The following is a 68,172-nucleotide window of genomic DNA, read 5'->3' as shown; positions in this document are numbered from 1 at the left end:
AGAACTTTAAGGATATCTAGCATTCGGCAAGCCAAATACTACTTCTAGGCTGGCTGCTTTTCCAAGAGCTTTTCAACTGCACAACTGTTTAAATCGTAAGCCAAGGTCGCGAAAGAGTAAGTAAATCCTTAAAAGTGATGTAGCATCAGCAAGAAAACCTGCAACGGCGACGGGCAACGGGAGCTGGCGTAAATAATAATGTGCTGAAAATCTCGTTTAATGAAGTGAAAATAGAAAAATATCTAAGTACGCACTCGGCCAAGTGAATGTGCAGCCATGTGCCAGGTTCAAGGTTAAAGGCGAGCGGCAACCCGACTCGTGTGCTGGCCCCGCGTATACGCGAGTTGGGTATAAAGTTTCAAAAGCATGCCAAAAGAAATAATCTAACACAAAAACAAAAGCATAAAACACGCGAATGCGTGTTAAAAAGGAGAACTGAAAATGGCGCCCAAAACTTTTACAGAGCGAGAGACCGCAGAGTAGAAGAGAGTAAGAGAGAGAGAGAGGCAGGGAGGGAGCTGGTAAGGGCAAGGGAATGCGGCAGCCACTGAAGTCAAGCTTTTGTTGGCATTGTTGCCCGCGGGTCAACAAGAAGAAAAAAGGGAAATCCCCAGCCAGAAGCCAACCAGAAAAAAGGGGCAAATCAAAGCCGAGACTTGAAAGCTGCATTCGATTGAAATTTAATTAAGGCAAAAAGCCTGCAGCTGTCGCTTTTCATTAAAGTACAGGCAGTCAATTATATATGTATGTATATGTATTTAAAGGTCCTACCAATAAGCTATTCATGAGCTGGCAATTTACATGCGAACATCATTTGAGCGTAATTATATTTGCAGCAACAATTGCGTTGGCCAAAGATCAATTTCCAATTGCCACAGATTGTGTGCTGCAATCAGCAATGTGCAGTCAGCTCTCTATATATATATATATATATATATCTTTATATATATAAAATTTAATATATATGTAACAGTTATTCATTTGGCTGCATTTCAATGGCATTGCAAACTTCGACCACATCTCTACTTGACCTCTACAGCGCTATAGAATTTCCATTCCTAATGACAGAATTCCAGCTCGTGTTTGTCATTTTGACAAACACATGTCTCTCTCTCTCTCTCTCGCTCTCTTTCTCTTTTGCTTGCGGTTTCTGTATTTACTTTAACTTTGCTTATTTTTCGGTGGCTTTCGACCTTTGGGGGCCAATTAAGTGAATTATTCAACATACTGTTGTAGCGTATTTAAATCACAAATCCTTATGCTGAGCAGCGTCGAAAATGTTCGTCTTAAGCTGCATTGCAGCTTTTAGCTAAGCGCTTAACGCCAGGCAGTTGCCACAGCTAGCCGCAAAAACTGCTCTATGCTGTGGCAAGGCCAACAAAAATAACAAATATACAAAATTATACTAAACTGCGGAAGCTGATCCTAGGATACCCTGTAAAAAGGTGCAGAGAGGGATTTATATTTATGGCGTTTCATAGACCAAATATATATTGTTTACTTTAAATTCTATAGTTTGGTTTTTACTGAAAATACGACGCAAATATATAACAGTTTTTGAGGGATAACCCTATTCAATTTTGATACTTTATATATGCATAGGGAAATTTGAAAAAGAGTGTATAAAATATTTACTAATACACTATTTTATGTAAGCAAATTAGTAAGCAATACCCTCATTAAATTCATATTTCCTATATTAACAGTTCTAGATATTTTCATAGTATTTCTGTAATTGTTAAAATACTAATAAAAAAATGTTCAAGTTGTTTATAAAACACAAATTTTTTTAATATTATGGAATACCCCTGTTAAATTTCTCCTAATAGTATTTTTAAGTAGAATATAATTTTTATTGTTATAATTATTATTGTCACATATAATTCGAAATTTACTTTACTTCTTTATTCAGTTTTTCTTCAGACACAATATTCAGGAGTAGCCTTACCAAATATCCACATTTTCAGTCTCTGGTTGGCTACACGCACCATTTGTTCCGCATTCGAGACCCGCTGAATCTCTAAATACATCCTAATTATATTTCTATTTAAGAACCCATCCACTACATACCTTAATTTCACATTTTATGCCTACTCATAAAGTCTATAGATTATAAACCTGCCGCAACTCTCGTGACTTCAGACAATACCAAAAAAGCCCACGTTAATTTAGCACATTTTATTAACGTTAATAAGTTTTATGCGTTTGTAATTAGTTTTCTTTTTTTGGGGTTGCATCGTAATGCCTGTTTATTGCTTAGCTACCCCTTCGATATAGACTTTTATGCTTGGCATACGACTAACTGCAGCAAGGTCACGTTCTTGGCTTAGTTAAACATTTCGATACCATTCACGTTTCATCAAAATTGAATATGCTTATTTATTTATGCGGCTCTTTTAATATGCAGCACAGCCATTTCAATGGAATTGAATAGCACAACACACAGACAGACAGGCAGCCAGCCAGACGTTGACTCTGGGACAGTTGAAACAGTTTGACAGCAGTCGAGGATCGTTGTGGAAGCGGATTATACAAGACTGTTATGGATGTGGCATGTGGCATATGCCAAAATGTTTCTGTTGTCGGTTCAATTAACAAATAAACAGCCAGACTAAAATGATTTCATTTTGTAAATATTACGTGTTATATATCATTACCAGCTAGTTGCCTACACTCTAAATTTATTATCTGGCATGTTCCAGAAGTGGAAAACTCCTTTAAAGTAAAAGGTGCTTCAACAACGTCACTATTTCGTGTATTTGATTATTGAACTTTGTATGCAAATGAAGTTTCATACAACTTACTAAATATACAAGATTTGCTGGGATATTCCAGAAGTCGAAAACTCCTTTTAAATTAGAGTTGTTACAGCAAAGACTTTCTTTTGTGTACTTGATATCAAATTTGTGTAACTTTTTATGAAGAAATGAGGTTTCTTAAATCTTTCCAAATATTTAACATTTGCTGTGAAAAGGCCTTTTAGAGCTGTTTCAGCAAACAGAAACGAAACTCATATGATATAACAGGTTTGTTAACACTTCTTCATAAATAAATAACTTTTCATATTGGAACTAACCGTTCCAGAGTAAGCTTTCTCCTATAAATCTGCCAATTTTTCGCATATCCAATAAGCTTTTAAGTTCATTGAATTCTCCCTGCAGCTTACTTACTTTCTCTCTTATACATGAGTAAAAGATTTCGACTAAATATAAAACCCGCCCGAAGGCGTTATTAAGCAAACAAAAGAGTTTTGGAGTTCAGACCTGAACTAAACGTTGTGTTTGCCGAGCTCCATATGAGTATTAACTGAGTACACAGCATATGTGGGCGTCTATATATACACATGGGTATACAGGTATATCTGTTGGTATAGGTACACATTTTGTCTATTCGGGCGCTTACGTCACGCCATGTAACGCCTTTTGCTGGCTGCAGTTGAAATGTAAATCGAACTTCCATTCGGCAAGGACACAAACGTCGAGAGTTCGGCGGGAGCAACGAAAAAAAAGACGCAAGGAAAAGCCAGCAATCAAGTGGAAAGCTCACAGCGTGTACATTTTAGAATGGGTTTTCGTTTCGAGCTACGGGCAGAAGGTTTATGTTGGGTGTGGGCTGTTGGACTGGGGGCCCGGGTCAGGTTATATTTAATTCATTGACGCTCTACTTCAACGTCAGTGCCCCCCGCATGGCATACAGTAGCTGCTTTCTAAGCAAGGCACGGCGAAGACGACGTCTACAACGACAACGACGACGACAACGTCGAGCTGTCTGCTAAAGTTAACTTGGGCTTGGGGCTTGTGCCATGGAGCCTCTTGCCCAAGTCTTGGGCTATTACATATTTACATTTTTGATGGCTTCTTTACTACGCTGCGGCTGGCAAATGTTGTCTTTCATAGATATAGCTATATATATATATCTATATATACATTTTTCGGGTTTTCTTACCTAGGAAAAAGAGTTGGGCAGCAGAAGAAGACGAAGTAGTTCAAGCATTTCCGCTTTGCTTTTTCGCCATCTCAATTAGTTGGCTGACAGGACAACGAACGGAAATTGTTTGCTATTTGCATGATAAATAAGAAAACTGTTACCTTAATTGCTGTCGCTGTCCCTATTGCTGTTGCCGTTGCCGCTTTAAGACAGGTCAACAATTGCAACAAGTGCAGGCAACTGAAAATACAGACAATCAATATGAAAGGCGACGCCGGTGCCAACAGCACCAAAAGTGCAATTACAAACACGACACAAGAGCTCGGGCCACTCCCAAAAACTTGGCGATAATCGTAGCGAAGGCATTTGAAAATTTTCCATAAATCCACTTGGGCTGCAATGAAAAATATGGAAAATACACATAAAACGCACGCGACACACACACACAAACAATGAACCCTTTGGCCGCTTCTCTCGGTATTGTTTGCCTTGAGGTTTTTGTGGGGCGAGTAGGCGGGGCACTCGCACAATGGCAATCGATGAGGGCATGGCAAAAGGAATTTATAATGGTGCAATGACTTATGGCGCAGTTGCTGCAGCGACAAATAAAAACCAATAAAAATGTATGACCGCATACTGGAAGAGAGTGGCAGAGGGAGAGAGTAGCGGGCGCCGAGGTAGGCGCAATAAAAACAGCCGACGTCAAGGCTTAAAGCACAGCGAAAACACATTTGTCAAATATTCGACATACACAAAGGATTTCTGTATAGGGTCTCTTCTTGTCAACCAGTTAAGATATGGTAACATATGCTAAGTAATTTAACGTTGCATAAATCAAGTGAAATTGAAGCAGGTTTTTCGCGACAAATTTCAAATTCAAGTTGACAATTTTCCGCTACCTGGCAACAGGTGAACGTAAGGCAGAAAAGCAAATACTTCAATTTAATATATATACATACATATAGCTGTTTTATTAAGTCAAGTGCGATTGAGCTGGAGCTGAATTCAGCATCAAATTAAATCCCAAGCCAAATGTTACTTGACTTGGCTTAACAATCGCTTATTTCTATAGAGACCACACAGTGGCTCTGTTGTCAAATGCTAAGTAGACTTTGCACATATCCCCGCTTGCTAATGACGAGCTAATTGCTGCATAAATTCTACATCATTTTTACACAACTGTTAACATTTTATCCTCACTAAAGCGCTTGAAATTTCATCTCAGTCAACTTTTTAAATATACTTTGCGAAAAATGTGTAAGCTGCTGAAGTGAAGCATAGCCGACTGCATAATACATGTTCATGTGGCGAAAATAGCTAAATGGAATAATAAATCATTTTTTGAAATTGCCAAAATTGATAACTGTGGCAGATATAGTTTTTACTTTTTCGCCAAAGCATTTTTGATCGATATATAAAGCGGGTCAACAAGAAATAAATTGAAACGTATCTGAAAGATGTGAAGACTTTATGGGCATATACAGTAGTATAGTAATATAAACCAAATGAAATTTGGGTTTTTTCCGTTGGAACTCACAAAATAGAATTTCGTAAAAATCTTACTACTTTTGGTCAGTGTTTTATTTTGACGACTGTTCATAGAATTAGTAGTGCTGGATGTAAGAAACAAAAAAAATTCTAAAAAATAATAATTTAAAAAAAAAGTATCCCCAGGAAGTGTAATAAAATTTGTAATATTTTACTGATAAAAATGAATTCCAACCAGTTCTTTGCTAATACTTACTTGTGTATGCCCAATTTCCATACTGATAAGTCAATAAACTGAATAAACTGGATGGGTGATCCAATCGTGCATTGCCCCAACTCAAAAATTTTCCCCATTAACTTGCAGTACGAATATTGAAAACTTTATAAAAACTTTTCAGTTTAATGCAAAATGCTGTCTGCTTTTCACACTCGCTTAACACGTAGACAAAAAAAAAACAAAGAAAGAAAAAAATAAATTATTTATGACCTTGGCCGCATCAGTTTTCATGCCCATTTTTAGCTCTCTTAAAAGCCACACCACGACAGCAATAAATAATTGAAAAAACTGCTCTACCTCTATGTGGGTAGCTCTAGGTAGCTCCCTGTACCCCCATATTTCGATGTGGTTACACTTACGGCTATAATTGTCAGGTGTAGCCGCTTCACTTCCTGCAATTTCCGCCGCCATTTGCCGAACAAAAACAAAAATTAATGCGGCATACTTTGGCCATGGCCATAAAAACTTTTGCCCAGGCATTGTATAAATAAAAGATATTTTTATAACGATATCGATGCCCAGAAAGGAAGGAAAAGCGGAAAAGCAGAAAAAATAAATAACACGCTTTGGCCATTAAGAGCTTAAACTATCAATCAGCAAAGCGGCTCAAAAGTTTAGGCCAAAAATTCAAAGCCGAACAGCGAATTGAATTAGATGCGTGCGAAAGATAACAAAAAAACGAAAAATAATAAAAAATATGCGTGGGGAAAAGCCTAAGAAAAGCTGCTGAAACGCGACTCCAGAGCGGAGCGGATATGAACAAAGATATATATATATATATATTATAATATTGATATAGATATAGATATAGATATAGATATAGATATAGATATAGATATAGATATAGATATAGATATAGATATAGATATAGATATAGATATAGATATAGATATAGATATAGATATAGATATAGATATAGATATAGATATAGATATAGATATAGATATAGATATAGATATAGATATAGATATAGATATAGATATAGATATAGATATAGATATAGATATAGATATAGATATAGATATAGATATAGATATAGATATAGATATAGATATAGATATAGATATAGATATAGATATAGATATAGATATAGATATAGATATAGATATAGATATAGATATAGATATAGATATATATTTAAAGATATAGGCTTATATCCAAATAGAGCTGTAAATCTTATTCCATAGCTTCTCGTGTCTTATCGTTTAGGCTAATTCCTAAACACGCCCATCTCTAAACGCCCCAATTAGCTGAGGCCTAAGAAAGTTTTAAAAAGCCCAGTCAAGCGTAAAACTCGAATTTAGTTTTCCTGTTTCAAAGTGGCTAACTTCTGCTGTCGGAAATTTGGAAAGACATTTTGTTTGATTAGCTTAATTAGGTAAAACGCCATAACAGACCAAAAGTGAGATAGAGTGAGAGATTTGTAGCAGTAATTAGAGAGTCGGACAGCGATTTATAATGGAACGTGAAGTGCAGCCAAAATGTGCAGGCAAAAAGGATAAAATCCATAGGCATATAGAAACATAGATGCTACGTGACCATCTAAGCTGGACGCACGGGGAGCATAATGATGTCGAGTGTATGGAACGACGATTCACGTCCAGAGAGCAATGTCATGCAAATTGAAAATGTCAAATGCAAACAGTCAAACAGACAGACAGACAGACACCGGGGCAGACAGTCAGGTAGGAAGGGGGAGACAGCTCAACTGGCAGCTGGCTGTCAAATACACAGAAACCCACTCGCATAGGACAGACGCATAGACGGCGACCGCATTGAGCCGCTGTGCGGAACGACATATATAGTCATATGGAGATATATATATATATATATATATATATATAGATATAGATATACATATACAACTACCAGTTGAAGGTCACTCGGGGATTAGGCAATGTGAGCAGACGCACGTAGCCAAATGCAGAAGCATCCAGCAATCAAGGACATGAAAGTGCCAAGTGCGCTCCCTCTATATATATCTGTGTGTGTGTGTGTGTGGGGATGAGTGTGTGGGCGTATGTTGTGAACGTCACTGTAAACTGTAAATATTGTACGACTGCACACATAGTGTAACCCTGTGTGCGTGTTTGTGCTACACACATTTAGAAGCTTCATGCAATTAAAAGGCAATTTCCCATTTCCGGGTGCGGATTGTGTGACTGAGGGCGATTACTTTAAGAACTCACTTAAAAAAGAGCTATATACTATCTCTTGCTAAACTATATAATACCGTGTAAATATTGGACAGAGCTTTTAACTTTATCGATCACTTTTAAATAAATAAATAATAAACCCTAGAAAAAATGGCAAATGGAAAATGACAGAAATATGAAGGTTCAAAATTCTTTAGGCCAAAATATTTCATAAGAATTTTGACCACAAATTGCAGCCCCTAAATACAAATTATATTTTATTTTAAATTTTATATTAATTTTGATAACAACTAGGCATTGAGAAAAAGCTTCTTGTGGTATTTGAAAATCCAAAAGAAAATTGCTAAGTCAACATTAAATAAAAAAAATAAATAGGGCATATTGAAAAAAAAACAATTGATTTAGTTTTCATAAAATTATTATATGCCAAAAGTATAAATAAAATAAGAAATTAATATATAAAAATATAAAATATTCAACAAAACTCAATTTTTAAATATTTATATATCAAGCAAAAGAATATAAATATTAAATATCTAAAAATATATATATTTTTAAATTTTTTTGAGCAACATCGCATTTCTTTAATATTTTAATTAAAAGTTTTCATATTTTCCCTAACAAACACAAATGCCTCAACTATATATAAATATCATAAAGTTCTAGTTTAGTTTGTTTTTGCAGGGTATCAACATTTGCTTGTGCTTGGGCCTTTCGTATTGTGTTTGGCCATTTTATTTGCTTAGGACCATGTGCCTGGCTCGGCTTGGCTTTTTGGAGTTGCCATCGCGTGGCCTCTTTTTTGTGGTTCGCTCTTCAAGTGTAAATATTGAATTTTTGGTTTGACTTTTCGGTCTTTGGGGTATTTTGCGAGTTTTGGTTTCTAGCTGTAAATTAAAGCCAAAAGCGGTCTGAACATTTCAATTGTGTCAATGGCAGCCACTCCAACTACATTGAGCTTTATTTCTGTTGTCAATTTCGAGTGGACACAAAGAGAACTTTTGAAATTTTTTGCAATTTTTTGCTATTTTTCTTTTTTTTTGGCATAAATCGAATCAATTGTTGGCTGGACATTTATATGGTGCTTACTTCATCTTCTAGCTGGCTGAAAATTGAATTTTGTGTAAATTTTATTGTGCCAGAACTCGATTCGAATCGCTTTTATTGTATGCGGCTACAATTATTGCACACACGCCTTGAAAATATTTATGATGGCGCCATTTCCTCAAGGGATTTTGAAGCAAAACACAAAAAGAATGAAAAATGTAATAAATATATTGCTAAAGCATTCGAATGTGGCACAGTTTTGTTCATATTTCGTATTGCATTGCTCGAATACCTTTTAGACGCCTTTTGTCTTTGGCCAAATGGAATTTATATGGCATTTCATTGCACACAATTCCAGCCAATGGGGTTTATTTAAGTTTCCAGTTTATTAGAAGACGCTTGGGAAAAATATCAGCCAGACAGGCAGCCAGGGGCGTGTTCAGGCAAAAACATTGCTCTGGGACAATAGAAGCAAACAGCAACAGCAACAGCAGCAAAGAAATATAGAACATGGCACATACATTTTAATTAAGTTGGTTTTTCTTATTTAATATTTACTTGGCTGAGCGTGTTAAGCAACAGCAACAGCAACAACAACAACAACAACAGCATCGACAACGACGACGAGCGCCAAAAACTTTTGCCTACTCTTCACATTTAAAGTAGGTCCTGTAAAGTTCTTACTCAAAAGTTGTTTGTTTTGTTTTGCTTTACTTTACTTTGCAACCTTGCCCCTGCCACATGTCGTGGACTCCAGGCATTAAAAACAAACCGAAAGTGGCAACAACTTTGAGCCTAATTTCAGCTATGAAAACACTTGCCAGCGCTTAAGAGCACACAACTGGCTCGGCTCTCTTCACTCGTGTCGTTCGCTCTCTTCGCCCGCGTTTCGGACTGAGCCCAGCTGACTCCGAAAGGCCCAGAGTTAGCACACAAGTGGTTGCCAGGTAGCCCAGTACCTTGTGGCTAGCTGGCAGCATATACATGCGATTGCACTTTTTTAATGGGCAACCTAAAATAATGTTGCGTATACGCTACGTACACCCGACTAATATATACATATTTGTTATATATAAATTCTATTTTGTTACGTATACGCAGTATATTGTACATAAAATTCCATTTAGTTTACGCTTCCATTGTTTGGCGTGTGCACAAATAATTCATTGGACGTTAGCGAGCTTTTCAATTAGGTGCAAAAAAAACAACTCCAAAAATTATTTAAGCTAATTTTGTGTGCCAGCTACAAAAGGTCACACACACAGGCAAGCATACACACACACACTTACTTTAATTAAAGCAGCGCCTAAAAGCATTTTAACCAATTTGAATGCTTAAAATATTTGAATAGCTATATAAATAGACTGTTGAATACCCTGTAATTGAAAATAAATGCCCAAGCGTAAATAGTTTTGAGAGCACTATTATAACCATTATTTTAATTAATGTTTTTAAAACAATATAAGCTGAATATTATATACCTTGTGATTGAAATAGGCAGATGACTATCAAGATTCTAATCATTGTTATCATTTCATCAATAACCAGTAAAGTAATCAAATACCATGTAATTAATATACAATTTTCAAAAGTTAAATCAGATTTGTAGCAAGAAAAAGCAACTCGAATATTTTATAATAAAAGACTTTCAAATACTTTGAATATATAATTAGCGTGTATCTCATAGTTGTATACTGCCATTTAAAGATATTTCTTTTCTTGACTGAGTAAGCTCAATCACAATTTCAATATCCATAAGAAAACTTCATCTTTATAGAGCTTTAGTTCAAATCAATCTAGAGATAAGAAAAATTAAAAAAAAAAAAACTTTGCTTTAAGTTTCCACATTAAGTTTACTTAAACTTTACTTAAAGTTATTCAAAATTATTCAATTTAAATAACTCGCGACTGGACAAGACCAATTAGATGCCAACTTTGAGCTCGATAAAAAAGTTTATGAAACTCCGCAAGGGGGTAAAAGGTCAAAGGCCGGAATTTCTAAGTAGCAAAAAGTGGAAAGTGTTATAAAATCTTTTCGTTTTTCTCTTATTTTTTACTCATTCTGTTTTCGTTTGCAGCAATCAAAGGCAATCCCTAATTAATTTGAAATTTCAATGTGCTTTTAATGAGTCCAAGTCCACGAAGATCTTCCACAAGTTTGACAAACTTGTGCATTAAGTCTGAAAAAGTGTTGTGAACTTTGTGGAAGGTGAAGCGTATAGATCCGCGCTGAATGATTAAATCCTCCTTCAAGCAAAAGCATGTCCTTTGCAAAGAGGATGTGCGGTTGACAAATGCTACAAATAGACGCACAAACACAACACGCTTAGCGATAGAGAAAGCAAGGGGGATGCTGTAAGCGGAGACAACGGCTGAATCCGCTTTGTTTATCTACTTTAAACTAACATCAGGCACTTTTGCTATCTAATCCTGACCAACCCGACAGCTACTTAATGTCATCAGTGCCACTCGCTGGCATTTTGAGCAGCGACAAGGACAATGTCGCTGAAACGACAAGGACGTTGCTTTAAAGTGCACAGCGTTGAAGGGCTTGCCGGGTTTGATTGGTGGGCGGGCGAGCGGGCTAATGGGCTAACGGGCAGCATGATCCTAGCCTAAGGGGGGAGGGAGTGCCACAGCTCAGACTGTTGAATTGAATAATCGTTTGCGCTTCGACGCATTTAAAAGGACCTTTTAAAAGTTTTATTGTATGTTTGCTCGGTGTGCGGGCGACGCACACAATACACGAATGTGGCAAATATCGATCAACCCGCAGATGCTGGACACACACACACACACGATACAAGTTCTTAGGGTTTTCCCTAGTGCTAGAAACTTTTATAATGCGTGTACACCCTGTAATTCTATAAGCAACAGCGTGAAGCGTTTTAGATAGCAGCAAGCGCATTGAAACTTGTTTTTAAATATTTTTCTCTTTATTTCCTTGATTAAAGGAACTTTCAGTGTGCTTGAAACCTAGATGAATATCTTTTAATGCACATAAGATTAGAAACAAATTTTAGTGTTCTTTTTTACATTATGTATTTTCAAGACAACTAACTACAGGGTATCAACTAGTTAGATATCTTAATATAGTTTCACTCAACTCGAAATATATAAGTATCCATTATTTACTTTGTTTATTGAGTAGTTGTCTTAACTTTATGCTGAGTACCTATATTTAAATGTCTGCGGAAAGTTAATTACAGGGTATTCAAGTTTAAACTTGCCAAGTTTCGCTAAATAATATATATAGTTTAGACTCCCAGCTAACCACTCATACTCAAATGCCTACTGATTACAAGCGGCAAATAGAAGTTTGCTAAATTTGAACTAAAATCGATATATATCGACTAAGAGTTTATTTTATCCAGCAACTGGCCTCAGCCTATGTTAATATTTGTATTTAAATTTCTTCCTAGAGCAGATTACAGGGTATGAATCAAAAGTTCAGACCGCAATCGATAAATATCAATTACCAAATCAATTCCTATAATACTATAAGTATCGCAAAGCTGCTTACAGGGTATCTGCTCCCTCAGTAGCTATGAACTGGCTTGTTTCTATTTTTTAGTATCCCAACCGCCAGTCGAGCATGCAAAACTTGGCCCTTTTGTTGTCTATGTTGGCCAAGTCGTTTCTGTTGTTGTTGCTTTTGCATTTCAAGATTCTTCGCCTTTTTTTGACGTCATTTGTTAGACATTTATAAGCAAATCTGGGTCTTGTTAGCATACGTTTCAAGCTCTGTGTATTTGTTGCTAAACTTTTAGTCAAATCAAAACGAATGACCCGCTGGCCCCGGACAAAAGACTTGCAATGAAACTAAAAAAAGCTTTCAAAGTATTAACAAGTTCATAAAATTTCTTGTAAATGGAATTAACTACCGATTCTTGGGAATTTCATGGCACTGAATTTAGGGGACTCGCTTACTTACAGGTAACTCGAGTGGAAAACTCACGTGGAGACAGAGAGACAGAAAAATGCCCGAACAGAAAACTCTTTATGCAATATTGAGTAAAGGAAAAATACGTAATATCTTAACCTTGATTGGAATTAAATCTAACGGCTAACAGTTGTTAAATAACACCCAACTTCTAGAGAAACTTCTTCGCTTTGCTTGTATTTGAAGTGTCTGACACTTTGTTGGCCAAGTTAGCCACGCGTCGTTTTCTTTGCGTTTGTCTTAGCGAAAACCACTTGGCTACCCACCCGCCTCGCCCACTGGGAGTTGCTTCTATTGACATTGCGCCTGCCCGTTCAAGTGACAAAGCAGACACGTTTATTTAACTTTTGTTCGATGCCCGCTCAGAGTCTTCGGATACCATAGATCTTATCCTGTTTTTGGCCAGCAGGTCGAACACACACCCACCCAGCTACACGTGGAAAAAACCACCGCAAATTAATCTCTGAGCAACGCCTCGAACAAAACACACACAATAGCTACAAATTTATTCATGGAAATTTATGCAGCAAGCGAGGGCAGCTTTGTGAGTTATAGGCGATTAAGTTGCCATAAAAGCGCTAAAAGTAACTAAGATTGGGGCTTAGCACTTATAAAGGCTTTACTCTTAACAAATTATTCTTATAGCAGCCAAACATGGAAATCATATTTAGTATAGTTACAAGCAACTAGGCGAAGTCATCAAAAGTGGGCGAATTTTTAATATAAAAACAAACGAACCTAGCTCTAGTTACGAAGTTACGATAAAGAAGCAAACGTCCCTGTGTATCCTATATGTCATATATTATTATTATTATATAATATATATTTAGTTGTTGGAGCTGGAAATATTTGCATATCTTAAGCGACGAACTTGGTTCTGTAAGCTCACCTATTGATACAGTATTGATACAGTATATTGAACAGTATTCTATATACTCTACAGTTGCTTTTTAATCGTAACTTATAAAAAATTATACTAAATAGATATTGGATACCCTAGTTACGAGCTTCAATTGTTCTAAAAACTAACATACAAATAAGAAATAAGAAGTTGTTACATTTCTATAAAATTTTGATAACTTAAGTAATCCATTTAATAGCATAAAATATGATATCGAAAATAAGTGTGTATAAAATAAACATCCAATCAGATGTCTGAGTTGTAATGAATGTGCAATGTGTTCTATAAATATTTATTAAAGATTAATTATAAATAATGAAGGCAGAACTTTTGTTATATATATATATTTACCTTAGATCAACTGCTCAAACTGCCCTTGTACTTGACCAAAGCGAACATTTATATTTGGCAGCGAGACATCAAATTCAATTTCAAGTTTGGCCGTAGCCAAACAAACGTGAGATATGCCAAAGCTATTTTCAAACACACATCCTTGGGCACGTCAAAAGGTGGGCCAAGACAAATCCGCTATAAGTCTGCATATATATATATATATATATATATATATATATATATATATGGCTGTCCAGCAAATGTGCTGTGTGTCCTGTCTCCCTTGACCATTTTCAATTTAAAGGCAACTGCAGTGTCTTCAACTTGGCTGCTTTTGATTTTTATGTGGCCATAAATTCAGTCTCGGTACCGAGCTTAATCTCATCTCGAGCTTCCGGGCAAGATATGTAATTGCATGCAATGCGCCAACAGAATGGGTTATAAATGGATGCCAATGTGTTTGGCCCCTGCAGCTATAGCCTTAGCTGGGGAAGAGACGTGGCTACAGTGCAGCTGGAAAATTGATGTCCTGTTCCTTGAATAAGACATTCTATCTCACTCGCTCTCGTTCTCCCTCTTTTCGCTGAGTGCAGCAATAAAAGATACATTTGTCGTTTTCCAATTTGTGTAATTTCATGTTGTTTGTTTGTTTATTTGTTTATAACTACATCAATAAATTATGTATCATATTCATACGTTTTTTCTTTTCTTTTCTTTTTCTCACACTCTCGTTGAAAGGAAAATTTGATATTATGGAATTTTGTTGCGTGCCGCCGTTAGCTCAAATTGATTGTTTTTACTTTCTTTCTCTTCCTTTTTTATATATATTTGCGGTTGGAATTATTGGGGAACAATACTTGAAACATCTAAGCACAAGTTAACTTTTGTTTTCTCTAGAATTCGGTACTCGTAAAGCTATAAGTTAAGTATGTTTATGCATTGAATAGCTTCACAAAGCCAATTGACTATATATATATATATATGTGTGTGTGTGTATGTATATATAGTCCCATTGATAGTTTCTTCAGAGAGTATATATATATAGATTTGTTAATGATTCTTGTTTTCGATTTCACATCGGCCAGCCGAAGACTTAGAGTGTGTGTATTTGGGTGTGGGCGTGTGTGCTCATTAAATGATTTTTATGTTAAGTTATTTAAATTTCATTTTCATTTTGTTTATGTTTAGTTCGTAGGGTGCTAAAGGGTTTGCTGGGTACTAAAGGGTTTGCTCGCCAATTAAGTATAGTTTAAATGTTACATACTCATATATTATGTGTGTGTGTGTGTAAGATTTAAATTGCTATTGTGTATTAATTGTTGTTGTGCTGTGCGAGTGTGTTTGGGATGTGCAGAGAATCGAATTAATAAGGCCACTTATCATAGTAAATAGTCAGAGTATAATGCACACATACACACAATTACGAGTATGCAAGCATATAGCTATATAGATATATATATATATATATACTGCATACATATATATACAGTATATATATATATATATACTGCTCTTATCAATGTCAATCTTGTCAACTTCGCTTAACTAGCCTTAACTTAAGTGGCCTTTCTAAACTTGTTATTATAATTTTTCTTTCAGTGTAATATTTTCTTCGTATTCCTTTTTTCTTGTTTTTTATTGAGTGTGCCTACAAAATTGTTGTGTTGCTGTGTTGCTACGTTTCGAATTACAAATAGCACTAATCGAATTGTTTAGTTAACTTCTAGCATTATTTTGGCTGCTTAACATGGTTTGAACATATCTGATCGATCTACTAGACAATACAGCAGCTAATATATATTTCAATTTTAATTACTTCTTTTCCGTTATCGCTTGGTAGTGCATTTAGCTCTATGAATCGTAAACATGTTGTCGTTTACTAAATTTTGTAGTTTAAACTAATTAACTACGCTCATTATTGTTATGTTCAGCTGAAGAATACTTATATGCATAACCATGTACATATGTGTGGGGGTGTGTATGGGTGTGTGTTGACATGAGTGTGTATTAAAAGTGATTAGGCCACATGCACTCTGCGTACCGTTCAGTTATATATATATATAAGTTTATATATATATATATTAACTATTATGTATAACAAAAAATTTCTATATATGAACTGGCTGCGCCAATAGCTTGATATATATACATATATATATATATATATATATATATATATATATATATATATATATATATATATATATATATATATATAATGTTTATAGATTATTGTATTGGCTGTTCATTACATGCTTCAAAAGTTAACACAACTTGGAGATCGTTTAAAACAAGCAAACAAAAAAAAAAGAATGATAAGAAAAATCAAAACTTGACCTATTTACAGAGTCAGAAAGAATATAAAAATAATAATAGTTATTTAGAGCATAAATTAGGAAAATGTAATGCTTATAATTTCATAAATGTATCAAAGGAAAAATTGTCTAATTCGGTGTAAAACACAAGGAAATAAATTAGGTGCATATGCTTTAACAACTAAATCAGATTTCGCATTAACATTTTGTTTGTGTGTGTATATGTTTGTTTGTGTGTGTGGGTGTGTATTGGGGGAGGGGGAGTGTATGTGCCTGTGCAGAGCAGAGCATTTGCAGTTTGCTGTTTATCTTCCTATTCTTCTTCATCTTTCTTTTCGTCTTCGTCTCCGTCTTCTTAATGTTGCTTAATGATTGGTAAAGTAAAATTTGTTGTTGCGTATGTTGCCACGTGTGCGCCAACGAATGCAACTGAGCAGCGCTAGCCGTGCATTGCGAATGAACACCTGGCCGTAGGCACAGCAAGCGCATATGCGACGCACACGCTCGGCCAGCGTACGATGTCGCCGACAGCGACGTGGACGCCAACGGGGCATATCTTGACGTCGACGCCGCAATTGACGTCACTTGCGACGCTGGAAGACGCGGCGCAACGCCTTGCGCCAAAATAAGCGCTGAGATTTGGGTTTGCTGTATTGCGCTGACATCGGCGGTGGCGGCGGCGGCGGCACCGGTGGCAACTGCTCACCCATGGCAACGGTTAATCCAACATCCTGCACACCATCCACATCGATGTGCTTCAACGAAAGCTCACCAAATCCAAAACGTTGACGCGTTGGCGTTGCGGGCGCCGTACGCACAGTGGCCATGGCATGGTGGCTCGCATGTGACTGTGGTGTGGGTGGTGCAGAGGTGGTGGCCGAATAGAGGCGTGCATGTGCAAGCGCTGCCATTGCCGATGCCGAGGTGGAAGCAATGGATGAGATGGAGGCCAATGTGGCCACAGATGCTGTTGACTGCACATAATCGGACAAAGCAACGTCGTCGTCTGCTGCTGCTGCTGCTTCTACTGCTCCTGCTGCTGCTGCTGCTTTTGCTGTTGCTTCTATTGCTACTGCTACTGCTGCTCCTGCTGGCTGGCTGGCTTGCAGCCAACAACCAGGCTGCATCGTATCTTATCTAAGCCACTCGTGCTGCAGACACTCTGCAGCGGTGGCACGCTTGGCCGGATCAAATTCCAGCATCGGTTTTAAAAATGCCGTAAACGCTTCCGCTTCATGTTTCGACCATTCATATTTCTCCACCAGCACATCCATGAGGCCCCACGGCTTCAATCCAGTTATGTTCCGCAGTTCACCATTGCGATTAAACGTATACGTCGGATACGTGCCTCGGAACACAATTTGTCGTGGTATCGGCCCAAGCAGCTCGATTATATGGGCAATATGATCCTCATCGCGCGTATATGTATCGCCCGAATGTGGCTCAAACAGATAGTCGCCAGTTGCCAGCTCAAACACCATGCAGGCGGTACTCCATATATCCGCCGAGGTGTCATAGCCAGCGCCAAGTATAACTTCTAATGAGCGATATTGTCGCGTCTGTATGTCCTCGGTAAAGTGTCGATCCACCCAGCAGGCATTGCCTAAATCAGCAATCTTCACCTGCACATTGCACGCCTCAAGCGCAGGATCGCGCTTTACTCTTTGCTTAGCCAATGGAGGCGGCGGTGGTGGCGGCAACAATGGCTCCGAATATGGACCACCATTGGTGGACGAGGAGCCCTCAATGGAGATATTTGAGATTTTCGAATTGCTATTCGAGTTTTGCTTCATATTCGCATTATTATTATTTATCTGTTGACGCTGCTGCTGCGGCTGCTCCTGCTTGGGCCGCGATGTCTTCTTATTGCCGCCTGCGGCACCGTTTGATTGTCCTTTAAGCGTGCTTGTTGAATGGCTGCTGTTACTGCCATTCGTATTGGAGCTCTTCAAAGCGACGCTGCTGCTGTCGCCGCTGCTGGTGGAGTTCTCCTGTGGCTGTTGCTGTTCCGGCATCTGAGATTGCTGCTGATTGAACTTATCTGTTGGATCAAATGAAATTACATGAATATACAGTTTATACGAAAGCATAATTTTCACCTACTCTTGTTCTTCCGTTTTCTCTTCTTTTTGGCCTTCTCAGTGCCATCCAGCTCTTGCTTATTTAGCTGTACCTCCGGCTCGACGTCCTCACATCCGCCACCTGTATCGTCACCATCCACATCATGCTCGTTTTCAGAGGCGCCTCCATCGCCATTTAAAGCATGAGTTGGTGGCAGTTGCTGCTCCAGCTGTTCCTGCGGCTCCTGTTGTTCCGTTTGATCGTCGCCGCCAGCTTGTTCTAAATAATCGCGCTGTTTCTTGAACAGTTCCATACGTTTCTTGGCCTTCTTCTTGAGCTTCTTCTTCTTGTTCTTGCTCATCTTGCCAGTGATGGGCGGTTCGCGATACTCCTTGGGCGCACGACTAACCAACGATGGATACATCTTAGAGTTCATGCAGTACAATTGTGTCGCCTCAACGGCCAGCGAACGAACATGCGGTTCATCCACACACAACAAGACATTCTCTGGCTTAATGTCCGTGTGTATGATCTTACAGCAACTATGCAAATAGTCCAGACCCTCCAGGATCTGACGTGTTATGCTCTTGACATTCTCCAGCGGAATGCCACGATAATTGGATTTGCGTATAAGCTTCAATAGATTATCGCCCAGCACCTCGAAGACCATACAAATGTGGGTACCATTCACGCCCGTGATCTTAAAGTCATCGAACATTTGCACCGTCTTGTGGCGACGCGGATTCAATGGATCCGTCTCACGCACCGTTCTGAGTATTTTGATTTCATCCTTGGCCGTTTCAGCGAAGTGCTGCGCCGATTTCACAATCTTAATGGCCACATAGCGTTTCTCCTGCAAGTCCCAGCAGAGCCAAACAGTCGAAAAGTGACCCCAGCCCAATTTGCGAATGACATGATAGCGACCTGAAAAAACAAAGATTCGATTAAAGTCGGCCAGCTCTGTTGGGGTTTCAGTGTGCACCAATTAAAAAAATGAAATCACAAATGTTTGCCTTCGATGGCAATAAATCCATATTGCAACAACTCGCTACAGACTCGGCGACCAAACTAAACTTGATACTGGATTCAGCTGGCAGAGCTCTTCAGCTGCGGATTTGTCAGCTGCTTTATTCACATATTGGCTATTGTGCTCATAGTATATAGATACAATATAGGGTGTGTCTGTGTGCAACTCTATATATATATATAGTCTTGATTAGTTAATAAACATGTTGAACTTTTTGCATTGTCTGCGGGCTGTTATCATGGGACAGCGGCATGTGCCTTATCGCTGGACAAAAAGGTTAGCGGCATTTTCTTTGATTATAAATTATAAATCCCCCTAAAATGAACTTTATGCACATCATTTGCTATAACAAAAGCCCTCAAACCAACAATAGGTGGAAGGCTTGAGTTGATGGGGCAGCAAACGGGTGGCAACAACAATAACGACAGTATCAGAAAGGTGGATGCCATGCAGCCAGCAGCAACCGCAAAGGCAGCCAAATTCGTACAGTGCCCCAAACCCATAAGCAACCCTTGAGCGAGCAAACAAACCTGCTCACATCATTTTACACATATATATATATATATGTGTGTGTGTGTGTTGAAGGGGCGTTCCATATTAACAACCTGTTGGCAACAACAACAGAAACAAGCACAACCCAGCATAATCATGTTCACAAACTGTTTTTGAGCTCGGCTGCCCCCGAACTAAAAACAAAACAGGAGTAGAAACGATTGCGTTTTGGGTCAGATTCTCATTGCAACACGAAATGGGTTTTTGTGAAACATAAAAAAAATAGAAAGCTACAATGTCAACTAAATAAACAGCAAAGTTGTTGCGAACACGCAACGAAGCTTAAATACTCTAACAAAATCGATATATTAATTAAATCAATCAACTGTGAACCGTGAGAGGGCAGCAAAACATACAAATTGAAGGGAACGTTGGAATTAGTGAACTAGAACACTGAACTTTGTACAAACTGTGACGATATAGTTGAAAAACAAACGTTTTATATATTTCCAAAAATAAAACCTTAGAAGATAACCCACAGACCTCAAATTTATTATTGTCAAAAATATTGAAATATGGAACTTAGCAGCAAAAGCAAGCTTTTAACTGTGTGAATACAAATAAATTTAAGGGAACGTTGGAGCTGTGAACTATGAACTATGACATAAGGAACAGAGGAATTGGTAAACAGCCTACGAAAAAAATTGAGAAGTAGAACAAGTTTAGTTATGAGGTGTTAGGTTATATGTTTAGATTTCTATGAAACAGTGAAAAACGGAAAAGGAATTTCATATATGTTAAGATATAAAAAAATGAATTTTTTATTGCAAGATATAAGATATCTCATAGATGGGAGCTTCCTCATCACATTTATCACTTTTTTTTCAAGTTGACCAAAAATAAGTGAAATGAATCATGGAGCAGCAATGCTTCATCTTGAGAACAGCAGTTAAAAAACTATACAAAGAAATTTTGGAATTGGTAATCGTACAAATGGAAATGACTCAATCTAAACCCGAATTAGGTAACTAACCTATTCAGCTAGGGTATACAACAAATGGCGTGCGATCTAACGGCTTTGTTTCTTTGTTTTGCTTTTACTGCTGTTTGTGTGGCAATTTGGTGTGAGGTGCAAACAGGTGAGAAAAACGGTAAACGCAGGCAAACTTACCCTGAAACAAATCACCAATATTGACTGGATGGTAGCCTCCCTTGCAATAATCCTCCTTAAGTTCTTGTTCCTCATTTTCGCTGACCATTTCCGATTCGTCTGATTCGTTGGATGAGCTGCGCGCTTGCTGCTGCTGCTGCTGCGACTGCTGTTGCATATTGTTTTGCGATTTCGACTTTGATTGGGCATCGGGCGTATTGCCCGAACCACCGCTTGATGTGGATGCTGTGGCATTGCTAAAGGATGCCGAAGACTTTGAGTCAATAGCGCCGCCAGCGCTGTCAACATGCAGTTCAAACTTGCTGGCGCCCTCTATGTGGCTATTATTAGCATTTTCTGGTGCTTGAGTTTCGGGCTCTTCCTGTTGTTGTTGCGGCTGATGCTGCGGTTGTTCTTGTTGCTGTTGTTGTTGTTGTTGGTTTTCTTGAACGGGAGCACCATTTGCTCCATTTTGCTTGCCTCGTTTCTTGTTGTTCCTATGTCGCTTCTTCTTCGCTTGAATAGCCAAAACACGGCGGTTGACGTCAGCTTTTGAATTCATATTATTGTATTTGCTGATAGATGTTGTTGTTGTTGTTGCTTTTCGTATATTTTGTTATACGCTTATTATATGTATATTGCTGCTGCTCGCTCGCTCGCTCGCCTCCGCTAATTTTCACCAAGTGTAACAGCTGTTGAAGAAATAACAACAACAAATAAAAAAATGTGCTCAAATCTCCAAAAGGCAATGCAAAAAGTTTACGTTTGTATTGTGTTAGCTAATGTTGTTGTTGTTTCTGCTACTGCTTTTGTTGTTTTTGTTGTTGTTGCTGGTGTGCGCACGCCTTTTCCTATGCTGGGGCTTCGTCTACTCGCCTCGGGGCTCCCACTTGTTCCAATTTGTCAAAGCAGCAGCTGCTGCTGACTGTTTGCTTTAAGTGCAATCACACAAAGCTCTGAGCAATATTTGGCAAATATAATTTACAAAAAAAACCAGAACGAAATGTGTTCGCAATTTACTTGGCAACGCGTATTGTTTTTTATTCACTGATAGAAAAAATCAAATGCAAGTCAAACAAATAGATGGACGGGCGAAATTATGCCAAAGTGAGTGCTGCCAACTTTCGCGTTCTGCATGCACACTGCACACTGTGCACGCGTAATTTAGTGTTAATTTTTAAAATCAAACAAAATAGATCTACATTACGCTAACTATGAAAACGATGTCTTAATAAAAATGTTAACTAGTGTAAAAATGTGCAAATTTGAAGTATGACTGAGAAACAAACGAGTTAAGTTGGCAGCACTTGTCGCCTAGTTAATTCTTAAAGTGTGCTCACTCACACAAACACATACACAAGCAAATAGCTCATATTGCCTGCTCGCTTACACGGTGGCTGCAGCACACAATTTGATTTAGCATTTGAGCTACATTGGTTGTTTACAAATTAGCGTTTCTTATTATTTGTGTTTGTCAACTTACATGACTTTAACGTTTTGCATGCATGCTAATCCAAAGACATTTTGTGGTAAAGCGCTTGGAATACTATCCCAAACGTTGGCTGCGCACCTATAAATCCGCGAGTGGAAAAATCTACTGCCCAAAATACAACACTGCCTATGTACAGTGTTTGTAAACGTTATAGTTTGACGTCAATCAGCTGTTGTTTAGTGTTGTTTGCAATTCGTATAGATAGTTAACCTTGATAAAAATTTGCAAAACAACAAATTTTAACAAAGGAACAAATATATAAAGAAATTCATTAGGGTTTTGACAGAAATTGATGTGACATAGCAATACAAAAAATTAAAATATCGATATATGTATCAACGATAGATATCTATGTACTACATGCTCCTTGCATTAATACTTATCGAGATATTGCTAAAAAGTCAACTTGTCCCTTGTTGTGGCGAAACAGCTGACTGCTGCAAAGTACACAAAATTTAGATGTGCCGCTTAGTCCTTGTGTAAAAGTTAATATCGATATGACTTTTTACTATATGAGTGTTATATGAATTGTTAGTTATGAAGTTTCTCTGAAATTCTACTACGCAAAATGCTTCTGCCTCGCACAGTGCTGTAAATCGGACTTATTATACCAACAGCTGTGCGACGGCGTTGTACAACACACACGAGCCATTGAAATGGCGCGAAAATAATTTGGCGCGTCGCCGAACATTTGGAGGGAAACTGCATCGCCGTGGCCCAGTTGTAATTCGAGCGGTGGCACTGACACGACGTATATGGAAATATAATAAGATATAAAAAGAAAAAGTGAGATACCCACACAGAAACCGACGTGCCCTAAGTGAAATTAACAAGACATATACACAACAGCCCATAAGAATAGCATTTAATTCAAATAAATTTAAAAAAAAATGGCCCAGCCATCGGTAGCTGCATTTTTTAGCAATCGTAAACGTGCCGCAGTAGATGATGCGACGACCATTAAGAACAGGGTAAGTGGGTGCAGAATGTGATGCAATATACAAAACGTGTTCGAAACTGCAAAAGATTAAATACATCCTGAAGATACTTTTGTAACTTCAAAGGTGTTGGCTTGTGTATGTGTGAGGGCTTGTGTGCGTGTATGTGTGGCATGCCGCGTCCTGCGGCCATTTTCTTAGCAATAGCAAAACAGAGGCTCTTTAACCAGTATTCTTTTACAGCGTCTCGCGGAGCCCGTAGAGGCAGCCGCTCCACAGAGTATAGCTCAGTCCAGCTCGCATACAGATCAGGATGTGGACATTGATGCACTTAAAGGTGGCGTACGCACCCGCTCTGGCCGCACCGTCAAACTTATTGGCGTACAGCCAACACCATCAGCGCAAGAAAGCAAAAAGAAGCCCGCCAAGGCCGAGTCAACCATCAAGCAACCGAAGCTTGTACAATTCATACGCAAGGGTAATCTCTCACCACGCAAGCAGCCGCCCAATCAGACAGAAATCCCCAATGAGCAGACACCCAAACTGAATTTGGCTGTTGTGGCCAAACAAATAGCTGATAATGCACAGCGTGGCATGCGCACGCCCACAAAGCAAATCATCAAAGATGCCTCGCCCGTTAAGCACCTGGAGCTGGCCAAGCGGGGTCTCACCTTCGATGAGGTCAAAACGAAGATCTCGCGCAGTGCCAAGATGCAGGAGCTGAAGGCGGTGCTAGCACGCAAAGCACAATTGGAACAGCAACGCAAGGCGCAGGAGGAGCGCAACAGACGCCTGCGGGAAGCAGGTCCATCGCCGGCCAAGGCAGCCAAGAGCCTGCAGCTAAAGGAGTTCGATACCATTGAACTGGAGGTGTTGACCAGGTGAGCTCCATGGCTAATTGACTGCCACAATAAACCCCACTTTGGCCTAGAAACGCAAAAGTAAACAAAAACATATGCAGCACACTTACCATAAAAAACCGGGTAACATCATTAACAAAAAAAAGAAGAAATTTTTAAGGTTCTTTTTTTTACAATTCATATATAGCTGGCTATCGAGGTCGCATGTCTGTTGAGCTATTATTCAAGCGTCCAATTGCTGAGATTGCAGTTTCTTTTGACCAAGCCGTAGCTTGACTTCAGCTTCATGTTGCTGTTGTTGTTGTTGTTGCAAGCGTGACGTTGTTTGTGATCTATGTGTACTTGAATTTATGCTGCATTCGCTTACACACACACACACACAGAGACACGCTCGTACACACACATGTTTACCCTTCGCCAACATACGTTACAATCTTGCCTGACCTTTCCATAACAACGCTCATTTCGGGGGTTGTTTATCTCTGTTTCTGTGTTCTCTTCTTCGCTTCTCCCGCCTGCATGGGAATTTTTAGTTTCGACTCTCCCTTTTTTTAGGTAGCTCACAAATGTAACGGACTTTAACTGCTTTCTAGAGGGTTGTTATTATCGCCTTTCTGACTGCATCAGCATTTTTGTACCACTTGATCAATATTTTTTTCTGATTAGACTAACGACCCTGTCTTCTATTACTGGGTGTATAAGCTCTTTGATCTCAGGACTTCTTTGGGCAACTTTTTCTTTACTGCAACCACCAAAGCGCCTTCCTTAAATAGTACAGTTTTTACGGATTTTGAAAACATTTTGATGTCATATAGAAAACATATATTATATATATAATATCATCTATGCTTCTAGCTTGCAATATTTCCCTCTTAGGCTTCACTTTGCGTATATTCTAGTTTATTCTTGTATTTCAATAAATATAGAATGCTTCACAGAAGTTTTTTGGGAAATATGATTTGTCAAAATTTTCAAAAAAATATATATTTTATATATATACTAAAATATACAAACTTTATACACAGATACTTTCTATCTCATAAATTAGATTACTTTAATCTTTAAAAATAGCTTTATTCAAGCTAAATCTATATTGAATTTTTTTGTATTATTCCATAATAAAATTGGGCGTACTTTTATAGCTTATAAAGCACATTTGAAATACTAGGGTTTCTTCCGAAATTCTTAATAAATTTAAAAACGAGATTTCCTCTAAATATATAAATATATCATAACATAAGTCTAGATAGATCATAATATAACACTTGATGTATACTGACATAACTTCTAATATATCAAATCATGATCCTTCAAAGACATCTCTAGATATTGAAAGCCTAACAGAATATTTTAAATATACTTAATTAAGATTAAGACTTAAGTCAATATATTTAAATATGATATGCTAGCTCTTGAGATAACTTGATCACAGAATTATTTCCATATAGTTATATACATATAAAAATACTATAAAACTTTTAAAAATTTAATAATAATTAAAAAAAAAAAAACAAAAATTATTAACTCATATTTTACCCACATCTCTTTACTTATGCCCACAGTCCCTTGAAGACATTCAAGACGCCCACAAAACTGCAGCAGCCCCCGACCCCGGATAAACATGAGTTAATGTCGCCACGTCACACGGACGTCTCGAAGCGTCTGCTCTTCAGTCCGGCCAAGAAGGGATCGCCAGCCAAGCTGCTGGAGACGCCAGCCTATAAACGCTATGCCAGTCTCGTCGAGACGAGCAAAGCCGGTCAACTGCCGCTGCCATACAAGCATCGTCATTTGCTGGAGGTATTCAAGTGCTTGGACTCGGTGGTGGCCATGTTCCACAATCGCAAGGAGTGCATCACATTCAAGAAATTGAAGCCAGCTGTGCAGCGCATGTTGCGCAAGAATTTCACGGAAACGCATTTGGCACAGATCAAGCATGTCTATCCCGATGCCTTCATCTTCTCGCAGATGAAGATGCGCAACTTTGGCTCTGTATCGAAGGCGGATTACTTTCAGCTGGTGATCAGTCCCAATGTGGAGCAGCTGCCCGAGGAGCAGCGTATGAATAAGATCAATGAAGACGATGTGCTCGCGTCGGCTCAGTCGACGTCCATGAATCCACATGTCATGACGGCGCGTGTCCAGAAATTCCAGCGTCTACTGCTGCAGCGTGTGCTCGAGGAGCACGATAAGTTTGTGCGCTCTCTGGATCCACCAATTATCATAGATCGGGCTCTGACACGTTGGCATCCGCAATTCGATTTGGAGAGCTGCAGTGAGGTGGAGTTGGCTGTGCTACCTCAGCCACCAAATGTTGAGAAATATTCATCGGCCAAGGACATTTTGTCAACAGCTCGTAATCTGTTCAACTGTGCCACGCCCATGGAGCGTGTCATGGATCGATATGAGGCTAAGCTGGAGGCGGATAAGCAAGAGGCAATAACTGCCACCACTGAGACTTCAACTGCCACGCCCACGGTGCAGCAATGTACACCCGTAGCACCTGTCGATGCAACGTCCAATCTATTGAAGGGTCTACCCAAATCATTGATAGACAAAATACGCGCTAAGCAGGCAGCCAAAGCCTTGGATGCAATGACGCGACGTCCGTCACAGGACCAAGAAGCAACCAAATATTCGCGCCTGCCGGAATTGGCGCGTCATCTGCGAAATGTCTTCGTCACAGAACGCAAGAGCGTTCTAACCCTTGAGATTATCATCAAGAAAATACAGAACAGTTTCAGGGCGAACTTAACGCCTCAAGAGATCGAAACACACCTGAAACTTTTGGCCAAGGAATTGCCCACGTGGGCATCATTTCACGAGGTGCGGAAGACCATGTATATTAAAATTGCCAAGGACATGGATATGAATAAGATCATCGAGAAATTGGAGGAGATTGCGAATGAGAAGAGCAAATAATTAATGGAGACTTGGAGATTACGTAAAAACAAAGCAATTCCTAGACCCTGTGGACTACATCCAGCTATACCATTTATATGTATGTTTAAATACAACGCTTACTTAGGCTCAATTAAATTAGGCAATTCTATTGTTATTCTTACTATTGACATAATTATTATTTTTATTATCATTAACATTATTTGACCAAATTATAAAAGCAATCACACATATTCATCACATTCAATATGTCATTTTCTTAAGTAATTTACCAAGACACTACACTACAACATAAATTAAGAAACATTGTCATTGTATTAAGTTGATTAAATAAATGTTTTTTTCTGGCAAAGTATTTAATTGTTAAAATTAATCTAAATTGTTTAGAAATAGTACAAACCGTTTCAATTTGAATTTATGCTACGGTATATTTTAGTACATTTTTTGAGTCTAGAGCAACATTACTTAATTTATTGTCACAAGTTAAACCTTGAAAATAAATGATTCAGAAGCGAATGTTTAGATGCCTTAAGTCAAATTTTCATTTAGTAAACAGATAAAATATATAATTTTGTGTATAGTATTTAAAAAACTCTAAAAGTGTTGCCACACTTTGTTTACCATTTGAATGTCTACATTGGTATATTTTAGTATATTTTATTTTTTATTTTTTGAGGGTGTGGTAACACTTAAAACAAATTCGCGCGCTTTACATATGTTTATTTTAAAGTCTTATTTTGGCGAATTACCTTCAAAATGCTTGACGATGGGACAGATACAGACATACCACAGCCTACAAGCGCTGCTTCGGGTCAAATTAAAGCTATAGCCAAGGATACTGTGCACAAGATCTGCTCGGGCCAGGTAAACTACAGCCGAAGCAAATGCTAGCAACAAGCTTAAATTGTTTTTGATTTGTTTTTATTGTTAGGTGGTGCTTAGCTTGGCTGTTGCCATCAAGGAGCTGGTAGAGAACTCTATAGATGCAGGCGCCACGTTAATTGAGATTAAGTTGAAAGAGCAAGGCCTGCAGGGCGTGGAAGTTTCTGATAATGGCAGTGGCGTGGAGGAGGCGAACCTAGAGGGCATGAGTAGGTGCAGCTAAGAGCTGTCCGAGATTATAATTCATTGAAATGTTCTCTCTTATGTCAGCTGCCAAGTATCATACCTCCAAGATACGAGAATTCGTCGACCTGCTGGGCGTGGAGACTTTCGGCTTTCGCGGCGAAGCCTTGAGCTCGCTCTGTGCCCTCTCTGACATGACAATACAGACGCGTCACAAGTCCACTGATGTGGGTGAGTATTAACCATGTCAACAGTAATTCCTTTGTCAAGCTGCATGTGCTTTACAGCACTCAAAATTGAACTTGATCATGAGGGACGAATCAAGAAGCGCTCACCATGTGCCCGAGGCGTGGGCACAACTGTCAGCCTCAGCAATCTCTTTGGCACGTTGCCTGTGCGTCGTCGCGACTTCACACGTAATATTAAAAAGGAATTCAACAAGATGTGCCAAATACTGCAGGCCTATTGCCTAGTAACACGTAATGTTCGCATCATTTGCACTAATCAGAGCGCAAAAGGTGCAAAATCTGTAATACTGCAAACACATGGAGCTGCCGACGTGTTGGCCAACATCTCGGCAGTGTTTGGAGCACGTCAGGTCTCGGACCTAGTGCCACTTAAATCGCCCCTAGAGGCGGGCCAGCTGAGTGAGGCGGGCTTGCGTGCAGCGCTGCAAACTGCGAGCGATGCAGCTGAAACGACTTGCGCCGAGTTTAACGCCGAAGATGTGGAACGGCTTAATGAAGCGGGCTTCGAGCTGGAGGGTTACGTATCGAGCTGTCGTCATGGCGCAGGCCGTTCCACTCGAGATAGACAGTTTTTCTTTGTCAATGCACGTCCATGCGAACCCAAAAATGTAAGAGCGAAAAATGTGGAAAATTTATTTAGTTCATTTAATTTACACCTTAACTTCCACAGATAGCGAAAGTCATGAATGATGTCTATCATCGTTACAATGTGCAGCAACAGCCTTTTATATACCTCAACATTGTAACGTCCCGCGCAGAGGTGGATGTCAATTTGACGCCTGATAAGCGACAGCTGTTGCTTAACAATGAAAGGATTTTGCTGCTGGCCTTGAAGAAGTCGTTGCTAGACACTTTCGGCACTCTGCCGTCGACTTTCCAAATGCAAAATGTTTCCATAGCCAGCATGCTGGAGCCTAAAGTAAAGGTTGAGCAATCTGAAGCGCCAACACCAGATGAAACTGAAGAGCTAGATGTGCCCATTAGCTCCTCGCAGCGTTTTATGGATGTATTGAGCCAATGGCGACGCACAGGCGATACAAAGGGCATTGCACCGCCAGTGACTGTTAAGCGGCGCTGCGATGAGACGGCTGAGATTAATGCGCGCTCTATGAAGCTGCGAAAGATACAGGATTTCCTTACACAAGAGGCGCCCAAAGCGATTAGCTACAAAAGCGAATCAGAGGAGGAGGAGGAGAAACCGCAGAAAACTATTGACAGCAGCTTTGTCAGCTTAAAGCAGCTCAAACAGGAGTCACTGGGTAAGCAGCTATGCAGTTGTTGGCTTAAGCGTAATCCTATACCTTATCTCCTTAGCTTATGAAGAGCTGCTGCGGCCAGCTAATGGACCCCGTATTGACTGTAAACCATTGACGCCACTGAAATCTCGATTAAGCATAGCAGAGCTTAAGCCAGCGCCCTCAACGCCTGTTAAAAGGGAGTCCAATGAGCAGCTGCTCGAGTCCCCTGCAAACGAGACCTCCAACAGTGAAGCTCAGTCAGAAGTTGTAATCACTTCGCCGCTGGCAAGGAACGAGTCCTCCAACTCCGAACCCGTCATCCCTTCGTCACAGTCAACATTAGAGTTCTCTCAACTCCCCGCGTCTCAATCAAACACCGAGTACAGCGATGATGAAATAGAAATGCCTACGCGCATCGAATTCGATGGCAACAGCGATTCCGATGGGTCTCCACCAAACAAAGCCAGCGGGGAGTTACGCACCTCGCTGGAGCAAATCCGAGCCAGCTTGCAGGCGCAAGAGCAACAGCATGTGGAGCGGAAACGTTCGGCCAAGCTTCAGCGCCTGCGTTTCAAGAGCGAAATCAATCCGAGTCAAAATACAAATGCCGAAGCCGAGCTGCAAAAGGAAATAACAAAGGCGGATTTTAAGCTTATGCAAATCATTGGACAATTCAATCTGGGCTTTATCATTGTGAAGCTAGAGGATGATCTCTTCATAGTGGATCAGCATGCAGCCGATGAGAAATACAATTTCGAAATGTTGCAACGCAACACACAGCTCGAGCACCAGCGTCTGACAGTGCCTCAAACACTGGAGCTGACGGCTGTGAACGAAATGATACTGCAGGATCATTTGGCGGTGTTCGAAAAGAATGGATTTAAGTTTGAGATAAATGCAGAGGGTGAGCCCATAGACTCGGGCATATGCTTCATTACATGTCTAACAAATTCTTGTCTTCTGTGCAGCGCCACCAACGAGGAAGATTCGTTTGCTGGGCAAACCCTTCAGCAAGAACTGGGAATTCGGCAAACAGGACATTGATGAGCTGATATACATGCTGCAGGATGCGCCAGAGGGCACAATCTGTAGACCCTCGCGCATACGCGCCATGTTCGCCTCGAGAGCTTGTCGCAAATCTGTGATGGTTGGCAAAGCGCTCAACAGGACGACCACCATGCGACGGCTCATCACACAAATGGGCGAGATTGAACAGCCTTGGGTGAGTGGAAGAAGACAACTTAGATTTTAGAGAAACATAGCACATATATATAAGATGTGTATAGCTCTTGAGACTCTCAGAGTTTACTATAATATGAGCAGTAGATGAATGAAAGAATCTTAGACTTAGACTTAAAGAACTTTGCTTCTGAAGCCACGGGAAACCAGCTCAGCGACTACGGAAACTTCTCTTCCGCGCGTCTCAGGCAAATAGAATTTGGTAAGCAAAAAGAGCAGCGCTCCGAATATGGAGAAAATCAGAAAGATCCAAGAGCCCATTAGCGAGTGCATGGTAGGAAATAGAAAGCCAACGAGGAAATTGCAGCTCCAGCCCACCTGATTGCCCAGGGAGTTGGCCACCGAGCGAGAGGGCACCTCAAAGAGCTCTACAAGGAAAAACTTTCAACAAAATCGAAATATCAAATGAAAATTGAGCCCAACCTGTGCCGATGAAGGAGGGCATAGGACCCAAAGCCAGCTGAAAGAAAATGAGGTAAAGGAAAATGCAGGCAATCGTGCCATAGACGAGCCAAGGAAACAGGCGCTGCATGAAAGGAAAAAGTTAGCGATGCAGTTGAAAGGATTCGGAGCCAACTTACGCCATACTCCACAAACAAGCAAAAGCCGAACATTAGCAGCGCACAGAAGAAGCAGGAGAGCAGCATCAAGGTGCGTCTATTAAACTTGGCCATGAGCACAGGACCTAAGAGCGCCGTAGCCAGATTGACATTGCCGGCGCACAGGCTAAGCAGCTCAGCGACTCTGGGAGATAGACCGCTGCTGCGAAAGATGAAGACGGAATAGTAGAAGATCTGCCGAATGGCCAGATGAAGTGTAACTCGATAGGTAGCCGTCAGCTGTGTGGTGAACTCACCGAGGAGCAGCCCGTCAGCTGCTGTCCGCCTTGGTACGAGCAGAGGAGGACCAGCGGCAGCAACAGTTTGGAGTCCTTGAGCACCTCACTTAAGCTGCGACTGCTGTGCTTGCTCGCCGCCTCAAGCTCCATGGACTGCAGCTCCAACTCCAGGCCAGCATGTCCGCCACGTAAGCGAACGAGCATTTGCAGCGCCTCCTCCTTACGCTGCTTCACGATGAACAGCCACTTGGGACTCTCGGCATAGCAGCGATACGGAGCATAGCAAATGGCCATGAAGACCACATAGAAAGCCAAGGCCAGATGCCAATGGTCAGCATCGCCCAACAGCGATTCCATGCTGCAGATCTGAGCCATAACAATGCCCGTGGAAAAGCCCACCGAACAGCCGGCGCCCAGGGCGCCACGCTGTGACAGCGCTGCAATTTCACTGTGATACATGGGCAGGCCCGTTGTGATCAGGCCAGCACCGATGCCCACAATCAGGCGACAGAGCAGCAGCAGCTCCACCGACTGCAGCCAGCGGCAGCAGACGAAGCCCAGAGCAGCCAGGAGCAGCAGCAAACCGCTCAACAAGAAACAGCCGCGACGCCCAAAGCGATTGGCTGCCCAAGCGGCACAAGCGGAGCCCAAGATGCCGCCAATTAAAAATATGGACACAATCAGCGCCCAAAGCGTGTCCAGCTGGGCAGAGCTCAACTCCAGCTGATATTTGTGCAGCAATGTCGCTGCACACCAATCGCGCATGTGCTGCAAGGCAGGCGGGGATTAGGCAGTGACAGCGTCATGCCAGTTGCTTAAGCTTACCGCAGCTGGATTATTGATGATGCCCATGCAGTAGCCGCCAGGCACAGCAGCGCCAATGGTGCTGCCCAGCGTGCTCCATATGAGCATACCAGTCCATTTACCTTTCTGTTCCATTGCGCTCTTCAACTGACACTAAACTGGCTGGGAAGCTGCAACGGTGTATTTAATCAGCCGCCAGGTAGAAGCCGCTAATCCGCTCAGAATTTATTGCCCTCAGGCAGTTGGCATTAACTTTGGCGTGGCATAGGGAATGTAGCATAGACAGAAGTCTATCTACTATATATCTTATATATACAATATATATATATATAGACTCTTGATTTTGGGGACTCATCTAAGCCAATCTAGTCGACTTCATCTGTTCTGTTCTGGGCAACCTATTGATATGTGATTTGTATATCTTCAATAGCTTATGCCAGTAGATAGCTCGAACAACTCGCTTTAATATATAGCCCTTAGGGCTACTAACTGTCGCACATATATAATTAGAGATTATCTTATCTAAAAAACGTATCTTTTCCTAATCAGCTTCCTTAAAGATGCGCATTGCGAGCTCTTAATGAACAGTAGCGCATCAAAATATGAAATCTATATCATATATATAGCTCAAACTGTTATATAAAAAGTGTTATATAGCCAGTAGATAGCTCGAACAACTCGCTTTAATATATAGCCCTTAGGGCTACTAACTGTCGCACATATATAATTAGAGATTATCTTATCTAAAAAACGTATCTTTTCCTAATCAGCTTCCTTAAAGATGCGCATTGCGAGCTCTTAATGAACAGTAGCGCATCAAAATATGAAATCTATATCATATATATAGCTCAAACTGTTATATAAAAAGTGTTATATAAATATATGAGTCTATATATATAAGCATATATATCAAAATGTGTCATGGAATATAGAAAAAAGAAGTATTAAAATGTAAAAACAACCAAAGAAATTGGTATAACAGATTATATATAATGCTAAAGATTATAACAATTATCAAACTAAGCACAGCATGAGTTGAGAGCTTATAAGGAATATGAAAACGAGTCTAACTAAAAGAAATGCTATTCAAAACGTTCAAAATTGTAAGTTAAATAAGTTGTATAACAGTTAGTATGACAAAAAATATAACAGATGTCAAGTCATGAAAGAATAACGCAATATACCTAACTGAAATAAATAAGATTGTGGGCTCAATAAAGCGTATAACAGTTAGTATAACTAGTATTATAACAGATTTCAAATTATAACAGACTAGAAAAAGAAATGAAAAAAAAACGAGCTCACCGTACTTATTCATAGTGACACATTAATATGTATAACAGTTAGTATAACACTTATTAGAACAGTGGCCAAACTATCCGCTCTTTATTTTTCAAGACAGACTAAAATTATAAACTACTATAACTGAGAAGGATATAGGATATGTTTATTTGACTCTACCTAAAAAGATCTTCCATAGATCAGGCAAGGAATACAGTTATAGATCAGCTATATATAGAATCTGAGCTGGCCTTTCACCTGGGCCGCTTTGACTTAAAGCCATCGGCAACAAGTCGCGCCACCTCGGATGGATCTCGACCCCGAGTCTCTGGCACATAGCGTAGGGTGACCATGAAGAGCAGCAGACAGATGGTGGAGCAGGGCAGAAAGACCAGAGCACCCCAGGCACTTTGCAAGCTGGGAAAGGCCATGCCAATGATCAAATTGCATATCCAATAGACGACGCTGCCTAGGGACATGGCAGCCGAACGCGGCGCCACCTCAAAGAGCTCTGTCAAAAGAAGAATTCTTGAGAGGATTAGCAGCAGCAGCAAGAGGACTTCCAACACTCACCGGCGCCTATAAAGAAAGGCAACGGACCCAGACCGAACTGGAAGACAACAATGTACAAAAAGATGCAGACAATGCAGGCCAAGGCAAACCAGCTGTAGCGATCCTGCAATAGAAGAGCATCAGCTAATCCTGGCCAGAACTGAATGCGAATCACTCACGATGAAGTGCAGCAGCATGGCAAAGAGAAAGAGAAAGATGCAGCAGAAGAAGCTGGAGAAGAGCATCAGTGGACGACGATTGAAGCGCTCCATTAAGATGGGACCCAACATAGCGGACGCAAGATTTGTGCAGCCAGCGCCCAGATTGGCCAGCTCCGCTTGCTGAGGACTCATGCCCGCTTGCCGGAATATGGAAACCGAGTAGTAGAAGATCTATGAAGCATCAGTCAAGCGATTGCCCAAACAGAGCAACTGCAGCCACTCGCCGCATTGATGCCTGACAGCTGCTGTCCGCCCAGGTAAGCGAACACAATGACTAAGGGCAGACGCAGTTGAGGGTTGCTTAGCACCTGGAGGTAGCTGCTCGGCGTGCTCTTCACGCGTGCCTCCTCCTCCATGTCACGGAGCTCCGCCTGCAACGCTTCACTGTCCTTCGCATAGCCACGCAGCCGTTGCAGCTGCTGGGCCGCCTCCACCTTGCGCCCCTTCACAATGTAGAGCCATTTGGGACTCTCGGGATACCATTTGTAGGGCGCATAGAAGATCACCACAAAGACGCCGTAGAGGGCCAGCGCAAGGTGCCAGTGCTGCTGCCCGCCCAGCACCGATTGCAGGCTGAACACTTGTGCCACGACCACGCCCACAGTCAGGCCCAAGCCGCAGAGCGGTGCCAATTTGCTGCGCTGATGCAGCGCAGCCAGCTCGCTGTGGTACATGGAAATGCAGGCGATGACCAGCCCAGCAGCCAGGCCCACCAGCAATCGGCCCAAGCACAAGAGCTCCACGGAGCCCAGCGGACGACAAGCATAGAAACAAATGGCGCCCAGACCCAGCAGCAGACCGCATATATAGACGGAGGGACGACGACCAAATCGATTGGCTATCGAGGCGCCCGTCAACGAACCCACAGCGCCGCCCACGAGAAAGATGGACACTACGGTGGCCCACAGCAGCTCCAAGGCTCCAGCGCTTAGCTGCAGACCGTAGCGAGCGAGCAGCGTCTCCTGGCACCAGGCGCGCATGTGCTGGAGAGGAAGAGAGTGAGAGAGGAAGGGAGGAAGAGAGAGAGAAAGAAATAGGAAGTACATTCTCAGTCAGGTATAACAGAAATTAAAACGAAACAAATAGAATATGGAATATAACAGGGTGTATAACACTGTGTATAACAGAAAGTATTATCAACAGGATGTCCATACTCCAATTAAAGTATAAAACGAATCACAGAAGTCAGGTAAGGCCGAGGGATATAACAGCATTGTATAACAGTTAGTATAACAATTATTATAACAGATGACAGTCAGAAAAGAATAGAGACAACAAAAAGCATCTCAAAGGTATAATAAAGTGGCATACTGATATGTATAACAGTTAGTATAACACATTTTAGAACAGTGGCCACCTTATGATGGAATACAATGATATGATAAGGGACAAACAACAAATCCATATACAGCTAGTATTCGACGGACGTATAACAAAAAGTATAACAGTTGTCCAGTTGAAATAGTTACTCACCGCAGCTGGACTATTGACCACGCCCGTACAATAGCCCACAGGCACAGTGGCGCCCAACGTAGTGCCATAAACAGCAAACTTCAAGGCCCAGCTCCATTTGGGCTGTTCCTGTATAACTCGAGTAGTGCAAGTGTTATACGTTAGGGTATGGAATTCCTGTCTTACCAAACTTTAGCGCTATTGCGCTGCTTCCCGAAATGTCAATGAGTCGCCTTCGTTAAGCTGATCCATTTGACAGCTGGCTTCCAAATGTGTGGACCCATGGAGGCAGTGCTTTACTGGCCACTGGGTTGGGGCTGTAATTCATTTTGGAATCCGCATCAAAGTGCTGATAAGGGAGCACGTTCACGATGCAGATAGCGTACGGCTTCTAAGTGTAAATTTCTTTAATTGCCTTCTCACTACAGAATTGCCCACACGGTCGCCCCACCATGCGTCATCTAATCAATATCACGATGCTGATGGATGAGGATGAGGCTGAATGACAGCACATGACAACGACGCCCCACACTAAACACTAGAAGCCGCAATAAAACGTGCCACAACCAACAATTCGTCAACAATGAGTTTTTCTTTTATATATACGTGTAGTAATAGATAATATATATAGTGTTTCACACGCTGATCGTGCGAAAGATATTGAAGCCGCTGTGCGCAGTCGAGAGCAGCACGCCCGGCAGCTGGGCATGCCAGTGCAGCTCCTTGATCTCCTTTTGGCCTTGATGTATGAAGAGCAGCTGCGGCGGCAGCTTGTTGATTTCCTCTTGATTTTCTGCCGGCGCTGGTGCCTGATCAGCATCCTTTTCCACAGCCAGATCCCATAGCGCAATCTGATCATCGTCGCCGCCAGAGGCCAGCACGGTTGCCTCGCTGGGATTCCATTCAACAGTTGTTATGTGATCCGTATGATGTTTGAATGTGGCAATTGGTTTTTGTGTCTTGAACTGACGCAAGTCCCATATGTGCAAGAAGCCATCGTCCCCGCCGCTGGCTATGAAGGGTTCCGTATGGTTCCACGAGATGACATTGATGTCGCTCTCGTGCGCCTTCTCACAGGTAAGCATGCAAGCCTTTTGCGGAGCCGCACGGCAATCCCAAATTCGTATGGTCTTGTCCACTGAGCAGGAGGCCAGAACGCTGCGCTCATTGGGGCTCCATTGTAGATCCTCGACAGAGGCCGTATGTCCGACCAATGGGCGTTGATCTACCTTCCAGGTACCATCCTCCAGTGGACTCCATATATGTATATCACGTCGACAATCACCTGTAGCCAACACTCCCTCAGCACTGGGGCTCCAATCAATGGCAAATCCCTCCTGCTGATGCCCGCTAAACGTATAAACGGGTTTGGCGTCATTGTTGGCGTTTTGCTGTTCATATTGCTTGAGCAGCTGGGCATCTTCAACGGCCTGTAGCTGCTGCGATAAATTCCAAATGTTCACGCGTCCCAATTCGCTCCATGAGGCAGCAAACACATTATTGCCCATGCGACGAGCGCGCACTCGATTCACACAGCCTTGATGCTTGATCAGAGCGCAGGTCATTTGTGGCTGCTTCAGTTCACTCTTGTCTGCCACATCATCTTGATCGTCCTCCAGCTCTTCGTCCTCGTTCTCATCTTCATCATCTTCCTGTGTTTTGTGCAAATTGCTCATCTTCATCACAATCAAATTGTTAACGTGAGTGCGCGCTGCCTGGGTGCCGGCTACTATATAGGCAGTCATTGGGAAGCTCTCTCTGGATGCGCCTAGCTCATCGGGCACTATGTCGAAACTGAGACAGGGCGCGCCAGTCGATGCCTGATGCAGCATCACATAGGCGCTTTCATCGCAAACGAGCTCCTCATCCTCGGCCAACGTTTTGCCCGGCAGATAAACTTGTTTAGGAGCTTTTGTTGTGCCATCCTCATTCTCTTCGTTGTCACTACCCGGCTCCATATCGCTTTCCGCATCCTCTGGTTCTACAACCTCCATATCAATCTCATCCTTGGGCGGATCCATGGCCATAATATTCAATTCCAATTGAAACACCCGAAAATGTCTTGTTTTGGCGCTGCACGTGTGCAATTGGACCAGCAAACAATGTGACCAGCACTGCTTTCAACAGGGCTACTACATTGCTGAATTAAAATGAATGAAAAAAATACTAGAATAGAGCATTGGCTGATCACACCTGAACAATACATTGTTGTCTTATACAACTTATACAACTGACTCTAGAATCTATTCGGTAGCGAAATACTAACGTAAAAAATACTAGATTATTTCAGTGAAGCGTAGTGTGCGGGCTGTTATCAGTATTATTATATTGTTCACTCTTGCGACAGCAAAATAGCACAACTGAAGTAATACTTTAAATAAATAGAGCAACAACAAATTTTTTAATTCAAATGGCTAAAGCTGGGAATCCATTTAATGTTCTGCGAAACATTTACAACAATGAGTTCCAGTGGTAAGTAGTTGGCTGTTGTGCGTGGTCAACAAAAAACCCAATGTCGGAACGATGTTTACATAACCACACTTTCTCTTTTAGGATGTTGGTAAAAAGTTTTGGTATGTTTTTTCTGGGCGTCCGAATTGCCAAAGAATTTGTGGGCGTGGAATTGATGCCCACTGTATTGCCGGCTTAGTGTTTTAATGGAGAAACAAATTCAAATTCACTATGTACAAAAACAGTAGGGGGCAGTTAACTAATTGTAATTAAAGACAAAAAAAAATTATTTACAAAACAGTTTTTACTCTCTAGTTTCTGCTAACAATCAATTGCTTTATCTTTGACTCATCCATATCGATTTCATGTATCAAACTATCCGCCAATATGCGCGGCGTCAATTCACGTTGCAGAAAGTTTGCAACCAACTTGCGACTGGGCACAGCGCCTCCATGTGCAAGAATCTCGGCACGATACTTCTCGCCCGCTTGCCGGTTGAAGGGATTCGCTTCGAAGTACGTTTGCCAAATCCAGGAGGCAATGGTTTTCGATATCAGATACGCATAATACTTGGCACCATATCCCACCAAATGGGAGAAGCGCAATTGCCAGGCCGTATTATCCACATATGGCAAGCCATAATAACGATTTTGTACATCGCGCAGCTGTTCTGTTGTACTCTTGCCCTGTTCAGCCGCCTCGCCATGATAGACCTGATCGAGAGCCGAATAGAAGACCTGCAGCTGCGTCTCACTGGCCGCAAACAAGTGCTTTGAGGCGCACAATCGTTGCAGCATATCGTCCGAGATGGGTTTGTGAGTTTGGAAGTGGCGGGCAAAGGTGCGCAGCACTCGAGGATCACTGGCAAAGTATTCCATTAGCACGCTGGGCACCTCGGCAAAGTCGGTAGCACAACGTGTACCCGTCACATGTTGATATTCGGTGCGTGCCAACATCGAATGCATTGCATGGCCCATTTCATGAAACAGGTTGTCGAGGCGAGCGGGCGATAGCAGCGTTGGTCCCGTCCACCGTGGCTGAGCCAGGCCCAGCATAACAACCACAATGGGCAGCTGGTAGCTGCCGTCGGGTAACCGCTTGCCACCTTGTATTGTGAAATGGCAATCCTGATTCGGTTTGCCCACTCGCTCAAAGAAGTCACAATAGATATACCCGAGGAGTCCTTCGCTCTCGTGCATCACCGCCAGCTTGTAGATGTCGCTGTGCCAGCTCTCGCCGGGCTCCATTTCTGTATTCTGCAAGCGAACGCCGTATAGCGAGTGCAGCAAATTGTCTAACCCTTCCATGCAGCCGCCCAGCGAAAAATAGGGCAGAAATTCATTGGCCTGCTCTTCGAGAGACTGGCGCTTCAGCTGTGATGTAAAGTAAGGCGTATCCCAGATCTCGACAAGCGCATTATTTTGTCCACTTTCCTTTCGCTTCATTTGTGTCATCACCGCGAAATCGGCATCAGCACGCGGACGCAGTTGCTCCGATAGCTCATCAATGAATTCTCGCACAAGCTCTGGCTTTTCCATGGTGCTGCCATTGAGAGCACGATGTGCATAGGTTTCAAAGCCACAACTACGAGCCAGTTCATGGCGACAGATTAAGAGATCCTTGAGCAGCTCCTCCTGGCTATCAGAGGGCTGTAGGTACAAGCGATAGGCAGCTTCCCGCATCTGTACGTTCGCTGCATTCGTGCAGAGACCTGTGATGATGATGTTATCGCCAGATGTGGGAAAGCTGCAAAACCAGAGTTGAAGATTACTTATTGTCTCTCACTGCAGCTAGCACTACTCTTCTCTTACTAATCCCTTATGTCTTCCGGCACATAACTACGCGCTAGCACCGTAGGCTGGGCGGCTCCATTCATAAATTTCTGTCCAAGCTGGAGAATATAATCATTCAAACGCACCACACGCAGCCGCTCCTGTTCGGGCAAATGTATGCCGCACTGTTCAAAGTCAAACAGAAACAATTTGGCCACATGACGATCCACCTCGGTGGTGGGCAGCAAATCGTCACCGTTGCAAACCACTTTACTAAGTGCCTGGTACAGCGGCTTATGCGTATTCAGACTCTCGACAACGCCGCAAATGCTAATGCATGCCTGCTCCGCTGACTGCATATATTTGTTTTGTGGATGAGCAATGCGTACGAACTCGGCCAGATCGGCGACCTTACACAACGAGTCGGATAGTTCGTCAAAGATGTCCACCATTTTGCGTTTCCTTTCGCTGGATATAGCCTCTGCGATGAGTTCTTGCGTGGAATTCTCCACATTTTCGCGCAGCAAATGAAACCCATCGGCGTTGCGCAGCTCTGGCATGCGAAAGAGACCCTAACATTATCATAATTGAATAGCAAAGAATTATAATTTGTTAAAACTTTCTCTTTCAGTTGGAAGCACTTACCACATCGTTGCGTGTAATATTGATTCGTTTGGTTGGCGGTGCATTGAAGGCTGTGCCCAGTGGAGACCATGTGGATAGCTGTTTTTGTTGCTTATGTGCAGCATTTGCTATATTACGGCCAATTTTAAGCATTATTATATTGTTTAAATTTCAATTGAATGCCGACTATTACATATTCAGAGGCCAATCAGCTGTTTCGACAAACATGCAGAACAGAGGGAAAGAGAGTGCATACAAATACTTCACAAACTAAATTTCGCCAAAAAAAAAATACCGAAGGAACAGAGCTGCCATATCGCCATGAAACATTTATAAAATCTTATCTAAATGACAGATACCAGATTGCTACAATACTGTGTGAGACAAACGATTAACAGTATTGCCAGCTCATTTATTCATTTAAATGCTACCATAAACATTACAGTAAATTTATAATTCTCTTTTAAAGTTCTAAATATGTTAAACATTAATGATATTTTTAGGTACAATATTTTCAACTTAGCTGTTAAGCTACGTAACTGAATTTGAGATCGATAAATTAAGAAATTATTAATGCATAGAACGAATATAGCAAAAGGTAATCAGATAACCATATTTGACAGTTGCCAGAGAACAATCCAACGGTATTACTAACCCAAGACGCAACTTTTGAATAATTGACAAATTTAATCGATTTGACGCCTTCGCATTTCTGTGCACCACCGATTATGCCTGAGAAATAGGTTGAACACATAATTGGCGAACCCAAATCCCCGGGACAAACTTGTCCCTTGTTCTTCGGCTGGGCGCAGATGCTCGTGTCTCTATCATAACTTTCCATTTCATTACAAAACTCATGAGGTTCTATAATTACTTCCAGATATAACAATTCATTGGCATATGGACCATGCTAAATAGTGGATATATATATATATATATATATATATATATGTATATATATATATATATATATGTATATATATATATATATGTATATATATATATATATTTATATATATATCGATCAGAGACAAGCGATTAACTAGTTCGATAGCGATTATTACCGGATAAAGCTGACCCCAGCCCATGGTGATGCACAACGTGCCAGGGTATACCGAGGCCATTTTTCGTTTTGTTATCGGCTTCACGTGTCGCATATTGCCCGGAATTCTGTCCACTAAGCGCAATATAGAAACATCGTATTTAAGATAACGCTGATAATGTGGATGCACCAAAATTTGCATGACTCGTCGGCTTTCGTCCTTCTGATATTTTTCTAATCGTTCCACTGAACCAAAGACGACCAGCAAACCACGCGGATTCATTATGGATTTGTGACGGCTATAAAGCAGATATATACCCCCATATTTGTATAACTGTTCAATTGAGCTTACTCAGTCACACAATGAGCCGCCGTTAAGATCGTCTGACTGCTCAGGATGACGCCAGTGCAAAAGTGATTGTCGCCATAGAATTCAATGAAATGCAAAGTGCGGATCGATACGATATTCCTCGCAAATTTGCCGAAATCGGGCAGGATGCCGCCAGCAATTAGCATCTGAAATTCATCATCGCTGTTCCGGGAAAGCGTACCCTGCTCCCCATATTCCAAATCCAATCGAATCACAATCAGTAGACAAATAATTAAGATCTGATATATATTCATTATTGGTTTGCTTCTACTCAATTGTTGAAAGAATTTTTCTTTTATGCGAGCAACTGGCATATATAGCACACAGTAAATAGATTATAAATTTAAAAAATATTATAGAATATAATTGTGCTATGACTTATATTCCCGAAATATTAGTGAGTTTTCAATTGCCTTTGCGTTCATTATGCAAAATGGCGGCAAAGCAAAATGGAATATCATCATTGATAAAAACATGAGTCCATCAAGAGTATAGTCGGTATGCAACTTACTGCTTAACGAAGAGCTCATATTTACATTCAAATGACTTGCAATATTTAATAGTAAATAAACACAAAGCAAAATGAGAAAACATGACCACTTTGAGTACGATATCGATAGATGAGTTCGATAGCGATTGCCAATCAGCAGTGTATTTTCCGGGCTTTGATCGAGTGCAAGTTATGTGTGAACAGATATTCAAAAGTTAAGTGTATGTTTTCTTTTATGAGTATAATATTTATTCGAGCAAGTAGCTCCCAACTACATATAGCAAATACTATGTGTTACAAAAATCGTACACAAACTCTGGCATATGTATGTATGCATGTATGCACGTATGTCTACATACATACATACATACATATGCATGTGCCTACGTACATGCATGCACACATGCATGTACATACATATGTATATGCAAAGCAGCATCTGTCTTAGATTTTTCTAGCACATGAGGCTGAAATTGGAACTACATAGTAACTTCTGTAACTAGTAATAGCTTCTGTGTGGCTAATTACGCCCACTGGGCGTTAACACTCAAAGTAGAACACAAACACACATACATACACCATAATATATATAGACAAGACATATATATATAAGAGTGAGAGAGAAAGAGAGATAACTGTAATGGATAACTGTAGTAATTTTGCTGATTCGTAAATTGTGTTTTATGTCTGTTTGCCTCATTTTCGTTTGGGAAGCTTGTAGTTTGTCGGCGGATGCAACTTGAGATGATCCAAAAAAACTGGTTGCATATCCGCACACCAGGAAATTTCCTCACGCACACGCACCGGCCCATCCTTGCAGGTTAACCAATAGGTGCTCATAAGTCCCTTTCCCTGCAAAATAGAAACATATTGTTGGCTGTTAGGAAACAATATTTTAGCGTGTTATTACGGATGTAGATCATAATTGAAGTATCGATACACATTATCGAAATTGACGTGCTTAACGAATATTGAAAAATACCAATTTGAGCATCTCTATAGTATCGAATATGTAAGCATATTTATAGTGAAAACCAATAAGCGTGCCATCGATAGTTCGAATATCATTTTCAAACTTAAGCCATTAACTCACCTTGACATCGATGAGTCCGCGATGCTCGGTCTTGTAGCCGCCCACCTGCTGCAGAGCCTCGTGCATCTCCTCGGTGATATGTATCTTCTGTGCCTCGCCGGTACTCTCCATGCGCGATGCCGTGTTTACCGTATCCCCGAATAGACAATATCTTGGCATTTTGGTGCCCACAATGCCGGCGACAACGGGTCCGGTGTGAACGCCGCAGCGTATCTGAACAAACTCGTCGCCGGCGCGTGGAATCCGAAACACAGACGAGGCGTCCAGCAAATCAAGTGCCATTGTTGCAATCTCGCTGATGTGCTTGTTGCCTACGGGGGCGAGCCAACCGAAACATATGTTTAGTATATATATATATATGTTTTTTTTTTTGGTAGGGGGTCAGCATAAATTAAGGACGCACAAAGCCCAAAATTAGCGCAAGTCTGAAAGATGGGAGTGGCGATGTTTGAGAGCGGCAAGGGATGTGTGATGGGGCGCAGTGAGTTGGGTAAATGCCTGTTCGGATTGACAAGTTGACAATTTGCATGAATTACCGTTTTTCACGGGCAGCCCAGAGGCAACCATATAGGAGTCGCCAATTGTTTCCACTTTGTAGACGTCGTAGCATTCAATGCGCTCATCAAAAACGCGATAGATCGAATTGAGAAAGGTCACGACCTGTCGATTATAGCTTTACAATTTACCTTTTCCATTAGATTTGTTCCGGTTTCATGGAGCTTACCTCTAGCGGCGTGCACTCGGCCGCAATTTCAGTGAAGCCCACAATATCGCTAAAGTATATGGTTACCGCTTCATAGAGTTCAGCGGGCACCTGAGCGGCCACAGAATATTGAAATAGAAAATTCGTTGAAATTTAAATGCAAATACAGTAAAACCTCGCTATCTTATACTTTTTATACCTGCAACCTAAACAAATCTCTATGGAAATTCAATTGTTCTTTAGTTATATAGTAAAATATAACACTACACCCATGCACACACACGCACATTCTCACCTGTTGCGTCTGCTTGAGTTGCATTGCGACGCTTGGCGGCAACATTTGAAAAAGCAACGAATCACTTTTGCGTTTCTCCCGTTTCAACTCCTTGGCCTTTTGGGATAGATTCATGGCATAAAGCTAACAGCGAAATCAAGGTTTTATACTAATTCAGCGCATTTCCTTACAGTTCCTACCTGTATTGTGGCTGCTGCATTCTTGACTAGTATGATTATAATGGGTGATACGAGCAGCACAACAACCAAAATAGCTATTCCGATCGCCTCCTTGCGATCTGCTTCTACTAAGGTTTTATCCACGTATTCTCTGCAACAAGACAATCAGATAAATATCGCTGCTTATAACTATGCTATGTTTTAATTATAAATGAAAAGCGGTTTCCATTTGTTTTGGTGTTGATTATGCAAAATGGCGGCAAAGCAGCATGGAGTATCATTATCAATACAAACATAAGGCAATAAGAGTGTATTCAGTATGCAGCTCAGTGCTTAACGACGAGCCGCCATTACATGTTAATGACTTGCAGTATTTAATTGTAAATAAACACAAAGCAAAATGAGAAAACATGACCATTTTGAGTACGATATCGATAGATGAGTTCGATAGCGATTGCCAATCAGTAGTGTATTTTCCGGGCTTTGATCGAGTTAAAGTGAAAATTTTCAAGTTTTGTGTGTAAAAGTGTGTTTAAAGGTATGTTTGATAATTACTTACTTAATTAGTCGTCGCAGCGCCTTTTGCAGTATGCGCAAGTCGTCCGTGTAGTTGTGCATAAACTCATTATATTCAACTGCGCTGCGCTCGTCCGAGATATTTGGCTTATTCTTCAACACCATGTTGCTCCTAATATATATATATATATATTATATGAATATACTTAAAGTGCAAATATGAGTAGCAACTCACATAAGCTTAACCCGATGGTATTTCTTTGAGCTTGTTATATTTGTGTACATGGGCTTCAGCATTGGCGCGTAGTTTAAAGTGGAATTAATCATCTCGCGCGCCATAAACTCGTATCGAACGTAGGAAACAAAGTTCTCGGCAGTGAGCGGCCCTCTGCCATAGTAGCGTATGCCAAAGGAGGTAGCTATATTCTGACACTCAATGCTCTTTAACAAATTCTTAAAGCCCACCAAATAGCTGCAAGAGAAGTTTGCATAGTAAAGTGTCGGCGAAGGGGAGGAGGGGTTACGCACCGCCAGACGCCGCTATTGTCCGTTTCTTTGATTTGTTCATTTAGATGATGAAGCAGGCCACGATTAATTGATGTATACCAATTCATAACTTCGGTAATGGAACTATCCTCTGGCTCCAAGCGCACACGCTCTCGAAATTCATTTAAACGACTCTGGAATTCGTTGCGATTCAACATAACCTCTCTGTCATCCTCATCCTCATCGGGTGCCGTTGGCACACTTATCTCGCTCCAAGTTGTCATGTTATTTAGCGCATGATCCGTGTTGGCAAAGCGTTGTGTTAGATTTGCACTGAACAGCGATATATATATATATATAGATATGTATATATAGATATGTATATATATATTTGCGCAATTGTTATGGCTGTCAAAAGGTAAGGTCTATCATTATCTCAACTCACCGCTGCTTGCTGCCATTGGTGAAGATATAGAAGGCCACCTCGGAACGTTCCAGCTGCAGTCGCGTCACAACTTTACCCAAGTCCGTTGCAATTGTCACCTGGTTTTGTGGCGTAAAATGAGATTATCTAATGTGTGTGTCCTATGTGTATGTGTGTGTGAGTGTCTGTCTCTGTTCTTATTGTCCTTTGCTGGGCGTGGTCTTGATTAGTTAGTCATTCACTTGGTAACACATTGAATAATTCATCAAGTTCTCTTACTTTTGCATATACTTATTAATTACTTAGCCAAGCATTTCTCTTCGCTGGATTATTTCAAAAGTTTTCCGTTGCTATTATTGAGTTGGAGTCGGTATAGCTTGGCATAGATATATGATATGTATGCAATACTTACAGATTTATGTAAAGTGTATGCGAAAATAGTGATTCTAGGTGGCTTATCTATTAGGAAAATCTATTGGGTTTCATGAGGAAACTATTCTTGAAGGAAACATTTCAGTAAAATGAGCTAAGAAATGTTAAATATTTTACTAAATAAAGAATTTATATTTCAATAATAATTTACAATTGGATCTACTAATGAAGTGCTCTAAAAATATTATTTTAAAGCTTATAAGTTTTCTCAATTTTAATAAATTATTTCAACGCTTTAAAAGTCGATTAGAAATAGAGATAATTCCGAGACAAGAAATTATTTGTTGCTAGGTAAACTTGATTGGTCAAGTGCCTTGAAGACTTGTTCTTATTGGCAATGCCATTTCATTGGATTAATATTTCTTTCATTTCACAAACTGTTTAAATTGTGTGTTTTTTTTAGAGAATGGATGCTATTTGAGAAACAATTTCTTAACCATAAACTTGCTTTCAGTAATTTAACTTTTAATGAATAACTTCAATGGCTCTCACAGCACTGGGAATCTTCTTCCTGATTGCTCAAAATTCCATTGGGACTTTTCTCTTGTTCTCTGCATTTCTCCTAATACTAGTTCCATTGATTTCGATTAATATTTAATTTGTATTGATTGGGTATGTGGGAAAACACTCCAGAAATAGAGAGAGATGGAAATCCTTACAGCCAATTAGTCAAATTTCAACGAGCAAACGTTCAAATTTCTCAGGAACTGCTCAACAGGCTCTAAGAGGTTTCAATTGCCCTCTTGAGGTCTTTAATTGCGAAACCCGATTAAAGCGTCTTCGTTAGGGTATACGCTTATCGTGTTTCGCCACATTTGTATTCAGGTTAAGTACGTGACTCGATTCAAGGACTTTCGCAGTTTGTTTTCAGTGTGCGCATTTCCTGGCTGCCACGCCCACGCAACTGTGTAACTGTGCCATTGCATATTTTCGCCTATCAATTCACTTTAGCATCAAGCAATATATTTATTTATTTCTCTATCATTTCACTCTCATATTTTGCTCACGCATTTGCATAAAAAAAAAGATGGTGGACAGCAGCGGAGCTCCAAGACCCGCACTCAGGTGGCAAGGGATTGGAAAGCTCTGATGACGAGTTGCTTGTGGTCTTTGAGTGCCTTGTCTAGCGGCTGCTTCGTGCGCACTTGAAGCATGCTGCACTTACCTGGCCAAACAAATATTGCCGATTGAACCAACCCCTAACCCCCCACCGATCCCCCTTACGCCCATCGTCATCGTCATGGCCACCCAGATAGGACACTTGGTACACTGGACTACACATCTGCTACTCAAGTGAGCATTGACGTGAACTTTGCTTGCCTCGTATGATTGAATTTCAGCAATAAATTTTAATTAATCTTGTTCCTTTCTTTTCCGCCCTCTCTCGCTCTGTTTGTTCACTTGCTCACTTACCTGCGTCTCAATGTCGGCCACATCGGCTCGATACTCCAATATCTCTTGCAGTGTTAGTGATGTTTGCACAATCAATGCCAATATAGGTATAAATGGTAGAATTATCATCTGAAAACATGGATATATATAGATTTGTATGCATGAGTACAGTGAAACCCTCTAATAACGAATGGCTAGTTCAGTACTTGTTTGTTCTCAAGCTGAATTATGCAGCGTTAGTTATTTTACTATAATTTTTAGAATAAAAGACTTCATCTGTGTTTACAGTGCAATCTCGATTGACGAACCGTTTATTTATTTCTTTGTAAATCAATATCAACACTGTGAAGTCTTGACTAATGAACAGCCAAATAAACTTATTCTATATATTCCACGCAAAGTATTTTCTTCGCTTCAATGCAGAAATTTACACATTTAATGTAGCTCCAAGTTCAGATCGTACTAGAGGATCTTCCCGTTCTAGTTTTCTAGAATTTGTTTATTTTTCTGGATAAACTATATCTGACATATATTTTGTAAATTTTCCTTCACTTTAAAAATTAAAAAGCTTTAAGTAAATATTTAATATTATCATTTATAGATTCATAAATCAGAAAATATATTTTTATGAATTTTTCAAAATAGTTTTGTTAACTTTTCTATGATATTTATATCTATATGTGCCTCATTCATATTCAAGTATTATTTGTTTATTTTATTTCATGTTATCATATGTCTACTTTAGTTCTAATGGGATAAAGCTGATGAAGCATGAGTACTTGTATGAGAGACAAGCGTTGCTTATAATGTCTTCAGTCAAGTCAGCAATTGGGAGCTTTACCGTACTCAATCGGGTTCAGTATTATATATTGTATAGTTTCTATTGGAACTATCGATCATAAATGAGCTCAACGTCTATAGGGCTGTACTGACTTCATTCGCTCTCTCATCTCTCAACAGCTCGTCAGTGCGCTCTCAATCATGTTCGCTCTAGGCAGACTACACTGTATACAGTTTGGTTTTGAGCTCTCTAGAGCAGCTTGACAACCTGGACTATCTATTCTCATTTGTGTGTCTGTGTGTTGAAGTGTGATTAGTCTTTATCGTGCTGTGTCGCTAATCGCGCCACTTCATTTGGTCAACGCACGTGACCGACACGCGGACCCTCCATTGCCCCTGCTCCCCCGTTAGCCTCGCCCGCCGTTCAGCTGTTGCGCTAATTAAGATGCATATGCTTTTGCTAATTTATGCTGGCTAACACACACGCACCTCGCTGTCCGTCTCTTGTCCTTTTTGGCCACGTTCAACTCACCTGCATTAGTTGCAGACGTCGCCCCGTTTTTATGGCCGGATTTCGTGCCGCTGCACTGCAGCATCGTCCGCTGCCAACATTGGAAATATCCTCGGAACTAATCGAGCGCACGGAAATTTTATCGAGCTGCAGATTGTGATGCGTGTGTGTGGGCAACAGCAGCAAACCGCCGCCGCCGCCGCCACCGGCACCGCCACCTGCACCACCAGCTTCGTTGCTTGAACGAATGGCGGGATGATTCGATTTGCAGTTGCTAATGTTTATCTTAATGCATGTGGATGCTGCGGCAGATGCTGAAGCGGAGGCAGTTGCCGAAGCTGTTGCATCTACAGCTGTTGTTTCCATGTCGCTAGATAGTTGTTGTGGTTGCTCTTGTTGTTCTCGCTGTTGTTGTTGTTGTTGTTGTTGTAAACCTATATTCAATTTGCAAGCTGCTCTACCATTTAGCATATTGTTCATTGCCCAAGCGAGCACATCGAGAACGGCTCATAAATACAAACGTTTATGGCTGCATAAAAAATGATACATAATTGTTGTTGTTGTTGTAGTTGTTGTTGCTGTTCGTTGGTATCAGCTTCGATCACAGAGAGATAGAAGCACTTGTCTGGCTTTTTCTCTAGCCAACTCTAATGAGATAAAGCAGTCGGGGCAGGCGGAGGTACGCGTAAAATAATTGCAAAGAGAAATAAATAAATACATGTATGTGTGGTTGGGTGGTTGAGTGGGTGCTTGGTCTGTGGACAAGAGTTAGAGAGCGCAACTCGACTCAACCAGTCGGCGAAATGTCAGCACAACAAATTTGATGGATGAGCAGTCAGCCAAGGCTTTCATGGGTTTGGGTTTGTTTTGTGTCCTGTCGCACTTTCAGTTTAATTGAAGTTACATTTGATATCAAAGCAAGCGAAAAAAAAACAAGTGAAGATAATGAAAGGGCGAGTAAATAAAGGATTATTAGCACAAGCAACATTTCAATTGTTGCCTTTTTTTCGCTCAGTGTAGCTTTGTGCAAACAATTTGTGCAATGCACACCCATACACACACACACATGCACACATCCTTTCGACACTGCCTGTTGCTCTAGTTGTTTACTTTTCACACATCAAACGCATTTATTGATTAAACTTTTAATTGCCTTGACAAATGGTCATCAAAGGGGGCAAACGTCAATCAACACACGTTAATAAAAATAAAGAAACAAATTATGATTAACACTTTAAAAAAAGTAAAAATCATTTGCCGCTGCTCGGAACATGTCATAAATTTCCGACTTTAAACCACAAATGCGACATCAAAAATCGTTGTATATAAATTTGCACATCAATCGCGCCCGCACATAGACAATAAATATTATTAATATTATTTTTATTGCCACATTAAATTGTGTGTGAGGCGCGTGGGGGGCGGGCGGGGCACAAAATTCAATTATCTATTTGGGCCAAATGCTGGAATACCGTTAATGCCGCGCTGTCCGCTAAGGAATTTCGCGTGTTGTTCCAATTGAAGCGACCGGCAGCAACTGAACTTAAACCTGTTGAGTTTTGTCCGTTTATAGTAGGTTTCTCTAGTCCAAATCCCTGTTGGGGCAACCGAAATGCCAACCCCCAGGACCACCCACAACTGTTAAGCAACTGTTAACTGTTTAAACGGAATTTGAGGCACTTGTGGGCGGCAGCTAGCCAACTTGTTAAACGTGTTCAACTATTTGGTTAAAGTCAACATTTATACATTTATACATTTTTTAAAAAATTTAGTTTTTGTATCTTTTTTTTTTAGATTTTTTCAACAAATTTCTGTATTAACAATAAACAGTTTTGCTGCGGTGTAACGGTATTCCGGCAGCATAAACTGCTTGCTAAACTGCTTATTATGTTAGCTATAGCGTAAGCTGCTTGCTATAGACAAATAATGGATAGAGGCTTGCTGTAGCTAAGCAATACAAAGCTAGTTGATATAAAACGTGAGTTGTATAAGCAAATTGCTTTAATTGTGCAGTAGACAGCTGTCTGCTTTACATAAGCACTTCAGAGCTGCTTAATATTTCAAGGATAAAGCTTGAAAGTTAAAATTGTGTTAAAACAGAATAAGGCTGACGCACAACTTTGTGGAGTTAGAATATCAATATCATATGTTGAATTCCAGTAATCACCATTCTACAACATATTTATTATGTATGCATACTTGTATTTACAGTATCTCTGATTTAAATCACCTAGAATTAAACGATGTTAGTCTGCTGTACACTGTTATCGACAGACATCCAGATTATATACTAATTTTTTATTTTATAGTTTTCGTATTTATGTAACCAAATTGATTTACCAAATTCAAACATTGTGCTACACTAGCTTAAACTGCTTGCTGCATTGCAACTGCTTGCTTCTTATACAATTTCTCGCCCATCTTAAGCATAAGCTAAATGCTATGCATATGCCGTAAGAAAGCTGATTGTTATGATCAGGACACTTGTTTCTCGCTGTCTTTTCACTTAGTTTTAAATGTTTCAATTTGCATGCCACAACATGTCGTATGATCAATATCAACCCATTAAATGAAGTTATTATACAACAAAGACAAAAGCATATGCACGACAATATATAAATCAAAGTGGGATTGCCTTTGTCACGCCTCTTTGTGAGCGCATGAGATCATCGCGGCGATAAATCGACTCCATTCTCGCCTCCAAAATAACGCCTAGAGCCACGCAGACTTTCCCAAAACACAAAAAAAACGGCCATTTGCATAACTAGCTGTAAAAGTGTTTAAAACATTAACAATCGCTAGCGATTGGCTGAATGTTGAATCCGCCAAAAAAAAGCCAAACGAAATGATATACGAAACAACAAAAGCAACAAATACAACAGCAACAATAAAAAGCTAAATAAAAAATATGCTCAGTTAATGTAAAACGCAAACCAGTTCTAAACAGTAGAAAAAGAAACAACAGCAACGCTGCTGTTGGTCGAAACGTTGGGCGCATCATTGGAGACCACCTTGACTGCTGGTGCTGCCTCGCTTCTTGCTGCTCACTGCTCACCGCTGACTGCTGGCAGCAGACTTCGCGCTTCTCCCGCCATTCCAAATACAATTGGATCGGGTAACTTTGAACTGGGCGTCTAGGTGTTGCTGCTGTCGCTGCCATGGTGTCCAAATTGATGTTTCAATAAAGACTATAAATTTATGACTTACGAATCAAGTGGTTAAGAGACATTCCCCAATGCCGGACAACGAGTAGGTGTCGCCATTGGTGCCACAATGAATTAATTTGGACAATTTATGAGCCAATCTTACAGACAGCCACAGCCACAACCACAGCTAGCTAACCAGCTACGGCTAGGCCAATCGGTATGCCTATTCAGCTGGCACGGTGGTCGAACGTTTCTATTCGAGAAATTGAATTATAATTTGATGCCCCAAACGCATCTGCATACATTAACGAATCGATTGGGCCACATAAATCTGGCAGCTGCGACACAATTAGGAGACGCCAAAACCAACCAAAGCCGCCACCCAAAATTGACAGCCAAACCAGGCAGCCAGGCCAGTCAGCCAGCTAGCTAGCCAGTCGATCCGGGCCAAAAAGTGTACGTACATAAATAGTCTGCATTGCTGCGCTCCAACAGCTGAAAGATAAACCTAAACGTAAACATTCTCAACAGAAAGAGCAAGTCGATGCAGCGATGCTCTTTGTAGAGTCTGCTACTTAAGGCAATTAATATCAGATTATATAAACTAAAACAAAGATGTATTAAAAGGAGTATGGGGCTTTAGTCTTGACTGCAACAGTTAAAATAGTTAGAAAGTTCTTTGTTTTTTTTTTGCTGATAATTGAATGGAATTTATCGATTCCTATTCCATTTTATTCGTGAAACGGATTCTGAATGCAAGTTATGATATGATATAGTTTCCATTATATATTGGGCAATATATATTGGTCGATATATATGGATATATTACAGCTTATCGATTTATATCGATAACTATCGATTTATTAACTCACACATGCAGCTTGAGCAAAAATTTGGAACTATTCGTACCATGTGTAGTAGAATAATTTTGATAAAAATCTAAAAATATTTTTAAAAAATTCGTCAACAAATTTGACAACTCTGGAAATTTAAAATAGAATTGAAAAAATGCATTTGATCAAAAATATACTGGCTTAAGCAAAAAAGTTTAGATAAAGTACAGAAATATAATAATAATAATAATAATAATAATAATAATAATAATAATAATAATAATAATAAAAATAAAAATAATAATAATAATATATATAAGAAATTAATATATATTAATAATAAATTTTCTTAAGATCTTAGATTAAAGAGCCAAATAGTTTGACTAAAGTCGGAAGCTACAAATTTCCAATGTTCAAAACCAAAGTTGTAGATAGATCTTCAAATAAATAGAATCAATCATAGATGACAAAGGCAACAGCTGAGCTTATGTGCTCCGACTGCGCTTACGGATTCTCAAGAGCTGGAACCAAGAGCTGTCCACATTCTGCAGGCTTGCCATGAACTGACTCTTAAAATGTCTCATTTAAATAACTTGCATGCATTTAGTCATCCTTTTTGTCCCAACTTGGCAACAGGCTGCAACTCGTTGTTGTTGTTGTTGTAGCGGGCATGCGCCCAGGGCAGAGATCGACAACGACGACGACGACGACGTCAACGTTAAGTGGACACAAAAGTCGCCTCTCGTTGAGAGTGTCGGCGGAGAGTATGTAAATCGTATGCGATTCTTTGTTTGAGATTTGCAGCAGGCAGTTGCTGCTTGATCGATTTTGTCTTGCTTTTGTCAATGCAATTCAATTGTTTGACACAAACAAAAGGATAAACATGTCTGCACAAGATTTACATCAACTCCCCATGTGTGTGTGCGAGTGTGCGTGTGCTTTTGTGTGTGTTTAATGGAGACATTTTTATTTGGTCCCTGCTAAATCTTTGTTTGACAAATTTTGAGCTGTTGTTGAGAAGTTGCAGCAACCAGCAGGCAGCAACTGCTGCATTTTAATTAATTCAAATGCAATTCAGCAGCATCCGAAGACGAGTGAAGTCGCGCTGATTGAAGCTGAAAGCCAGCACGTGAGACAGCAGCAGCAGCAGCAGCAGCAGCAGGCAGGCAGCAGGCAGACAATCAGACAGCAGCCACTGTCACTTTTTTTATTTCTTCCCTCTGTCTTGTGCGGTGCAGAGGGTACGACGTACTCGGCTCATTCAGTAAACGTTTGTGATTTGTAACGATTGTGCAGTACATAAATCAGTCATGGATTTATTGCGAGAAATGAAATTTGCTGGCTACGACTTCGACTACAACTTGGCCTGGGTGAAGGTGAAGCATCTTCACTTGGCTCTCGCTTCGTTTGTAGCTCTGTCTGTCTGTCTGTCAGTCTGTCTGACTGCTTGGCTGCTGGGTCGTGGTCGTGTGAGTGGCGCTGCGTGTGGGTCGCATAAATTTCACGCTTTGCGCAGGCGCTGCTACAAATCGATGTTCTCTTTTTTATACCCTCAAACTTCAATTGTAAATCTCTAAAAAGGGTATATTCGTTGAAGTACATAAAATGTTTATTAGCAGTCCTTATAGCCATGTTAATCTGCTTAGTGATTTGTCTACCTGTCTGCATGAATGCCTTTAGCTCGAAAACTATTGAATTCAATGACTTTAAATAACTAATATTTAGTTACTTTTATAATTCACTTAATAGAAACTTTAATTTTTCCATTTGCTTGGAACTTATAGGAATGGAAAATTAGCAAAACTAAAATTTGATACTCTTACTTGGCTTGCTGGGTATTTGCTAGTCGCGCATTCCCAACCCTTGCACTCTTACTTACTTTTATTTGTCTATTTGTTTCTACTTTTTTTTTTTTGTGTTTTTGCTAGTTTTTATGAGGCATGCGGCCGTGCAGCGCCGCTGGCTAAAATCGATAGTTTTGACAGTGCGCGAGACGAACCAGGAAATTGTAAGCTGCGCCAAAAACATGTGTGCTCAAGTCTATATAGAAATATATATATATATATATATATATATATATATTTGTATATGTATTTATGTATAAAAGGAACTGCTGACCTGGGCTGCCAGGCGGCCATTAGGCATGGCTACAGCCAAAAGGGCACATCACGAGTCTGTGCCCCAAAGATGTCTCCCTCTCTCTCTCCCTTTCTCTCTCTCTTCCCCTCTCTCTCTTTCTGTCTTTGTGTATGGACACGCAATGCACGGCTAATTGTTCGCTGGCCAACAACAAATGTTCAGCTGCAATGCAATAACTGAGTAGCCAAGTCAAAGACAGTGGCTAAAAGCGAAAAGGTAACAATTTTTTTTGTTCGCTTGAATTATTCGCATCATATCTGATTGCATGACAGTTCTCAATTACTTTTTTTCTTTACTTATTTCGGCATTTTAGCTGTTCCATTACGAAATTGTGTGAGAACTACGAATTGGCATTTGGGCAGCAAAATTTTAGACTAACAAGAAGTTTAGCTATGTAAATCTATTGACTGGGCTTGGGCTATAAATGTGTCTCGTTGTCCAGCTAAATTTAACTGAAAACATTCCATTTTTATTGCATATTTTCAGTGAAATGTGAAGTGTTTAAGGATGTCAATTGAAAAGAAAGAGCATAAAGGCTTAAGAAAAGTTAAGAGAAGGAGCAGAAAGACTTAAGGAAAGCTTGCAGCTAAATTTGATGTAATGGTAAGTCTTCTATTGATTCTATATATATATATATATATATATATATATATATATATATATATATATATATATATATATATAAGAAAAATATTTAAGGCTAATTAAAGTCTTATGAGTCAAACGTTTACGAATGTGGCACAGAGAGAATTGAGAAATTAAAGTATTTAAGGCTTGAATTTGAGTTAAAGCAAAAGTTTGGGCATGGATTGAAGAAACTGTTAAGAGCTTCTAGGAGTATGTTAATCATTTTACTTAAACGTTTACGAATCTGGATACAAAAAGTAATTGAAAGCTACAAGTCAAAGCTTCTAAAAACTGTCTACGACTTCTAAGAAACTTTTACTTATATGAAAAGGAATCGAAAATGGGAATTTTGTAAAAGCTTCTAAAATCACTTAACAAACGTTTACGGATGTAACTCAAAGAAAGCTTTGAAAGCTTTTTACAGCTGTTTACTTACGTTCCTAAACCATTTACCAATGTGATATAAAGTCTATTTATTTGAAGTAAATTTAAAAGATTCCAGGAATTTAAGACTGAAAGACTGCCCTGTGTCATACACAAATATTTCATTGATGCATTCTGCAGCTCTAAAATCCTTTAAGATAGGGTTCACTGCACTCAATAAAAGATTTGAGTTTCCCTTTTTTTTTTACTTTGGCGTAGCTGGTGTTCGGCTCAAGTCTAACCGTAGCTTGTGTGCATTCCCGTTAGGTATTTGTTGTGTGTGTGTTTGGCCAAAAACTTATAATTTATGACTGGGTAAACTTTGCCTAATCCCGGGCCTAATCGTCTGGGCTGCGCTGCGCTGCATGTCCCATGGACCGATAGCAAAGCCACCAATATATATATATATAGTTTATATATAAGGAAAAGAGTCAGTCACCTCGGCAGAGAGCACGTTTCGCTTGTATTTAAACTTTCTTGTGCGCGTTTTGACTTTGGTTTCGGTTTTCGGTTTTCGTTTTCGTTTCATTTGTTCGCTTCATAATTTATTATCGGTTCAAAGGCATCTCAATTATGGCGCTCCTGGCAGACATGAAACCCAAACTGGCAGCAAATCTCTTTTGGCCAATCTTATTGGCAAAACACATCTCGCCTGCTCGCGCGCTGCGTTTCGTTTTGTTAAATCTGCAATCGCAGCAATTACAAAAAACTCTTTACAAAACTTTATTCAATTAACTCTTTGCTGAATGTCGTAATGCTTAGGCAACTTTATGGCTGCGGCTGCGGCTTTTCGCTGCTGACTTTTCGTTATTATGATTATGAGCTGCCGCGTTTTATTGGTGTGAAAACGCGCAGCGTGTTGCACGTTGCAAGTTGCTAGCGCGTTGTAGCTTCAATTTCAGGCACATTGCAATCGTGACGTGATTTTGATTGCCGGCAGCAGCAAAAGCGAAGGCGATCAAACCGAACGCCCCTGCCAGCCATTGTTACCTGGTTTTTTCCCCTTTTGTTCTTGGGAGCTGGCAGACAGTCGGACTGAGCTCCAGAGAGCCAGAGATTTGCACACTTTTACTTTTTGCAGATCTTTCGGCGCATTGTTTCTCGGTTGCTTGCTTAGCCGGAACTATAAATCCAGCTGCTATATTATTATTGTCTCGCAGGCATAGATTGATCGTAGACAAATTGTCGTCATGTCTGGGCGTTGTCTGCTGCATTTCAATCGGCCGCCCCTAAAGTGAAGACATAACACAGGTAATGGGCAGGTGCCATTGCGGCTCTCTCAATTCTTTTATATATTTTTTTTTCGTTTGTTTTTGTGTGTTCTCTGATTTATGCGCCTATTCAAAAAAGTCAAAATTCAACACTTCTGTGTGCGGCAGAAACTTAAACAATATGATAAATATGTGTGCTGGCTTCTTAAGGGCATGTATAAGACTTCATAGATATCCTGTAAATTGTTGTGATGTAGTTGAATGTGAAATCTATGATAAGCTGTTCATTTGAGATGGAAAATCTGGATATTGCTTGGATACATCATCTTTATTGAGACACTAGGCAAGGGCTCCACAGTGTGTATGAGCTTATATATAAACTTAGCTAAATTGCTAGCTAATGTGACATATACTGATACAAAGTAGACCTAAATAAAATCTTTTTTTAATATTTCTTCCCAAAATTATTCGCAGAAGGCCTTTTGGCAATGTCTTTAAATTACACTTAACAAAGACTTCGAATTTTCCATATTCTTGCCCAACTTTTTATTTACACTCAAGTCCACTTCTAGCTAGCTTATATGCCCACTCTAAATATTTGTCTAGGTCATATATTTGTAAATTCCAAGCATTGCATAGCCCAAGCACGCTTCATACGTACCTATTAGAAATTCCAGGCATAGAGCCTTCGCCTAAGCATTGACGTTTATTGACACTTAGCTCCGCTACGTTTCACTCCCGAGCATGGCTAGGGGAAGTGCCTGCAAACAAATGAAATGTGATTTCTCTCATAGTTGTTGTTGTTCTTGACGATGATGACAAATGGCTTCCATTTCCTTTTTGTTGATTGTAGTCAATATCAGTTGCGATGTTTTAGCTGCCAAAAAAAGGCAAAAAGGAATGTTTAACACGGTTGTAAGCGACTGTTTCATGCTCGTTCAAAGTTGAAACTGAGCGGGTTAATTGATAAAGTTATAGTGATATATCAATTGGCTTTAGCACTGATCAATTATTTTTGTAGAATTTAGAAGACATTCTTAGTAGCTGTTGGACGGTGGTCAAGGACCGTTAACTTTTTTGAAAGTGCATGTATCCGAAGATACAAGAGCTTGGCTCCCTTCTACTTCATTGTAACCAATACTTCATTCTACAAGTTCAGCTCTAAGCTCCGACATATATCTTTATATTCTTAACTTTTTATCCAACTTGGCTATACTGAAGTCTGAAGGCTGCAGCTCATGGGAGAAAATCCAATATACTTCTTGTCAACCTGCATGCACGAGCATAACAATGATGTCCGTTACTCATTCGATGAGCTCAGCTCTATAGCTATATAATGTTCACTCTATCAAACTTGGGTTTACCAAAGTGTATATATACATGTTTGAAGCCACGAACCTGAGCACAATTCCCTTTTTTTGACAAGTCAAAATACTGCTTTAACAGTGATGTTTAGATCTTAGTTTCTCATTCAGTAAGCTTAGCTCCAAGGCTTGAACTGTGATAGATATCTAAGTAATTCTTACTCTTAGTTTTTTCACAGTATATATACTGGCAATCCAATATACGCCTTTCATATCTCAGTTTCTACTTCAGCTTCAAGCTCTTAGCTGTGATCTTAACTCTTTGTCAAACTTGGATCTATAGACTGACGATCCAATATACTCCTTTAGTCTAACAAAATGAACGAGCATATCAATGATGTTCAAGTCTCAGTTTCTCATTTTTGGGGTATGCCAAAATTGCAATGATCGTGTATTTGAGTTTCGTTTTGGGTATAGGGTATACAGGTAAAAAATGCGCTAATTACACGCACTCGAGCACTCGTTAATTGAAGTTGTCAACAGGGGCAGCACGAAATATGCGCTGCGAATGCGCAAATGTGGATATTTTTTTGTAGCTTAGTTTGTATGCTGGTTAAATCAAAAGGCCTCCGCCTCCGATCATGGGCAAGGGCATGCTGCCGCCCAATTATCTGTGAATTGAACTAAAAAACAAAATGGTGAAGAGCATCGAAAGAGAGAAAGGCAGAGAGGCAGAGCGCGGTATGAGATCTGCTGGCAATGGCGCCATTAATTATCACAAAAACGGATACATTTCTTCATAATTAAGCGGGTGAATGACATGTACTGGCAGACGGGCGGCAGGTGAAGAGCTACGCAGGCAGGCAGTCAAGCAGGAGAGACCCAACCTATCCCATGCAAAGGTGACCAGCCTAATGACAACATCGCTTCCGACTCGCTGCACAACTGCAGCTGCCAGCAGCCAGCAGCCAGCAGTCAGCATCAGCTTCAGCTGCAGTTGGAGCTGGAGCTCCCGCTCCATGGGCTCCATTAGCTGGAGTGATGCAGCGGCTAATAGAGAAGCATTACTCATGCTCAGCAGGACATCGTTATGGCCGCGTGTGTCTAGGCCACAAGGAACACATTTGGCCATGACCATGCGTTTGCCACCACACACCACACACCACTCGTGGCTGCTCCACGCTCAGTGTGCGTTCGAGCTAAACATGCAATTGAGAAATTTATTAAAAATCATTTTCATTAATTTGGTTATTTATGCACAGGATCAAACATTCAATTAGGCTGATGTTATAAATCTCGCATTCATTTTTCACATGCTACGGCCACGCGTTGCATCTATAAATCACAGCTAGCTGCAACTGTTGCAACTGTTGCAACTGCTGCAGCTAGCAGCCCACGGTTTCTGTGGCATCTGCAACTATTTTACCTTCCATTTCGCAGTCCACATTTTTTTTTTTGCCTATATTTTAATTGTCAATAAAATAATAAAAGCAAATCGATTGGACTTCATATTTTTTTCTTTGACTTCTTCGGTTTCTAAAGGTTAAAAGTGAAAGATCTCCTGCTGACTCGCAACAATGACAAAATGCTTTACGAACTTCGAGCTTGTTGCATTGTTTTGTTTCTGTTGTTTTTTTTTTTAATTTTTTTATTTATTTGTCATGTTCGGCACGAAAAATGAGAGTAATAAGATGCACAAAATACGATAAAAAATAGCGAAAAAAAGAGCAAAGAAAAAATAAATCTTTTCTACTCTTGCAAACATTCGTATGCTCTTTTTTTATGATTCACTTTTTTATAGCAGTGAATGTTCGCCGGGATTAACCAGTTTAGTTTTATAGTTAGCTTGTGATATAAAAAACAAACTGAAATTTCTTTTATATATACATATATACACAGCTGTAAAATGGACTGTAAATGTATCTAAATAGCTAATTCTCTATTGTTCAGTTCTGCTTGACTATTTGACACTAAAAATGTGTTAAGGGCGTATAAAAATTATTGAGCTAATGCTTGTGACAGGCCAAAGAAAAGGTTGCTGAATATATAGAGGATATGTATGCGTATATGTGTATATATATATTTATATATATGTGTATACATGTGTATGAAGGGCAACCATTAACATTTGTAAAGCCAGTTTCATTGATTTCTTATAGAATATGTAATTTGACGCAGTTAACAGCTTTGAGTATATAGTGAAGGTAGCACCCTGTGCTTCGATTTATTTCAAAGCCTGAATAATTTTCGTTGATATGTTAGTAAAATAAATTTTGTATATATATTTTTTAATAAATATTTGCAACAAAAAACGAACAAAGTCCCCCGGAACAGTATATCTATACATCTCCGGAAGTAATCTTGACATTTTTCATCTAAAATTTAAATATTGCAATAGATACTTTCTACAGGTCTAAACATATACTACACAAAAATATTATTCAGTTATATTTTGCTTTTAATATATTAATAAATCTTTAGATATATAAAAAGATTTAATCAAATCTTGTATAAATAGAATAGTCTTTCAATATATCTACTATAAGCTCCTTAATAAGATTCATTATATAGATATATAGTCAATATGTTGAATATATATTAATAAGTCTATAGATCCATAGATCTATAGAAAAAAGAGCTCTTGTTTAAAAAGTGCTGCTCTCTTTCAAGATATCTAAACTAAACCGCTTTATAATAAGGCTCAGTCTTTTATACTACAGCGGAAGTAAACCAACAGTAAACAGCCCTATCTCTGCAAGAGTATTTAGGCCATGCTGACAGCCAATATTTCCTATTTGCATAGCCTGAACCAAAACTTTTAGCAACTCATAAAGCAAAAAGCCTTGTTATGATTAAGAATCGTTAAAAAAAAAAAACAAAAACAAAAAAAACGTTGCCAATAAATTGACAAAGGCAAATCAGTTAACAAAAATAGTTAAACAAAAGGAAAACTCAAACAAATTTGGGACATTTGCTGAGCTGACCTTTGTTTGACCTTATGCCCAGCGAAAAGTAAATCTCAGCTGGGCGAGTTTAGCTTAATAAAGTGGCCACAGCTGAGCAGGAAGTAGGCGAGTGGCTGCGGTGGCGGTGGCGGCTACGGCTTTATCGAATGGCCCCAATCGAACTTGGGTGGGTAACGCGCAGATTGTCTGCATATATGTATGTATATATATCTCTATATATGTATATACATATGGCCTGGCTAGATCATAAAAATCAACTTAATAAAAGCAAAATCAAGCGAGTGGCTGGTCGAGTGTTGGTCTGCTGCTGCGCATCATCAAAAAGCCGACAATTGGGGCGTGGCGCGACTATCAGCACGGCCAGGCCCCCATTTTGTGCGATGCCTGTGCATTGGCCGTGGCCACAGTTTTGATATAATAAATTGCATAGAAACATAAATTTAATTTTTTAACGCCCAGAACAAGCACTAGCTGCTGCCCTAGCATAACAATTAAGACATCAGCAGAGCGAGACAGCAAGAGAGTGAAAGAGAGATGGTGTTAGTTGCTGTTGTTTTTCTTGGATGGTTGACAAAATGGTGGAATTAGGTAAATAATAACGTCGCACTCAGCGACAGCTCTTGGACTTACAATAAATGGCGCTTTAGTTGTCGCTTTTCGCACTCTCACATTTTTCACGCAAGTGAACACAAAAGGCGCGCCCTTGATCCGCCCCAGCTTGACAGCCATATGTTTGCCCCGGCATAGTCTTTTGACCATAATCATAACCATACAGAATACACAAGCTCATAACGTTCCGCGCAAGCGCAATGTGTACACACCACACACCACACACACACAGCGTATGCCCCTGCTGGAGTTGATGGCTCTGCTTGCGCTGTGCGTCGTCTGATTGATGACTTTCATTTGCCATTCGGACAGGGCTACATTAATATCAACAACAGCGTCCTTCAGTCCTAGCCAGTGCCAGCCGCCGCTCATCAGCAGGCAGCGGGCAGCAGCCGCGGCATCCTCTCGCTTTCGGGGCGTCACAATTGTGCAGGGAACACCCAGGAATTTGAGGCATTTTATGGCCTGGTGTTTGACTATTGCATCGCGAGTGTTTGCACAGCCATCCACAATCCACAAATCCACTTTCCATTAGGTACACATGCGAGCATAATCGTTCTGGGCCGTGTTAAATTTATGAGTACTCGTATTTAGTTGTAGTCACTGTTTGTTTCTACACTAATCAAATTGAAGCTTCTTAACTAGAGTGAGCTGTAGGAAACACCAACGTGGGAAATCCACAAAGGAAGATAAGTTTCTTACAAGAATTTCTCTACCGGATATTTATATAATAGATGATAGCTATGGTATCTTATTACATATATTATAGATATAAATAATAGTCTTGTATACGGAAAATTTATTTGCCGTTAGAGTAAAGTTAGAGAAGTAACAAGATCTAGAAGAGCTGATTGATCTATCAGTAAATTTTGTTGCTTAAGCAAAATATTCTATTTCTCTCTTTTTATCTATATCTCTGTTTCTCGAAATCTCTGCAGTTATATCTCACTATCCCTGTACCCCTCTATCTCTCAATCATTCTCTCCATATCTCTTTCTCTGTCTTCCTTTCTCTCACTCTCTCTCTTTCTTCTTCACTCAATATCTCTGTCTTTCTCACTATATTTCTAGCTCACTATATCTCTCTCTTTCTATCTCTATCTATTTCTCTATCCCTCTATCTCTCTCTCTCTCAGTCTATTTCTCTATCAATCTCGCTATTTCTGTTTAGCTCATGCTTTTCTTTATGTTCTTATCGAAATATCTTCATAAAGTTTTCAATTTATTATTTTAGTATTGTAAGCAAGAGTTTTCCTAAGAGATCAATTTTGTTGGGCCTATTTCCTATAAAATTCACATATTTTCTAATCGAAAATTTAAGCTTACATTGTCAGAGTTTAAAGCAAGTTTCAGCAACTTTCTCGCAAATAACTTAATATAATTCAATTTGCATATGTATTTTATATCTCCTCCTCCATATCCACATCTATAAGCTCTCATATGCCCCTATAGAGTCGAGCCTCAAGTATAAACCTTACAGCTTGCTATTCACATAGATGAACAACATTTATCATATTTATATATCATCTTAATCGATATCGACATCAATAAACTTGCATAATTATATCCATGAGAGTACAAAAAGTTCGCTTTTCATTTCTCTCACATGAATTCCAATCTGCAACAGCTCCATTCGGCAAATATAAAATAAAAGAAGAAGCAGAAGCAGAAAGCAACAAGCTGCTGGAGCAGTCAGCAGTTGCCAGTTACGAGTCGCAGTCGCAGTCGCAGTCGCTGCCATTGGAATCATTACTCACGCGCACTAATCCCAGCGACTCCATTTGCCAGCTGGAAGCTGTGCGTCTTCGTTCAGCCGGCAAAGCCAAGAAAAATCACATGCGCAGCATTTAAAGATTTGCGGCGAGCGAGCGAGGAAATGCAACAGCGCGCGAACCACGACAGAGTCGACGATAAGCAGCTCGGAAAAACTTGCGAAGGCACCAAGCAAGCAGCAGGCAGCAGTAAGCCAGGCCAATTGAGTTGTTCCCCTGGCCAACTGGTTGCTCCTGCTGCTGCAGCAGCAGCTGCTGTAGAGGCTGCTGCTGCTGCTGCTGCTCTTCCTCTAAGCATGTGCTGCACGTAATGGTGTTGCATTTATTAAAGGCTTTTGTGCGTGCGGGCTCAGGCTCCAGCTCCACACATACACTCTCTCTCTCTCTCTCTGTCTTTCTCTCTCCGTTTTTCGCATGCTTAATCCATAAATGGAAATTAATGGTTTAAATACGAATGTATTTGGCGGCCATGTGTGTTCGACTGCAGCTTCGGCCAGGCAGGCAGTCAGGCTAATGGCTCTGGCCTCGTAACGGTACAGCTTGAGTGCCACCGCATTTGCGGCATGGAAAATATTAAGACATAAATGTCGTCAACAATGATACGGACTATGGACAACGTTGGCTCTTTGGCGTAGGCGGATGGATGCGGCACAGTGGTGCAATTTGCATTTGGCCAGCGTGCAAGAAAATGGTTTTTCAATTAAGGGTACGCGCATTATCCATATATCATCTGATTGGCTGTCGTAATGAGCATAACAATGCGACTCCACGCCCTCCTATTGTCGCCTCCTACCGCTCTCTCGCGCTGCGCCATAATCAGAGAGAGATTAGCGCCCACCAGGCGAAAAAAATCTATGTGGCCAGCAGGCCATTGTTGTCTGCCCCCATTTGTGGACACACGGGGGCCCTTTTTCCACTTGGGTCATTCTAGCTGCAGGGTAGACTCTGGTCAGCGCATAAGTGCATATAAAAAATGATACCACAATTTATGGGCGACATCTAATGGCTGCAACAGTGTTGGCGGATTTGCAGCCGCAGCCGCAGCCGCAGCAGCAGCAGCTTGCAGTTGCTGCACATGCAGCTTGCCGCACATCACATAAAACATAATCAAGTTCACATTCACCCAGTCATCCGGGGCGACAATGGCAGCTCGCATCCTGCTTGGCTAGAGTCAACTAGCGATCGTCGCCGTCGTCGCCTCCCGCTCGACTATGCGAGATTAATTTTCAAGCATATTGTCATATTTTCTTGTCGCATGCGTCACTTTAGTCGCAACTTTCAGGTTCGTTGCTTCTTTTTGTTAACGTTTTGATTCCATTAACTCATACAGTTGCAATCATTTCCCTACCTTTTGCTCCAAATTATATGCCATTTGGTTTGTTCGCATCGAATGCATTTATCATTTGGCAACACACATAACTGTCGCGCGCTGTGTATTAATTGTTGACCATTTGGCATTTGGCAATCGCATTCATTGCCGCAGCACACGTGGGCGTATGTGTGATGCCAAAGCTGTTGTGGGCGAGCTGCATCTGCCATAAGCGCTAGCTGGCATTAATAATGCCCCAATTGGAATGCATTTAATGCATTCTCACAGCTTCAATGTAACTAGTTGCCATATGCTGAAGAGGAAGCAATTTTGATTATCAATCACAATTGATAACTCAACTGGGCGCTAAGGGTCTATAGGAATGACTATAAATATTTGAATAGAATATTTTTGTTCACATTGTAGGACAATTTTTGGATATATATAATATAGATGTAAAAGTTTTGTTTGCATTTCAATTTTTTTTAACATTCATTCGACAATTTTAAGCTTTCCAAAATATTTTTCGGTTATTTCAAAAAATCTAATTTTTTATAGATATTTGCTCTAAGTTTGCTTAACTTTTCTTTTGTATTCGAAAAACCTTTACTTTTTATTCTTTTACTCTGAAAACTACTTTTGAGATTTGCTTTGCCAAAATTAAATACAAAAGATGAAAGACTATAGATAAACGCTTTAGCAAGATTCAAATTAAGCCAAAACAGGAAAAACTATTGATAAATGTTTTAAGAAGAGCTTCTATATATTCATACTCTATTTATCTTCAGTTCAGTTCTCAACTTCTCAGCTCAATTTCTCAACCTTTTACTTCAAGCTTTATTTATGTTATAAAAATTTATAAAATATTTCTGTTTGACGGATGCTCGATTAAAATTCGAAAGAAACGTCTGTGGGAAGTTCTATATTTGAAACTAACTTAAGTTCCCTTTTTAGTGCAGCCTCACTTGCTTATTATTTCTCATATAAACTTCAATGGTTTCAGGGCTGCACAGTTCTTTAACAATTTAATTAACCTTTAAAATAGTTATATTGCCCCAGTTTCTCATATTTTTTGTGTAAACACTTTATACGCCTTATACATTGATTCAAATTTTTTTCTTCACGTTTATGCAAATTAGCTGACAAGTAGATTACCATAAGTATTTCATTTGTTTGCATGTTGCTAACAATAGTCAACAATTTTGTTGTTATTGTTGTTCAACTGCTTTTCACGCGAGTTCGTTGCCTAAGTCTTTTGTTTGCAGACCACACGCACTGGTGGGGCCGCGCTTATAATTTCATGTTGATTTCACTTATTTGAGCAAAACGAAACAAGCCCGTTAACAATTTGCGCAAAACATTTGCCCAGCCCCCAAAAATACGGAATAAGAGCCAAGGTCCAGGTTCTTCGGGAGTTCCAGTGAGCCTGAGATTAGGGCTGCAGCGGAGACGCGGAGACAGAGACGGTCGCATCGACAACGCACGCCTGTTCGCATTCAATAAATAAAATGTCAAAACAATAATGAAATGAATTATGAGCGCGCATCAGCAGCGACGGCAACAGTCGAGCCAGCAGTCGAGGCCGCCGCTGAGGCTGGGCGGCGTGGGCAAGCATTGCCTGGTAAATTTCTTGTTGCTTTTATTTATTGATTTCGTGCGTATGCACAATCAGCACACACAGCACTGGAAGACTGCAATACTGCTGCTGCTGCTGCTCCTACAGCTCCTCCACTCATACACACAGAGAGAGCGTCATCCTGGTCTGCAATGTGGTTACAATTGTCAGAACGCTCGTTTGGTCAGCGATTGGCTGGAAGCCTCAGGCAGACGCGTAATGAAATGCTATATGTGTGTTTGTGCTTAGTGGATTATAGCCGATGTGTATGTCGCTCTTTACATATACGTTTGCGCTTTACCCGTACGTCGTCGGCGGAGGCTAACGCCACGCGAAACGCAATCAAAACTTTCGCTGCCAAACGAAAAAAAAGCAATTATTTCGATAAAAATGACCGTTTACTGTCGTTTTGTGGATATTGAGGTTCAATTTAT

At 40.3% G+C, this 68,172-nt stretch overlaps 11 protein-coding genes across 11 annotated transcripts; 3 read left to right on the top strand and 8 right to left on the bottom strand.

The window, feature by feature from the left end:
- Positions 1-16,703: 16,703 nt before the first annotated feature.
- On the bottom strand, positions 16,704-17,525 carry LOC111597729 (pneumococcal serine-rich repeat protein-like). The gene has a single exon (XM_023312571.2). The coding sequence runs from the start codon at positions 17,512-17,514 to the stop codon at positions 16,969-16,971; it is 546 nt and encodes a 181-aa protein (XP_023168339.1). The 5' UTR covers positions 17,515-17,525; the 3' UTR covers positions 16,704-16,968.
- On the bottom strand, positions 16,704-22,875 carry LOC111597727 (SRSF protein kinase 3). Its single transcript, XM_023312569.2, has 4 exons — positions 22,601-22,875; positions 21,139-21,809; positions 18,491-19,372; positions 16,704-18,428 (listed from the first exon to the last, which is right to left on the bottom strand). Exons 2-4 carry the CDS (start codon positions 21,677-21,679, stop codon positions 17,521-17,523), a joined length of 2,331 nt encoding a protein of 776 aa, XP_023168337.2. The 5' UTR covers positions 21,680-21,809; positions 22,601-22,875; the 3' UTR covers positions 16,704-17,520.
- Positions 22,876-23,170: 295 nt separating this feature from the next.
- Positions 23,171-27,608, top strand: LOC111597728 (DNA replication factor Cdt1). The gene is made up of 3 exons (XM_023312570.2): positions 23,171-23,580; positions 23,791-24,428; positions 25,970-27,608. The coding sequence occupies exons 1-3, from the start codon at positions 23,500-23,502 to the stop codon at positions 27,327-27,329; spliced, it is 2,079 nt and encodes a 692-aa protein (XP_023168338.1). The 5' UTR covers positions 23,171-23,499; the 3' UTR covers positions 27,330-27,608.
- A 383-nt stretch (positions 27,609-27,991) lies between these two features.
- Positions 27,992-36,835, top strand: LOC111597720 (mismatch repair endonuclease PMS2). Its single transcript, XM_023312560.2, has 8 exons — positions 27,992-28,172; positions 28,240-28,399; positions 28,461-28,604; positions 28,661-29,229; positions 29,292-29,880; positions 29,936-30,763; positions 30,828-31,081; positions 36,675-36,835. Exons 1-8 carry the CDS (start codon positions 28,065-28,067, stop codon positions 36,750-36,752), a joined length of 2,730 nt encoding a protein of 909 aa, XP_023168328.2. The 5' UTR covers positions 27,992-28,064; the 3' UTR covers positions 36,753-36,835.
- Positions 31,088-32,965, bottom strand: LOC111597723 (solute carrier family 2, facilitated glucose transporter member 1-like). Its single transcript, XM_023312564.2, has 5 exons — positions 32,762-32,965; positions 31,955-32,704; positions 31,680-31,892; positions 31,522-31,624; positions 31,088-31,466 (listed from the first exon to the last, which is right to left on the bottom strand). Exons 1-5 carry the CDS (start codon positions 32,873-32,875, stop codon positions 31,213-31,215), a joined length of 1,434 nt encoding a protein of 477 aa, XP_023168332.2. The 5' UTR covers positions 32,876-32,965; the 3' UTR covers positions 31,088-31,212.
- LOC111597722 (solute carrier family 2, facilitated glucose transporter member 1-like) lies at positions 34,111-36,574 on the bottom strand. The gene is made up of 6 exons (XM_030225077.1): positions 36,504-36,574; positions 36,268-36,427; positions 35,019-35,777; positions 34,753-34,965; positions 34,595-34,697; positions 34,111-34,532 (listed from the first exon to the last, which is right to left on the bottom strand). The coding sequence occupies exons 1-6, from the start codon at positions 36,572-36,574 to the stop codon at positions 34,276-34,278; spliced, it is 1,563 nt and encodes a 520-aa protein (XP_030080937.1). The 3' UTR covers positions 34,111-34,275.
- On the bottom strand, positions 36,812-38,397 carry LOC111597724 (glutamate-rich WD repeat-containing protein 1). The gene has a single exon (XM_023312565.2). It carries the CDS (start codon positions 38,271-38,273, stop codon positions 36,882-36,884), a length of 1,392 nt encoding a protein of 463 aa, XP_023168333.1. The 5' UTR covers positions 38,274-38,397; the 3' UTR covers positions 36,812-36,881.
- Positions 38,398-38,555: 158 nt separating this feature from the next.
- LOC111597725 lies at positions 38,556-38,995 on the top strand. The gene is made up of 2 exons (XM_023312566.2): positions 38,556-38,718; positions 38,800-38,995. The coding sequence occupies exons 1-2, from the start codon at positions 38,657-38,659 to the stop codon at positions 38,894-38,896; spliced, it is 159 nt and encodes a 52-aa protein (XP_023168334.1). The 5' UTR covers positions 38,556-38,656; the 3' UTR covers positions 38,897-38,995.
- LOC111597721 (mitochondrial intermediate peptidase) lies at positions 38,941-41,336 on the bottom strand. Its single transcript, XM_023312561.2, has 3 exons — positions 41,115-41,336; positions 40,509-41,041; positions 38,941-40,443 (listed from the first exon to the last, which is right to left on the bottom strand). The coding sequence occupies exons 1-3, from the start codon at positions 41,244-41,246 to the stop codon at positions 39,009-39,011; spliced, it is 2,100 nt and encodes a 699-aa protein (XP_023168329.2). The 5' UTR covers positions 41,247-41,336; the 3' UTR covers positions 38,941-39,008.
- Positions 41,337-41,619: 283 nt separating this feature from the next.
- Positions 41,620-42,822, bottom strand: LOC111597666 (granzyme B-like). The gene is made up of 4 exons (XM_030225092.1): positions 42,488-42,822; positions 42,158-42,434; positions 41,705-42,003; positions 41,620-41,632 (listed from the first exon to the last, which is right to left on the bottom strand). The coding sequence occupies exons 1-4, from the start codon at positions 42,817-42,819 to the stop codon at positions 41,620-41,622; spliced, it is 921 nt and encodes a 306-aa protein (XP_030080952.1). The 5' UTR covers positions 42,820-42,822.
- An 864-nt stretch (positions 42,823-43,686) lies between these two features.
- LOC111597710 lies at positions 43,687-49,971 on the bottom strand (the record flags this gene model as incomplete). Its single annotated transcript, XM_023312550.1, has 12 exons — positions 43,687-43,847; positions 44,089-44,399; positions 44,625-44,748; positions 44,813-44,902; positions 45,087-45,209; positions 45,266-45,395; positions 45,804-45,932; positions 45,996-46,232; positions 46,289-46,579; positions 46,692-46,789; positions 48,516-48,623; positions 49,807-49,971. Coding segments are annotated over 12 exons (1,962 nt in total), but the record flags the coding sequence as incomplete, so codon positions are not given.
- Positions 49,972-68,172: the final 18,201 nt, after the last annotated feature.

This window comes from Drosophila hydei, unplaced genomic scaffold (assembly GCF_003285905.1).
Source record: "Drosophila hydei strain 15085-1641.00,03,60 unplaced genomic scaffold, DhydRS2 tig00008122-arrow-pilon, whole genome shotgun sequence".
NCBI classification, from domain to species: domain Eukaryota; kingdom Metazoa; phylum Arthropoda; class Insecta; order Diptera; family Drosophilidae; genus Drosophila; species Drosophila hydei.
This window is presented reverse-complemented; position numbering and strand designations above follow the sequence as displayed.

Excerpts from the sequence above, each read along its gene's own strand:
- LOC111597666 (XM_030225092.1), bottom strand. The coding sequence starts at position 42,819 with ATGCCAGTTGCTCGCATAAAAGAAAAATTCTTTCAACAATTGAGTAGA. Across the intron at positions 42,435-42,487 it reads GCGGCTCATTGTGTGACTGA|CCGTCACAAATCCATAATGA; the intron begins GTAAGCTCAATT and ends TCTGCTTTATAG. Across the intron at positions 42,004-42,157 it reads GCTGGGGTCAGCTTTATCCG|CATGGTCCATATGCCAATGA; the intron begins GTAATAATCGCT and ends TCCACTATTTAG.
- LOC111597728 (XM_023312570.2), top strand. The coding sequence starts at position 23,500 with ATGGCCCAGCCATCGGTAGCTGCATTTTTTAGCAATCGTAAACGTGCC. Across the intron at positions 23,581-23,790 it reads CGACGACCATTAAGAACAGG|CGTCTCGCGGAGCCCGTAGA; the intron begins GTAAGTGGGTGC and ends ATTCTTTTACAG. Across the intron at positions 24,429-25,969 it reads GAACTGGAGGTGTTGACCAG|TCCCTTGAAGACATTCAAGA; the intron begins GTGAGCTCCATG and ends TTATGCCCACAG.
- LOC111597720 (XM_023312560.2), top strand. The coding sequence starts at position 28,065 with ATGCTTGACGATGGGACAGATACAGACATACCACAGCCTACAAGCGCT. Across the intron at positions 28,173-28,239 it reads ACAAGATCTGCTCGGGCCAG|GTGGTGCTTAGCTTGGCTGT; the intron begins GTAAACTACAGC and ends TTTTATTGTTAG. Across the intron at positions 31,082-36,674 it reads GCGAGATTGAACAGCCTTGG|AATTGCCCACACGGTCGCCC; the intron begins GTGAGTGGAAGA and ends TTCTCACTACAG.
- LOC111597723 (XM_023312564.2), bottom strand. The coding sequence starts at position 32,875 with ATGGAACAGAAAGGTAAATGGACTGGTATGCTCATATGGAGCACGCTG. Across the intron at positions 32,705-32,761 it reads TCATCAATAATCCAGCTGCG|CACATGCGCGATTGGTGTGC; the intron begins GTAAGCTTAAGC and ends CCTGCCTTGCAG. Across the intron at positions 31,893-31,954 it reads AGCTGACGGGCTGCTCCTCG|ATCTTCTACTATTCCGTCTT; the intron begins GTGAGTTCACCA and ends GCCATTCGGCAG.
- LOC111597722 (XM_030225077.1), bottom strand. The coding sequence starts at position 36,574 with ATGAATTACAGCCCCAACCCAGTGGCCAGTAAAGCACTGCCTCCATGG. Across the intron at positions 35,778-36,267 it reads TGGTCAATAGTCCAGCTGCG|CACATGCGCGCCTGGTGCCA; the intron begins GTGAGTAACTAT and ends CTTCCTCTCCAG. Across the intron at positions 34,698-34,752 it reads CCATGCTGCTGCACTTCATC|GATCGCTACAGCTGGTTTGC; the intron begins GTGAGTGATTCG and ends CTTCTATTGCAG.
- LOC111597724 (XM_023312565.2), bottom strand. The coding sequence starts at position 38,273 with ATGGCCATGGATCCGCCCAAGGATGAGATTGATATGGAGGTTGTAGAA.
- LOC111597721 (XM_023312561.2), bottom strand. The coding sequence starts at position 41,246 with ATGCTTAAAATTGGCCGTAATATAGCAAATGCTGCACATAAGCAACAA. Across the intron at positions 41,042-41,114 it reads ATATTACACGCAACGATGTG|GGTCTCTTTCGCATGCCAGA; the intron begins GTAAGTGCTTCC and ends TGATAATGTTAG. Across the intron at positions 40,444-40,508 it reads CCGGAAGACATAAGGGATTA|CTTTCCCACATCTGGCGATA; the intron begins GTAAGAGAAGAG and ends CTGGTTTTGCAG.
- LOC111597727 (XM_023312569.2), bottom strand. The coding sequence starts at position 21,679 with ATGAATTCAAAAGCTGACGTCAACCGCCGTGTTTTGGCTATTCAAGCG. Across the intron at positions 19,373-21,138 it reads TATTGGTGATTTGTTTCAGG|GTCGCTATCATGTCATTCGC; the intron begins GTAAGTTTGCCT and ends TTGTTTTTTCAG. Across the intron at positions 18,429-18,490 it reads GAGAAAACGGAAGAACAAGA|ATAAGTTCAATCAGCAGCAA; the intron begins GTAGGTGAAAAT and ends TTGATCCAACAG.
- LOC111597729 (XM_023312571.2), bottom strand. The coding sequence starts at position 17,514 with ATGCAGCCTGGTTGTTGGCTGCAAGCCAGCCAGCCAGCAGGAGCAGCA.
- LOC111597725 (XM_023312566.2), top strand. The coding sequence starts at position 38,657 with ATGGCTAAAGCTGGGAATCCATTTAATGTTCTGCGAAACATTTACAAC. Across the intron at positions 38,719-38,799 it reads TACAACAATGAGTTCCAGTG|GATGTTGGTAAAAAGTTTTG; the intron begins GTAAGTAGTTGG and ends TTTCTCTTTTAG.